At 39.3% G+C, this 72,089-nt stretch overlaps 2 protein-coding genes and 2 long non-coding RNA genes across 4 annotated transcripts; 2 read left to right on the top strand and 2 right to left on the bottom strand.

Annotated features, from left to right (window-relative positions):
* The first annotated feature begins 13,755 nt into the window (after positions 1-13,755).
* Positions 13,756-15,450, top strand: LOC140011332 (uncharacterized). Its single transcript, XM_072060124.1, has 5 exons — positions 13,756-13,789; positions 13,875-14,264; positions 14,706-14,779; positions 14,861-15,082; positions 15,178-15,450. The coding sequence occupies exons 1-5, from the start codon at positions 13,756-13,758 to the stop codon at positions 15,448-15,450; spliced, it is 993 nt and encodes a 330-aa protein (XP_071916225.1).
* Positions 15,451-22,599: 7,149 nt separating this feature from the next.
* Positions 22,600-25,787, bottom strand: LOC140010916 (uncharacterized). Its single transcript, XR_011818117.1, has 2 exons — positions 25,062-25,787; positions 22,600-24,799 (listed from the first exon to the last, which is right to left on the bottom strand). It is a non-coding gene; the product is annotated as an uncharacterized lncRNA (long non-coding RNA).
* A 9,440-nt stretch (positions 25,788-35,227) lies between these two features.
* On the bottom strand, positions 35,228-37,558 carry LOC140010933 (uncharacterized). The gene is made up of 2 exons (XR_011818129.1): positions 36,927-37,558; positions 35,228-36,664 (listed from the first exon to the last, which is right to left on the bottom strand). It is a non-coding gene; the product is annotated as an uncharacterized lncRNA (long non-coding RNA).
* A 28,249-nt stretch (positions 37,559-65,807) lies between these two features.
* LOC113696698 (uncharacterized) lies at positions 65,808-71,365 on the top strand. Its single transcript, XM_072060125.1, has 3 exons — positions 65,808-67,221; positions 67,388-68,571; positions 68,684-71,365. The coding sequence occupies exons 1-3, from the start codon at positions 65,808-65,810 to the stop codon at positions 71,363-71,365; spliced, it is 5,280 nt and encodes a 1,759-aa protein (XP_071916226.1).
* Positions 71,366-72,089: the final 724 nt, after the last annotated feature.

Here is a 72,089-nt window from a genome sequence, read left to right on the forward strand (position 1 = left end):
ATGAGTAAATATAGTTTTTAGATGATTTTTCTAGTATCGGTTAGGTTTTGAGAAATTAAGAGCGTATACTGGACGTGGGACCCGCTAGTGCGGAAAGTTCGAAAAAATTCGGCCAACTAGGTTAAGTTATGGATACTGGGTTTAAATTATCGGGTGCTAAGAGATAATGAGAGGTTGCTATTTGGATTGGTGTGAGAGGAAACAAAGAGATAGAGATGCATTAAATAAAGTGACAAGTGTCACTTGGAGGTTGGTTTCACTTTTGACCACTATTCCTTCTCTTACCAATAAATTAAAAATTGACCCAAAAATTCCTTAAAATTTGCAAGCTTGAAGCCGGCTCTCTCTCTCAAGGAAGGAAGAAAAGAAAAACCTCTCCAACTTCTTGATTTCTTCTTGCTCAAATCTACCAAAACAACCACTTAAACTTTCTTTTGTTCCATAAAACCTCTTCACTTAGTGTTGGTGAGGTGATTGGTGAAGTTGTTTGGAAAGCTAAGGTGACTAGTTGCTCTCTCTCTTGTGCTGCTAAGGTAAGTTGAGAAGGACCCCTCTCCTCCCTCTAATGATGTTTAATCCATGATTAGTGGTGGTATAAGATGCAATTTTATGGTTTATATCTTGATTTTTGGTTGAATTGGTGAAGTTTTGTAATTATTGGGGATTTTTCTGTTTTCATATGAATATGATTCTGTTGTTATGTATGATGATTAGAAATGGTATTTAAGGAAGCTAGAAGGTGGAAAAAGTGGTAAATTGCAAGCAATTTCTGTTTTGGAAGAAAAATTGGAAAGTTAGGGTTCTTGGAATTACATTCTGCCCGATTTTGTAGCTCATAGTTAGAGGCCGAATTGGCCTTGGGTTAAAACATGAAAGTTGTAGGGAATGATATTTTAGAGATTCCTACAAAATTTCAGGTCAATCGGAGTATCGTAGCTTGAGAAAATACGGAATTACCCTTGCTGTCCTGGTTTTACCCGAATTTGAGAATTGCGTCTGTAATTGGTTATTTTGGTTGGGAATACTTCCGAATTGGTTGTTCAGGCCTTCTGATGAATTGTATCCCTGTTGCTTATCTTTCGGATGGCTTTGGAATTTCTAGATTTGGACTTAGGTAGCCTGATTTATGATGTTTGCACCAGAATGCATTCTGTGAACCTATTTTTACGGTTTTGGTGTAGTATCTTGCATTTTTTACCTAGTTACACTCGAAACTGGGCTGAGTGACCTTCTGAAATATTGTAGCCCTATCCCTTAGCTTCGAAACGGTGGGTCTTGTACCTTCATCTGATAATCGTAGTGCCATTGGTACCAAAACCGCATAATGACGTCAAAAACTATTTTTTTCGGGTTAACGCTTAACTCCATTCCGGATTTTTCTGGTTTCCTCTAATGCTTATGTATACTTATGGAATCCTATTTTGGTCATATTTGGCATTGGTTTATGACTCTTTATCGAGTCTCATTGTACTTGTTTGCATATTTTAGGGCGTGACGGTGGTTCACGACGCTCTTTTGACGGAGGTGCATGAAATATCATTTGCAAGCGTGGTGAGTGTACTACTCACTTGTGTGTTACTATATGGCTTTGATACTTGAACTTGATGTGTTAAATGTTTATTGCACCATCGATATTGATTGAAGTGAGGGTGTACTTTATCACTCTCACTTATTCCTCATGTTATTGGAATGTTACATGGAACGTTACATGAAATGAAAAGTACTTGACTTGGTGTCGTTTGGACGAGTATCCAACGACCATGATTGTTACCATTGAGCTCAATCCCATTGGTAGTTGATTGAATCGAGCCGGCGAGGGATTGGTCGTGCCAATTAATGTGTTATTCTTGGTTTTGATGATCACAAAGGACTTTGAAATGTTTATCTAACTCTCTTCAAATATAAGTGTTTTTTGCCTATCAAAGAATCAAGTACGAATATGTCAAGAAATGAAAATCAACCAAAAGAAGAAGCAAAAACAGGACACTCATGTCGGACGTCCGAAGGAATTGGTCGGACGTCCGAAAGGATGAAGAACATCAAGAAGGAAATTCTGTCGGACGATCGTGAGGAAGCATCGGACGTCCGGATGGATCGGACGTACTCTTCGGACGCACAGTGATCGTGTCGGACATCCTAAAAATTCCACGAAGATTTGATAACTCTCTGGACAACGTTCGGACACAGAAGCTCGGACGATAAAATCCCATCGGACGTCCGAACAACAACTTGACTGATTTTCAAATGATAGGATCGGACGATGACTAAGCCGTCGGACGTCCGACAGCCCCAACGGTTGGCTGACTCTTCGTCTGCCTTCTATCCGTTGGAAGTATTAATGAAGCCCATTTTTGGTTCCCTTTAAATACAAACGATTCTGATTCAGATGACGACTTTTGCACACTTTGTCTACAAGATCTCAAGAGATATTTTAGCTTGAAAATAGTCTCCAAAGCTAGATTTGTTCTCCAAGTGGTGTGAATTTCTTGTGAGCATTTCTTTTGTGATTGAAAGTTTTTTTAGTGTAGCTTTGTTGAGGGTTATCTGAGTGATTGTAAAACGTCTTAGCTTGACTAAGTGAGGCTTAGGGCAAGGAGGAAGTGCTCCCTCCATTGTACATCTAGTTGATCATCTTTCATCAAAGAGAAGTTGCTCAACCTAGTGATTGGTCTTCAAGTTTGAGGAAAGCTTGGTAGACAATCGGTTTGATATTCTATCTTATTCTTTTTTGTTTAATAAAATTCTCATTGCTTATCTATACTTGTTTTTCGAATCAATATTGCTCTCTTCTTCTAATCTACTTGATTGATCATTACTAGAAAAGAAGGTAAATTTTTATTAAGCAAAAATTGCATAAATTTGATTAAGATTTTAATCAACCTAATTCACCCCCCCTCTTAGGTTGTCTTTGGGCCTTACAATTGGTATCAGAGCTTGGTCTCCTAGAGATTAAGCTCAAACGGCTTGGAGTAAAGATGACAACCAGTCATGCTATGTTTGTTGAGGGGCAATCTGTTACTAGGCCTCCCATGTTCAGTGGCTCCAATTATGTTAGCTGGAAAGAAAGGATGATTATCTTTTTGCAATCTATTGATATTGAGCTATGGTTTATTGTGAGTGAAGGACCGCATGAAGCTAACTTTCTTGATGCAGATACAGGGTTGCTTCGGCCAAAAAGAAGAGCTGAAATGAATGCTCAAGATAAGACTAATCTCACATTGAATGCCAAAGCCATGAATGTTCTTTATAGTGCCTTAGATTCAAATGAATCAATTAGAGTAAAAGGCTGTAAATCGGCCAAAGAAATGTGGGATAAGCTAAGAGAAATCCATGAGGGTGGTGACAACGTGAGAGAACAGAAAAAGGCTATCTTGGTCACAAAGTATGAATCATTTAAAATTGAACCTCTTGAGGATATTGACAAAATGTATTGCAGGTTCAATGACTTGATCAAAGATCTCGAGGTGTTGGGCAAAGAGTACACCTTGGGAGAGAAGAACAGGAAAATTCTCAATGCATTGGGCAAAGAATGGGAAAATAAAGTGACTGCAATAGAGGAGGCTAAGGATTTAAATTCTGTGCCTATTGAATCTCTCATTAACTCACTAACCTCTTATGAGTTGAAACTGAAATCTAAAGTGCAGGAGGAAGAGGATGCTAGAGCAAAGAGAAATATTGCTCTAAAGACTACTCAAAGTGAAGATGATCCAGCTCACTTGGATGATGAAGACTCGGATGGTGATGATAATGATCTTGCTCTCATCACAAGAGGCTTCAAGAGAATCTTGAATAAAAGGAAGTTTAGAAAGGGAGGACCTAGCAATCAATTTCAAAATTATTCATCAAATGCAAGGAACAAAGGAAAACAAGAATTCAACAAGAAGCTAGTGGACAAATGCTATGAATGTGGACAGCCTGGACACTATGCAAACGAATGCCCCATGAAGAAAATAAAAGATGGGAAAGCTGATCGAAAGACAAGATTCAACAACTTCCAAATTACTTGGAATGAATGCAACTCTGAAGGGGAAGTTGAAGAAGAGTAAGAATCAGCTCAAATGGCCTTCATGGCTATTGGAGATAATGAGGTAACTTCTATACACTCTCAATCTGAAAGTGATGATGAAAAAGATGATAATCTTGAATCCTTTGTTGAAAAAATGCATAATGCCTTGAAGGAATCTTATGATAAAAACAAGCAGCTAAAACAGAAAATTGCTTTTCTCATTCATGAAAATACAAGTCTTCTTCAACAAAATAAACAACTAAAGACTGACAATGATTGTCTTGTAAGAGCTGGATTTAATGTTCAAAATGAGCTTGATAGAAAGACAAATATTTGTAAAATGCTGAAGGAAAGACATGGTGATTTGAAGAAAAGAATGGACAACTTGGATGAGACTTTGAAAGCAAGAAAACAAGATTTTCTCAAAAAGAACATGTCATCTACCTTTCTTACTGCTTATCAAAGAACATTAGCACGCAACAAAAATGCACATGATTTCACAACATATAGAAGAAGTGGATTGAGATATGTCAAACCAGTACATGTTAAGGACTCTTCCATTATGTGTGATTTTTGTTGTCAAAAAGGACATTTGAAAGGAGATTGCTATGTGAAAAGAAATCTGAACAAAGGGATGAAATGCATTTGGTTAGTAAGATACAATGCTAACTATTGTGGACCCAAAAATTAAAAAGGGTACCAAACATTTTCTCTTTTCAGGAAAAAGGCTCAAACAAGTCCAAATGGTTTATCGATAGCGGCTGCTCAAGGCATATGACCGGTGATCCCTCTTTGTTCATAAAGCTAAAATCAAAATCAAGTGGAAAGGTGACATTCGGTGATGATGTGAAAGCTAAGACAATTGGAATAGGTGATGTTGGTAAGGATGGTGAAACTTTTGTTCATAATGTGCTCTTAGTTGATAATTTAGGTTATAACTTGCTTAGTGTTAGTCATTTGTGTGATAAAGACTTGAATGTGTTGTTTAAAAAGCATGAATGCATTGTGCTTGATTCCAAATATAATGTTGTGTTCAAAGGTAAGAGGTTTAATGACATATATATTGTGGTTCTTGATAAAATTGATTCTTCTAGCTTCAAATGTCTTAAAGCTTCAAATGAAGATCCTTGGTTGTGGCATAGGAGACTTTGTCATTTTAACATGGATTTACTAAAGGAAATTTCAAAAAAGGAGCTGGTTAGAGGCTTGCCAAAAATCTGTTTTGAAAAGGATAAAATTTGTGATGCATGTCAATTTGGAAAGCAAACAAAAGTTTCTTTTAAACCAAAAAAGTGTGTTTCAACTTCTAAACCTTTAGAACTCTTGCATCTTGACTTATTTGGTCATACTCAAATCACTAGCTTGGGAGGTAAGAAATACTGCTTTGTGATTGTGGATGATTATTCTAGATATACTTGGGTGATATTTCTTGCTCATAAGGATGATGCCTTCAAGAATTTCACTTCATTGTTTGCTAAAGTGCAAAATCTGATTGGCTTAAAAATTGTTAGGATTAGAAGTGATAATGGAACGGAATTCAAGTATTGTGATTTTCCAGATTTCTGTGATCATAATGGCATAACACATGAGTTTTCAATTGCAAGAACTCCACAACAAAATGGTGTTGTAGAAAGGAAAAATAGGACACTACAAGAGGCTGCTAGAACTATGTTAAGTGAATGTAGTTTGCCAAAATACCTTTGGGCTGAAGCGGTAAACATTGCATGTTATGTGATGAACAGAATCCTTTTGAGACCCATTTTGAATAAGACATCTTATGAACTGATTTTTGATAAAAAACCTACGGTTGGATATTTCAAAGTCTTTGGTTGTAAATGTTTTATTTTAAATTTAAAGGAACATCTTGGTAAGTTTGAGAAAAAATCTGATGAAGGAATATTTTTGGGTTATTGTGAGAACAAAAGAGGATATAGAGTCTTTAATAGAAGGACTCTTGTGATAGAAGAAGCCATTCACATAACATTTGATGAAACTAATGATGATAATTCCAAAAGGTCGTGTGAGGATGATGATGTAGGTATTCGTGAAGGAATGGAAAAGCTGAAAATTGGTGACGAAGGAATTTCTAACCAGCAGCAATGGAAATGATGGATGAAGCTCATAATGATCAAGAAAAGGGTGATGAAGATGAGAATGATGATTCAGTCAAAGACCTTCCTAATGCTTGGAAATTCAGCCAAAATCATCCAAGAGAGTTTATAATTGGTGATCCATCCGAAAAGGTAAAGACTCGTTCTTCATCTAGAAAATTGATAGACAATTTTGCTTTAGTTTCTCTTTTTGAACCCAAAAATATCAATGATGCTTTAAAGGATGATAACTGGATTTTGGCTATGCAAGAGGAACTTAATCAATTTGAGAGAAATAAGGTTTGGACACTTGTTGATAGACCTCAAAATCAACCTATCATTGGCACAAAGTGGATATTCAGAAATAAATTGGATGATAAAGGTGTTGTTGTAAGAAATAAAACCAGATTAGTTGCTAAAGGATATGCACAAGAAGAAGGAATTGATTTTGATGAAACATTTGCTCCCGTAGCGAGATTAGAATCTATTAGAATGTTTCTTGCTTTTGCTTGTTTCAAAGGTTTCAAATTGTTTCAAATGGATGTTAAAAATGCCTTTTTAAATGGTTTTATTGATCAAGAAGTATATGTGGATCAACCCCCCGGTTTTGAAAATACAAAATTTCCAAGTCATGTGTTTAAACTATCTAAAGCATTATATGGTTTAAAACAGGCTCCAAGAGCTTGGTATGAAAGGTTAAGTGGTTTCTTGATTGAAAATGGTTTCAAAAGAGGTTTTGTGGACACCACACTTTTTACTAAGCAAGTGTTAAATGACCTTCTTATTGTGCAAATATATGTTGATGATATTATTTTTGGTGCTTCTAATGAGTATCTATGCAAGGATTTTTCCACCACTATGCAAAGTGAATTTGAAATGAGTATGATGGGAGAATTAAATTTCTTCCTTGGACTTCAAATACATCAAGCCCTTGAGGGAATTTTTATAAATCAAGCAAAATATACCAAGGAATTGCTGAAAAATTTTGGCATGGAGGACTCAAAGCAAGTTGGAACTCCTATGTGCACTTCTACAAAACTTGACAAAGATGAAGAAGGTAATCATGTGGATGAAAAGCACTATAGAGGTATGATCGGAAGCTTACTCTATTTAACCGCAAGTAGACCTGATATTATGTTTGCTGTTTGCTTGTGTGCTAGATTTCAATCTTGTCCAAAAGAATTACATTTGAATGCTGTTAAAAGGATTTTTAGGTATTTGAAAGGCACATTAGACTATGGTCTTTGGTATGCTAGATCTAGTGAGTTTGCACTATATGGATATTCGGATGCTGATTTTGGAGGTTGTCGTGTGAATAGAAAGAGTACTAGTGGAACTTGTCACTTTCTTGGTAATTGCTTAGTCTCTTGGTTTAGCAAGAAACAAAATGCAATCTCTTTGTCTACAACCGAAGCGGAATATATTGCCGCTAGTGCATGTTGTGCTCAACTTTTATGGATGAAGCATACCTTGAATGATTTTGGATTATCATATGACTGCATGCCTATATTCTGTGACAATACTAGTGCTATCAATTTGACCAAAAATCCAATTCAACATTCTAGGACAAAGCATATAGATATAAAGCATCACTTTATTCGCGATCTTGTTCAAAAAGGTGAAGTATGTGTAAATTATGTTTGTTCTAAAGATCAATTTGCTGATATTTTTACAAAAGCTTTGCCATTAGATCAGTTCATTCATCTAAGATCAAAATTAGGGATAATCAAAAAATCATCTTAAAATTTTTCAAAGCCTTCGGACGTCCGAAAGAAGATGAACGGACGTCCGATAATGTTCTTCAGCTATTTTTTCCAGAAAACACCTGTTCGGACGAAGATGTCGGACGCACGACTTCGTTCGGCCGTCCGACAGTGCAACGGTACACTTTTTAAAGTAACTTTCTTCCTCATTTGCTTCAAACTCTTCTTCTTCTATTTCCTCTCGGACGAAAACTCTCTCGTCTCTCACTCTCAAATTCATACCATTCTGAAGCTCTCATTCCCAAATTGACTCAACCAAAATTTTTCCTGATCGATTGTGACTCGTTTCTCCTGATCATTTCACCGAATCGCATAACATTTCGCAAATTTCCAAATTTCCCTCAAAACCCTACTTTCTCATAACCGCTCTGTCAAATCTTGTTCAAGGCCTTTTTGTCCCAAAATTTCTGTGCGATTCACTTCCCTACTACTGTGTGCATCATTTGCATCCTTCATTCCATACATTTCACACAATGGTGAATCTAAGAGGAGGAAAGGTTACTGCCGGACGCAAGAATCCACTCAGGGATGAGGATGAGGATCTTCCTACGGTCAAACGTTCATCCAAACGCTTCAAGAGAGGAGCCGTAAAGGGTCAAATGTCGCGGACTACTCCACAACCCACCTCTCAGCCTGAATCTAGACAGGGAACCTCTTCTCAACCGCCTCTAAAATCAGCCACACTCCCTACATTCTTTGATGATGCTGCAAAAGACAAACACTCCTGGATATCCCAGAAAGGTGTCATCCCTCAACGAACTGTAAACTCTTCTGAATTTCGCCACATAGGTTTAGAATCTATTCTGAGTCTATTTGCTTTCCAGAAATGGTCACATCTCATTTCTATGCCCAATGTCTATTATCCTGAAATGCTGCATCAATTTTTTGCCAATCTTAGGAAAGGCACTGACCAAACTGAGATCATGTCCAGGGTTAATGGGGTAGACTTAGTCTTTGATTCTGAAACTGTGAATTTTATTTTAAATACTACCATTGAACGTGGATGCAAGGATAAAATTACAAATTTCTTTTCCTATGAAGAGCACCCTACTGCTGATAATCATTTTGTTGGGGCTAAAATGTTGACTTATTTTAAAAGAAGTTTTTCCTCCCCTGCTGATGCTAAACTGAATGATCTTGCTCCTGTGAATCTAATTGCCTTTTCAATCATTTCAAACCTGCTTGTACCCACTGATGGCCATAGAACTGATGCAAACAAAATGGAGTTGTATCTCTTTTACTGTTTTCGAGAAAAAATTCGTATTGATTTTGGTTTTGTCATGTGCAAGTTTTTACTTCGCTATGCCACTGATTCTCACAGAAAATTATCTTATGGAAAGTTTCTTCAAAAAATTTTTGAGTTTTACAAAGTTCCAATTCTAGGTGTTTGTCCCAAAGAAGCATTTTCTTATGCCTTTACCAAAGGATATTTTGAAAGGAAAAATCTTGTTTTTAAAGATAATCTGTGGGCTTATAAGGGGGCATCATCTAGTGAACAAAGGTCTAAGACTGCACATGATCCTTCATCTGTTTCACTCACTCCCATTCATCCCAGGAAGTCTGCCACTAAAGCAGCTTCCTCCTCCAATGATGAAGTGATTGAGTTCTTTCGTGAACTCAAACAGCATGTTCTTCTTCTAGAACATGGTCTAATGCTCACCATGTCCTCTGAGCAACAAACAGCCTTCCTAGACAAAAAGAACCTTCTTTTTCCCCCACCTGTGGTTGAGGAAGTTTCCCATGACAAAGAGCCACACCCCACTGATCCAAGCTCATCAATTCCAGACCCTGGTTCATCAACTCCTGTGACTCCTCATAGCCCTTCCACATCAGATAAAGGCAAGGCACCAGTTGAAGAGGCTGCTGAAAATGATGAAGAAACTGAAGAGGAGGACCTCTCCCAATATCAGCTCTCTCGAAGAACACCTGGATCCACATAGTTCACCATTTAGGACATTTGCATTTTGTTTGTCTATTTCATGTGTTTGTGGTGTTCAACAATGGATATGTAGATGAATTCAACATTTGGTTATGATTATGTTTATGTTTCTTTTGGTACTGTTTGATAGATGTTTAAGTATTTTGAATGATGATTGTATGGATGTAATGAATTTTTTGGTTTGCATTGACGAATGTGTTTGTGGATGAGATGGATGTGATTGATTGCCTTCTTGTGATGACAAAAAGGAGGAGAGGACTGGATTGATTGATGATTGATGATGTTGGATTGATTGATTGATGATTTGATTAAATTTGGATTGGCTGATGGATTGAATTGGTAAAATGTTGGATGTTGGCTGCTTAATTGTCATATTTTGGATAATTATTTAATTCGGTTGGGCAGCCAAGTGAGGGGGAGTTTTTCAAAAAATTTTATGATTCACTAAGTAAGGGGGAGTTCTTGTCTATTGAGAAAGGGGGAGTTTTTATTGCAATCATCAAATCTCATTTCAAACCTTTGTTTTGTCATCATCAAAAAGGGGGAGAATGTTATTCTTGGTTTTGATGATCACAAAGGACTTTGAAATGTTTATCTAACTCTTTTCAAATATAAGTGTTTTTTGCCTATCAAAGAATCAGGTACGAATATGTCAAGAAATGAAAATCAACCAAAAGAAGAAGCAAAAACAGGACACTCATGTCGGACATCCGAAGGAATCGGTCGGACGTCCGAAAGGATGAAGAACATCAAGAAGGAAATTCTGTCGGACGATCGTGAGGAAGCATCGGACGTCCGGATGGATCGGACGTACTCGTCGGACGCACAGTGATCGTGTCGGACGTCCTAAAAATTCCACGAAGATTTGATAACTCTCTGGACAACGTTCGGACACAGAAGCTCGGACGATAAAATCCCATCGGACGTCCGAACAACAACTTGACTGATTTTCGGACGATAGGATCGGACGATGACTAAGCCGTCGGACGTCCGACAGCCCCAACGGCTAGCTGACTCTTCGTCTGCCTTCTATCCGTTGGAAGTATTAATGAATCCCATTTTTGGTTCCCTTTAAATACAAACGATTCTGATTCAGATGACGACTTTTGCACACTTTGTCTACAAGATCTCAAGAGATATTTTAGCTTGAAAATAGTCTCCAAAGCTAGATTTGTTCTCCAAGTGGTGTGAATTTCTTGTGAGCATTTCTTTTGTGATTGAAAGTTTCTTTAGTGTAGCTTTGTTGAGGGTTATCTGAGTGATTGTAAAACTTCTTAGCTTGACTAAGTGAGGCTTAGGGCAAGGAGAAAGTGCTCCCTCCATTGTACATCTAGTTGATCATCTTTCATCAAAGAGAAGTTGCTCAACCTAGTGATTGGTCTTCAAGTTTGAGGAAAGCTTGGTAGACAATCGGTTTGATATTCTATCTTATTCTTTTTTGTTTAATAAAATTCTCATTGCTTATCTATACTTGTTTTTCGAATCAATATTGCTCTCTTCTTCTAATCTACTTGATTGATCATTACTAGAAAAGAAGGTAAATTTTTATTAAGCAAAAATTGCATAAATTTGATTAAGATTTTAATCAACCTAATTCACCCCCCTCTTAGGTTGTCTTTGGGCCTTACATAATGAACCTTGGGGACTGTTATATGGAATCTTGTAGTATGAGAGACTCTCGATTCCAGTATACTCGAGTAATACCACAGTGCAAGTGTTTGGAGTTCGGGCCCGGTAGGGGTATGTTGGGTGGAAGGAATGGAAGTAAAGTAGAGTCTACGGTTTGTTACTTTTAAATATTGACGGAGAGTCAATGAGGTTAGATCAAGAATGCAAACGAGGAAAAGGGCCCTTGAGAGCCGCCCGTATCCTTTTTATCTCCACCATTAATGTGTGCCTTTGCTTACTTTTGATGAATTGAAATGAAAAGCTTTATGCTTATGTGAACTTTGCTGATTGAGTGGTATTATCTCACTGGGCGTAAGCTCACCCTATTCCTTTTGTTTTCCTTACAGGAAAATAAATACTTTTGGACTGCAATTGATAGTTGGTTGCCGAATTGAGTTAGTTGGACATATCTTTTGTATAGCTCATTTATTGAAACCCTGAATGTACTTTTGGGGCCGTTTCTCTTTTGATTTGGCAAACCAGACATGTATCCACTTTTGAATACTTTTGTATGCCACTTTAGCTTGTATCTGCTAAATTTTAACATGTAAATATTTGCTTGATGATTGTTGGGGTTTCGACGGGTCGGTTACTATTCATGGCCGACTCCGGTTTTATTTTTTTTTTACTTTGACATTTTGACTTGTTTATGCGCGTTTGTAAGATCCGAAACGTATTAGATCGCTCTAAACTGAATCGTTAGTCCTGGCGAGAGTTAGGCAGGCAATCCGCTAACCCCTTTGGTTCGCCTTAGGGGAAGGTGGGGCTGTCACAACTTAGAAGTAAGAACACCTACGGGTAACCAAATTTTACTTGCGAATGAGGTGTACAGAAATTGTGATATTTGGGTTGATGAACGGAAATTGGTAGTCGACCTCATTAGTCTAGCCATTAAGGGGTACGATGTTATTCTAGGTATGGATTGGCTAGCTCATTACCATACTCGGGTAGATTGTAGGATGAAGGTGGTAGAGTTTTGCATACCAGGTGAGACAACTTTAAAGTTAGACGTAAGGGGTATGTTAGCCTCATCTGCGCTCATTTCGGGAATAAGGGCTAGGAAATTGCTTAGTCGTGGGGCATGCGATTATTTAACTTTTCTAGTTAACACTCCAGGAGAAAAGATTAAGTTGGAAGACATGCCGATAATCAGTGAATATCCGGACATATTTTTGGAGGAGTTGGGGTCACTGCCACCCGAAAGGGAGATTGAATTTAAGGTTGATCTAATACCCGGAACTACTCCCATTTCGAAAACCCCTTATCGAATGGCACTTGCTGAGCTTAAGGAGTTAAAGGTGCAATTGCAAGACTTGCTAGAACGGGGATTCATACATGAGAGCGAGTCACCATAGGGAGCTTCAGTGCTATTTGTTAAAAAGAAGGACAGGAGTTTAAGGTTATGCATTGATTATCGAGGGTTGAATGCAGTAACTGTTAAGAATAAATACCCATTGCCCCACATCAATGAGTTGTTTGATCAATTACAATGGGCTGTGGTGTTTTCTAAATTGGACCTTCGATAAGAGTACTATCAATTGAGAATTAGAAAGGAGGATGTACCAAAAACGGCGTTTAACACTCGATATGGGCATTTTGAGTTTGCGGTAATGCTTTTTGGCTTAACCAATGCCCCAGCGGCATTCATCGATTTAATGCATCGAGTGTTTAAACCTTACTTGGATAGGTTTGTAGTGGTGTTTATTGATGATATCCTAGTATATTCGAAGTCAAGGGAGGAACATGAACAACACTTGCGAATAGTGTTGCAAACCCTAAGAGAGCACCAATTGTTCACTAAGTTCAGCAAGTGTGAATTTTGGCTGAAAAAGTAGCGTTTCTAGGTCATATAATTTCAAAGGATGGGCTTGCTGTAGACCCGGCGAAAGTGGAAGCTGTAGCCAAATGGAAGCGGCCAGAGAATCCCACAGAGGTGCGAAATTTTCTAGGATTAGCAGGGTACTACCGCTGATTTATAAAGAACTTCTCGAGAATTGCAGGACCCTTGACTAACTTGACAAAGAAACAAGGAAAGTACATTTGGGATGTTAAGTGTGAGAGTAGTTTCCAAGAGCTTAAGAAGCAATTGACCATGGCTCCAGTATTAGCTTTGCCCAATGGGAACGATATTTACACGGTTTACACCAATGCTTCGACAGAGGGGCTAGGGTGCATGTTGATGCAAAATAGGAATGTGATTGCCTATGCATCTCGGAAGTTAAAACCTCATGAGCAAAACTATCCAACCTATGACTTAGAGCTTGCAGCTGTTGTATTTGCCTTGAAAAAATGGCGACATTATCTATATGGAGTGACTTTCGAGGTATATTGGGATCACAAAAGTCTTAAGTATCTGTTTTCTCAGAAGGAGATAAATCTAAGACAACGTCGGTGGGTGGAGTTCTTAGAAGATTATGATTGTACGATTAACTATCATCCCGGAAAGGCCAACGTTGTAGCAGATGCTTTAAGTCGAAAGGCTCAACTAGCAAGTTCCATGGTGGGAGAGTGGAGCTTGTTAGAAGATGTATGTGAGTGGAAACCTCGTCTGGAACCGAAAAAGGTGATTTTTGGAAATATTGAGGTGAAGTCGACACTGTTGGATCGGATTAAAGATGGCCAAGTAAAGGACCCAATGGTGCAAAAGTGGGTGGAAAAAGTGAAGAAAGGGGAGTTGCCTAACTTTAACCTAGGTCCTGATGGAATCTTAAAGTTCCGAAATCGTGTCGTTGTACCTAGGGATGAGGAGTTAAAGAGGGAGATTTTGGAAGAATCTTACCGCTCTAGGTACCCAGGGAGTAATAAGATGTACCAAGATCTCAAAAGTCTGTATTGGTGGGATAATATGAAGGCGGAGATTGCCCAATTTGTACAAAAGTGTCTTACGTGCCAACAGATGAAAGCTGAGCATAAAAAACCGTCAGGTCTGTTACAGCCATTAGAGATCCCTGAATGGAAATGGGAGCACATAACAATCGATTTTGTATCAGGGTTGCCACGAATACAAAAGGGGCATGATGCGATATGGGTAATAGTGGACCGATTAACTAAGACCGCACATTTCCTGCCAGTAAATATGAAATATTCTTTGGAGAAACTTGCCAAACTTTATATGGATGAAGTGGTGAGACTACATGGGGTACCAGTGAGTATTGTATCTGATAGAGACCCTAGGTTTGTATCTCGATTCTGGCAGAAATTGCAAGAGGCTCTAGGAACTAAATTGAACTATAGTACAGTGTATCACCCACAAATTGATGGACAATCTGAGAGAACCATTCAAACTCTTGAAGATATGTTGAGAGCCTGTATTGTGGATTTTGGAGGAAGTTGGAGTCAATACTTAACCTTGGTTGAATTTGCATATAACAATAGCTATCATTCCTCTATTCAGATGGCCCCATATGAAGCCTTGTATGGACGACGGTGTCGATCTCCAATCCATTGGGATGAAGTAGGAGAGAGAAAGATTATAGATCTGGCTACAATACCATGGGTTGAGGAAGCCTACGAAAGGGTAAAGGTGATCCGCCAGAAACTTCAAATAGCCCAAAGCCGACAGAAAAGTTATGCCGATCATCGGAGGAAGGATTTGGAATTTGAAATAGGAGATAAGGTGTTTCTTCGAATTACCCCGTTGAAGGAAAGATTAGAGCAGGAAAAGGGAAAAAGTTGCAACCACGATACATAGGACCTTTCAATATACTCCAGCGAATAGGAAAGGTGGCTTATCGACTTGAGTTACCAGCTAGTTTGTCTCGGATCCATGATGTTTTCCATGTTTCTTTGCTTAAGAAATATCATCCGGATCCGACTCACATTTTGCCACCAGAAGATATTGAACTCGATGAATCTTTAACCTATGAAGAACGACCCATTCAAATATTGGATCGGAAGGTGAATGATCTGAGAAACCAGCAGATTCCATTAGTAAAGGTTCTATGGAAGCATCATGAAGTGGAAGAAGCAACCTGGGAGCTATAAAAGGACATGCAAGAGAAATATCCCGACCTGTTCACGACGAAAGATATGAATTTCGAGGTCGAAATTCTTTTAAGGGGGAGAGAGTGTGAAGACTTGCAAATTCCTTATATTTTTCTTAAAAATGCCCTTTTATTTGGGAATTATTCATTTATTATGGCCCTACTACCCAATCACCCTACAATAAGTGTAAATGAATATAGAAGTAAGGGTTTCGTTGTCCGTTTTCAAGATAGAGCGAATTAGGGTTTTCACATTTTTCCGTAGTGTGACTATTCGGTACGGACTGAGGATCAAATTTGGTAGGTAAGAGTGACTTTTGGATGAGGAAATATTATATGATTTGAAGTGATAATAATAAGTTAGTGATTAGAAGGTAAAAACCCTAGTATACGTGATTTAAGAAAAAACGGCTCAAACCGACGGGTATCGATCATTATCGATTGAACCCACCACTTGACCACCACTTCTCTACCACCACATACCCTTGATATTTTTTAAAAATATCTCTCTCATCCTCAGCCATATAGCCGAAATATGTGGGCCAAAATGCAAGGAAAAGAAAGTAAAATTTGGATGGTTTTGGTGGTGACAAGTGTTGGTCATCTATGGTCCCTTGACCAACCCTTTTGTCTTGCCTTCTTATCTCTCATTTCAGCTCATTTCCCTCATTTTCTTTCTGTTTTGGCTGAGAGCAAGGAGAGGCAAAAGAGTGAGGAGAGTTTTCAATCTTCTACCTTGAATCCAACCTTTTGAGTGCAAACAAGAAAAACTAAACCGATTAATCACTAGTTTGGAAGCTTGGGAAGCTTAAAGAACCAAAAATTTCAAGGAGAGGTGAAGGATCATTCTTGCAAGCTCTTGTCTTGAGGTATAATGGCTAATCAACCTTTCTTTCTCCATTAATCATGATTAAGTTGGGTATTAATGTTAGTATTGTGCTTGTGATGCTTGTTCCAAGTGATTTTGATGATTATATGGATGACTTTTGAGTTAGGGTTTCTTGTGGGTTAGGTGTTGTATGATGTATACATCTGGTATATAATCTTGTAAAGGAGATGGTAGTGGTAGTTTCAAGGTAAAAATGTGAATTATAACTTGAATATAGCAAAATTCCAGATTTCTGGAAATTGTAGTTCTAGTTCTACCCGATTCCATTTCATCATGTTAGAAGCCGAATTAGGCTTAGCACAAAACATGAAATTTGTATAGAATGACATTTTATGGTTGCCTACAAAAGTTCAGCTCAATCGGAGTAACGTAGCCTATGAAAAGATGAAAATACCCTGACTGCCCTAGGAGTAAAATCAGCGGACAGTTTTGACAGTACACTAAGTTGGTTGCGTTTGTTCACCTAGATACGTACTGAACTAGCTTTTAGCCAAAACATGAAAGTTTTATTACTTTGTCTTAGCTTTTCAACGCCTCTGAGAACGTCTTAAACGGACTTTGGTAGCTTGCGATATGGCCATTTTAAGATAGTGTGGTTAACTGGTCTACCAGTAGGAGATTGGCTCTGTGAATTGGGAATTTGAATGGGTTACACTAGAAATTGGACTAAGTGATCTTCATCAAAATTGTAACCCTTTGTCTTAGCTTCGAAACGGTTTAAGTTACACCTCAATCCGATAAGCGTAGCCTCAGTTGTGTCCGTTACGCAAAACCACGTCAAATCTGTCTTTCGCTAGACTTCATTTCCGCACATGTCGTTAGCTTGATTTTTGTACTTGTATTACCTTGAGCCTATTGAACGGCTATTGAAATGAGTTTTTTTTATGTGTAACTTTGGATTTGACTGAGGAAAAGAATGAAGCCATAAATGGCTGGAAATAGGAAAATACAAAGGGCGTGCTGCCCAAATTTACGCTCGAGGGCTAGGTAGACATATTTGTAACTTGAGTAAGGGTTAAGAGTGACTACTGCTTGAGCCATCTAGGATATTTGCGTCTTCTTTTACCGAGGTATATAAGTAAGGACTTGGCCGAACTTGTTCCCTTGAGAAATAAAATAATGACTGCTCGGAGTATGTTTTTCTTGTACTTTCTACTCAAATGGCATTTCCAAATATAAATGTTACAAAGTTTTGTAGTTTAAAAAGTGAGCAAGTGTTTCACGACTACTCTTCAAGTGAATTTCAATTTCTTGATTCTTATTGAACGAAACGTCTAAGTTTCGAACCTTAGTCGATTTTCAAAGTTCTTAAGTCAAGTTTTATCGCAGATTTGGACTCCAAACCCGGAGTACAATCCCGACGCGATCACTAGAGGCACAACTTTTGGTGAGTGCTTCCAAATATCTGATTGAACTTGATATTTGTGATTTATCTTTGACCAATGTGATTACATGATATATATAAGTGATTTGATAGGGCAAGGGTGTACTTTATCGCACTTGCCCTAACGAGATTTGTTCTTGTTCATCGAATTCAATTGTCTTGCTCTACATGCGTGTGAATTATATCTTGCCTGGAATTCCAGAAACCCTGTGGCTAATTAATCGAGTTGAGCCGGCAAGGGCCAGGTCGATTAGATAACGAACCCTGGGTAATTAGTGATGTCGAGTGGAGTGTTATCTCCTCGGTTAATCGGTATACTCGAGTAATACCACCCGTGTTTCGCATGACGTGCAGGCTCGGTAAGGGGGTTGATCGGTGGACAGAGACTGGCGTGAAGTGGGGTTTTTCTGGACTAGTTCATTACTTGAAAGTTGACGGAGTGTCAACTACCAATCGATCGAGCTGTGATGGAGCCGAGATATGAGCCACTATATCCTTACATGTGAATGTGAACCAGATATTTCTTGACTATTTGAAGTGTTATTTCTCTGATTCGACTTGTTTGCTCGCTATTTCTCTATCACGCTGTTATTACTTTATCTGATGTCCAATTTGAAATTTGGAACGTCACTGAGTTTTGGCATACTCCGTTAGTTTTGTTTTCTTTACAGGGGTACGAGCGAGGCGTGAGATATGTAAAGACTAGCGTAGTCTAGTTGTTTTTAACTTTTGACTTGTACTCGCACTATCACTCGATTAGGATGATTGTACTTGGATTGTATACACTTTGAACCCGTTTGGGGTATATAGAGGTTTTGTATTTTGAATATGCATCGATGTAAATTGTAAGTGTGAATTGCGATGTTATTTATTGTCGATGGATGTATGCACGTGATACGAGTGAGTGAGTCCTGGCGAGAGTTGGGCAGGCGACTCGCCGAACCCTTTGGTACGCCTTGGGGGGAGGTGGGGTCGTCACATTAATGAAGGGCAGAATAACATTGGAACGAGAGTACCTTAGCTGTGAAAGTGATGTTCTCGAGCTGGAAATTCCAATTGTCTTCGTATTCAACCATGCTGCCTCTATAAAGCTCTCCGCTCTTCAGCTCTACGGTCACGATGTGTCCTGTGGCTTCGTGTGGAAGCTTCACCGGTATACCTAAGCTACGACTCATTGCTATTGCTATTTCCTGCTATGCTCCCTACGCAAAACCCTAAACCCAAAGTCCAGCAGAAAGCTACCAAAAATTAATTAGCAGTAACTATATACCAGTAGATCCAGCCCAAAGTTTTGAAAAAAAAGTTTAAAAAATCGTAGACAAATGTAAAAATAGAAATGCACAATCAATTCTAAGAATTATAGCAAAAAAAAAAAGATGTATACAAGAGATTGAAATTTGTGAGATTAAAAGTAAATAAGTAAATAAAAGGTGAGAAGAGAGAGATAAAATGAAGTAACCTTACCGGATAAAGAGGTAGAGAAATATATCCTCGTCGTTGGCTGTCGCCGGAAGATGCTGCGTTGCGGTTCAGCTAGGAGAACTGTGTCTTCACCTAGCGGCGAGGACAGGGAAAGTTAATAATGTAGCCGCGTACAAGTGAGATCCGCTATATCAAGTTTCGGACCTATATTTACGATTTGACCCACCCATGCTTTTTAATCCTAATCTTTTTCTAATTTTTGACTGCCTGGGGCCTTGGGCCTTGGACTTTTACTTGGTTAGAGACCATTACTAATTACTAGTTACTACTTAAGCATGGGTGGGTCAAATCCTAAATATAGGTCCGGAACTTGATATAGCGGATCTCACCAATGTTTTAAAACCCGGACCGTCAATTGAACCGGTGAAGTGAAAGGGTCAAGATTCAACCAGTCAGACCGATTCAACCCCGATTCAATAAATAAATAAATAAATAAATATATGTATATAGAAGACACACACACCTATGCACAGAATAAGATATAAATGCTAAATCACAATTAACATAAGAGCAATATCCAACAATTAACACACACACAGTTAACATAGTTTTCAAACTTACATGTCCAATTGTCTAAACTATTCGTATTTGGGAACTGAAACTGTCACCAAATGATCTAAAGGGGTTAATAGAGATAATGAAACAACCGTTTAGCTAGAATGAAGTTAATTCCCTAAGCCTTGTGCATTTCTTGTGGGTGTTAAGTATATTCACGATAACTGGGTTTTGCACAGAGATTTAAAGACATCAAATATACTTTTAAATAACTGTGGTAAGTTGAAGATCTGTGACTTTGGATTAGCATGTCAATATGGAAGCCCTTTGAAACCATATACTAACTTGGTGGTTACTTTGTGGCACAGGTGAGCGTAGTTTTATGCACTATTGTATTTTTTAGTTGAGATAATTAAAATCTTTTATCTGGCTCAGCAAAGCAGTCTCTATTCAATGGGAAAACAGAAGTTGATCAACTTGACAAGGTTAACTGTGACAGCCCCACCTCACCCTAAGGCGAACCAAAGGGTTCGGCGGACCGCCTGCCCAACTCTCGCCAGGACTACGGAGTCGATTCACACAAACCCAACGTAGTACGCGCGATAGAACCCAAAGAAAATGAACAATTGGAAACTACTAAGGTGAGAACATGCCTACTAAACCATAGAATTATAGTCTCAACGAAATACATTTAATAGACAAGGTTAAACACTTATACATATATTTACATTGAAGTCTTGAACAAATTAACATAAAGTGCGATCCAAGGTACTCATATTACACAAAATACAATTAGGGTTTCGTTTTCAAAAGAGTTTAACCACATGACATATATACTAGCTTGACCATTTTCTTCCAAAATCGTGATTTCCAAGTTTGTCCCCTGTAAGGAAAACAAAGGCAACAGAAAGGGGTGAGTTTACGCTCAATGAGGTACCAAACATATAGGGGTAAAATCATGGCCTTTCACGTTTGTCGCGCCCCATTTTTTATAAGAAAAATAAATAAATGGTTTTAAAAAAGTGAATTTTTGATTTGAAAAATGAATTTTGATTTACAAAGAAAATGAAGAAAAATATGGGTCTAAATGGGACTCGAAAATGCGACGATTTGACCCAAAATATAGTTTAAAAAGGGTTTTTGAAATAAACATCGGAGTCGCCACTTGGTATAGAGTTAAGGTGTACCAAGTCACCTAAAAATGAATTTTTTAAAGGAAAAGGTAGAAAGAAACCCCTTTTAAACGACTCCTAGTCTACGTAAACCAACGAAAAAGGTTCGGGAGTCCTATTTGACGAAGGGGAAGGCAAAGATAAAAATTCAAGGCACCCCTTCGACCTAACCAAGGCTAGTTGCGTGATTTAGTCAAAGATTTTCTTGTTTTATCCTAAAAATTTATCACATTTGGATGTACTATATGGATGCAAACCCTAGACCTAGGGGGTGTCGGGGGGCAAAATTTCTCTTCAAAGCTTGAATGGTGCCAATCACATTAATTGTGATGCCCAATAATGACTCTTTGGAGAGGTCACGAATAGTGCAGAAAATATGAGACTCTAAGAAAAGAAAAGAGATAAAATAATTATAGAGATATGCATGTCTTAAAGGAATGCAACATGTCAGGTACGGGGGACTAATATTCGTGACTCAATTTTCCCTTTAATAGAGGGAATACGAGCGTGCTAAGGCTAGAAAAGCCAAACTCGTCCATATCCCATACTCAAGGGGTTTCCCTAATCTAATCAAGCAAATGCACTACCCTAATCCTAATTCTAAAATGAAATGCAAGTCTAATGTTATGTATCATACATAGGGGTATATATATAGGGAAATTAGGGATAAGGGATATACGTATAAGGGGAATATCATACAAAATGATAAAAGGCCCTAGAAAGTGGAAAAATATGCATGAAATGAAGTGATTTTATCATACAATCATGATCTAACGCGCGAAGGGCTCCTAAGGGTCTAGCGTTGGACTAGCCCATATTTCTACTTTCTCACTAGCGTTGGACTAGTGGGAAATCAAACAAGGAAAACCACAACTAGCGTTGGACTAGTGTGGTATCGAAAAAAGGATCACAACTAGCGTTGGACTATTGTGATAACGTCACACATTAATTATAACCTCATAAAAGCATAATAAAGCGAGTAAACACATAATGCCACATAAACACATAACACATAATCATGATATCTAGATGCAAGGCCCTAAGAAAGCGGTAACACATAGCACGTAAGCATGCAAATCACACAAGCGAAAAGAAAGCGAATAAAACCCTAGCTATTACATTTGAGGGGGCCCTACTACAATCTAATGGGGAAAAATAAAAATAAAATAAAATAAACCTAACTATTACAACTTGGCATTTAAATGCCTTTCAAATAATAAAAAATGAACTAAAATAAATATACGAAATTAAGACGACTAAAGCGGATAAATAAATAAAATGAAAACATTCAAAAGGCATGCAATTAAGTGTCGCGCCCCACTTTTTGACGGTGTGTGTTGTGTGAAGGTGTGTGAATAGTGTGAAAGTGTGGAAAGAAAAATACAGGCCATGGGACTTGATAATGCGACGGTTTGGCCATATAAAGTTCAAAAGGGTTTTTGTATCAAAATGGAGTCGCCACTTGGTATAGAGTTAGGGTGTACCAAGTCACCCAAAAAATGATTTTTGTTTTTGAATGAAAAAGTAAATAAACCCTTTTAGAGAACTTTTGGGTCTACGTAACCAAAAGAGGGATCGGGGGTCACATTTGACGAAGGGGAAGGCAAGGATAAAAATCCAAGGCACCCCTTCGACCTAGCCAAGGCTAGTTGCGTGACTTAAACCAATTTTCCTAATTTTTCTACCCAAGGTATGTATCGCATGTTGGATTTGACTAGATGAATGCAAAAATGCAAATCTAAATTCTAAAATGTCTCTTGTAAGGTTTTTGGTCCCAACCACATGAGTTGTGGCGGCCAATAAAGGAAAACCTTATAGAGGTCGATTAATGCAAATGATGGCTAAAGTGCAAGTGTGCGATTGTATAAAAAGGTGCACGTGTGAAATTGTATGAAAAATCCAAGTGTTTGTGTGCAAGTGTATGAAAAAGTGCACGTGTGAAATTGTATGAAAAATCCAAGTGTTTGTGTGCAAGTGTATGAAATATAGTGATAAGTGCATATAGGTGTAATTCAGTGCAATTTTGTGAAGTAGAAATCAAAATGAACAATAAGGAAAGGAAAATATGAATTGAAAAGAATGAGTAAGTGGTAAATGAGAATGAATGATCCTAAGGGAATGCATAAGGTCGGGTATGGGAATGACTCCTAACTTTTCGACTTCGATTTTCCCTTTGATTAGAAAGCAAAACTAGCGTGCTAAGGCTATCGAGTAGCCACACTCGCTCGTTTCCCTTATCAGAAGGGGACTCTCCAGGCAAATGAACCCTATAACTAGTATGAGATGCAAAAATCCTAAAATGAGGGGAAAAGGGGTTCGAGGAGCATGCCAAATGATAAAACTAAGAAAAATGCATGACATGTAGTGAACATGCAAATATGCACTATCGAAAGGGAAATCCTAAGGGTCTAGCGTTGGACTAGCCCATCTATGAATTCCGACTAGCGTTGGACTAGCGGAAACGTACATTCATCCATCACATTCATTCATGGTTATGGAAAGCGAGTAGACATGCCAAACACTCGTAAACACATAGCACATAGCATTTAGCATGCTCGACTAGATGCAAGGCCCTAACAAAGCAAATTAACACGTAGCAACTAAGCATGCAAGACACATAAGGCAATTAAAGCCCCAACTATTACATTTGCTAGCTAGGCACACGTCTTCGATAGGTCCTCATCGAATGCGCCTCCAAGCCCTATCTATTACAAGCCAAGAGGTGTACACATACCCCATAATAAGACTTCAAAAGGGGGAAGGGGAAATGGACCAAATTGCTCGCCAAGCCCTATCTATTACAAGCCAAGAAGTGTACACATACCCCATAATGAATAACTTAAATAAAAAAAGCAAAAGTAAATGACATAAATAAAAGAAATTAAAGAAAGGCTAGAAAAGCAAAGTAGACATGTATTTCACTTAGCACGTTGGAGCACGTAGGAAAAATAACGCAAGAATATAGAAGTTACCTCCCTTGCAATGGAAATCGAGTAAATGAGATATTAGCTTCAAAACAATAAAAAGGATCAAGGCACCAATTTATTTGACAAATAATCACAAAGGATAAAAATAAACATGAATTTGAATCAATTAAATCATGTCAACAACCCACATTTAAGAAGTCAAGAGAAGAAAGGACCTGATTGCAAAGATTGACAAAAGTTTGGGGCCAAAATTAAAGAAAAATAAAGTTCAAGGACTCATTTGCAATTAAAGTAAGGACCCAATTGAATGAAACTGAAAGTTTTTGGGGCCATAGTGAAAACACTCGAAAGTCAGGGGACTGGAATGAAATTTCATTATCAGGCTTCTTGGCATAACAGGCCATTGGGCCATTTGTATTTATTTCGTGGGCCAAGGCCTTCCTAGCCCAACCGGAAAACCCAAGCAAAAGCAAATGGGCTAGCTTAGCTATTGTGGCCCAAAACTAGCCAAACAAACAGATGGGTCACGATCCTGTGGCCCAAACCAAAATTCCAAACAAAAGTGTTGGGCTCTATCTTCCTAAGCCCAAACAAAGTAACCCCTTAATCCAAAACACTTGTTTCATTAAACCCAACAAGATAAATAAATCAATTAAAATTATTAAGCCATAATCATGACCCCAAATCAAGAATTAATCTATCCACAAAGTCACATAAAATATGCAAACGGAGAATTAAACTTAAAAGGACAGAATTAGTTCAATTTTCCAGATTTTGGGCCACAGTGAAATTAGGCAGAACATGAAGGGAATCTCACTAATTCAATCACACGAATCTCACTTCATTCAAATTCTTGCCATTACATCGAGTTCATGCAAAAGGAAATCTAAGAAGAACGAAGCTCTTCAAACTCTACTTCTCATAAAAATCAATTATTCAGACAAGGCGTGGAACTTCACTGACCATTTGTTTCCTTCATCCGAAAAATGCAGATAAAACACCTTTAAATTAGAAATTTCAATCAAGCAATTTGTCAAACAGTTTAGGTGCATTAGAAAATTCACCAATTCTTTGTTACATAGAAGCTACAATCGGCCCAAAATTTAATCAAAGACATAGAAAACAGTCCCATTCAAGACAAACAGCATGTGTATTCCAAAATCATGAACGAAAAAACAGATAATCTCCATAAACATAGTCACGGCAGCCTGTTTTCAAAGCTTGACATGGACTGAAAAAATTTTAGAGAGAGAAGTGACTTACAGTGCTCTTGTTCGGTAAAAATTTTGCAGGCCCTGGCGGTGAATTGCGGCGAATTGTGGCAGCTCTGGTTGTCCCTTCCGGTCTGCTTCCTTTCAAGCTTCATCTTGTCACGTTCAATCAGCAAAGGACAGTCGACAGGCTCAGGCTTGACATGGCCCATTGCCCCCTCGGTCTACCTCCGCTCACCACCCTCTGCAGCAGCCATTTCCTTCGTGTTCTTGCTTGACGAAGATTAGTCGGTGATGATGGTGGGTTCAGTGCAGAGGCGGCGGCAGATGCGGGTTGGAGAAGAAATTGAGCAGGCGGCAGAGGGGGAAATTGTGGTTGTGCCCATGACGAAAGGGCAAGCTGAAACTGGGAGTAATGGTAAGAGGGCTTTTGAAGAAATTGGAGCTGGAATTCGATGGGCAGATCAGATTCCCTTTGGGTCAGAAAATGCGAAGCCGTTTTTCCTACGAGGAGGAAATCCTCCATTTTTCCCTCTGCAGCCGACCTCCTCCTCCGTTTTCCTTGCTACTCTACCTCTCAAAACCTTGGCAGCCGCTATTCTCTCCCTAATCCTTCTCTTTTACCTCTGTTTTTCTTTTTGCTCTGTTCCACAATTCCGTCGCCCCTGCCCTCTCTAGATTCATCCCCGCCTCTGTTTTGCTCTCGTTGAAAACCTCCCCCCTTTTTTCTCTTTTTCTCTCATCCGTGGCCTCTTTCCTTTTTTTTTTTTAATCGTTTTCAAACCTCCTTCCTAAGCTAAACAAGTGTCCTCCTAAATGTTGTGCTGCCAATTAAACAAAAGGGACACTTGTCCCTCAAATTCCTTAACCACTTGTCCCATGATTGTTTTGTACACTTGTTCAACATGCACACTTCCACCTATTTTTGCCATTTTCATTCTTTTTCTTTCATTTTTCACTTTTCATCATTTTTCACTTTTTTCCTTCTTTTTCCTTTTCTTTTCATTTTCAAGAAATTCTATGCTAAAAACTTAAAAATAATAATAACACAAAAAACTAAAAAACTAAAAACTAAAAAGTGAAAAAAACGAGCACAGACTAAAAAATAATTAGTAAATGAAATTACACCAAAATTTGGTGTCTACAGTTTGCCCCTCTTTGTCTGAGTTTTGGAAAAACTTGAGACAAAGAAGTAGACACCAAATGCTTACCTGTGTTATTCGGCTACGAGCGTCTCGAACGATGGATGCTTTAGAAATGGGGACTGACCCCTTTGACAAAAATTTAAAATGGGATTGATCCAAACAGAAAATTTAAAATCGGGATTGACCCGAACAGAAATTTAAAACGGGGATAGACATAGACCCACGGGATAGACCCGGACAGAAATTTAAATGGGATAGACCCAGACAGAAATGTAAATGGGATAGACCCGAACAGAAATTTAAAATTGGGATAGACCCACGGGATAGACCCGGACAGAAATGTAAAATTGGGATAGACCCACGGGATAGACCCGAACAGAAATTTAAATGGGATAGACCCAGACAGAAATGTAAATGGGATAGACCCACGGGATAGACCCGAACAGAAATTTAAAATTGTGATAGACCCACGGGATAGACCCGAACAGAAATTTAAATGGGATAGACCCAGACAGAAATGTAAATGGGATAGACCCACGGGATAAAATTGGGATAGACCCTCGGGATAGACCCGGACAGAAATTTAAATGGGATAGACCCACGGGATAGACCCGAACAGAAATTTAAATGGGATAGACCCACGGGATAGACCCGAACAGAAATGTAAAATTGGGATAGACCCACGGGATAGACCCGGACAGAAATTTAAATGGGATAGACCCACGGGATAGACCCGAACAGAAATTTAAAATTGGGATAGACCCACGGGATAGACCCGAACAGAAATTTAAATTGGGATAGACCCACGGGATAGAACCCGGTCCTGCCGAGGATAGAATAAAACACACGCGTTAGTGAGATAGACTCGATGCTAACGGTGGCAGGATGAAACACACACGTTAGTGAGATGGACTCGATGCTAACGGTGGTAGGATGAAAACATGCACGTTAGTGAGATAGACTCGATGCTAACGGCGGTAGGATGAAAACACGCACATTAGTGAGATAGACTCGATGCTAACTGCGGTAGGATGAAAACACGCACATTAGTGAGATAGACTCGATGCTAACTGCGGTTGAAGTAAAACACGCACGTTAGTGAGATAGACTCGATGCTAACTGCGGTTGAAGTAAAACACGCACGTTAGTGAGATAGACTCGATGCTAACGGCGGTAGGAGTAAAACACGCACGTTAGTGAGATAGACTCGATGCTAACGGCGGTAGGAGTAAAACAAGCACGTTAGTGAGATAGACTCGATGCTAACTGCGGTTGAAGTAAAACACGCACGTTAGTGAGATAGACTCGATGCTAACTGCGGTTGAAGTAAAACACGTACGTTAGTGAGATAGACTCGATGCTAACGGCGGTAGGAGTAAAACACGCACGTTAGTGAGATAGACTCGATGCTAACGGCGGTAGGAGTAAAACACGCACGTTAGTGAGATAGACTCGATAGACTCGATGCTAACGGCGGTAGGAGTAAAACACGCACGTTAGTGAGATAGACTCGATGCTAACGGAGATAGAATGAAAATGCACGCGTTAGTGAGATAGACTCGATGCTAACGGAGATAGAATGAAAATGCACGCGTTAGTGAGATAGACTCGATGCTAACGGAGATAGAATGAAAATGCACGCGTTAGTGAGATAGACTCGATGCTAACGGTGATAGAATGAAAATGCCCGCGTTAGTGAGATAGACTCGATGCTAACGGTGATAGAATGAAAATGCCCGCGTTAGTGAGATAGACTCGATGCTAACGGTGATAGAGTAAAAAAATGCCCGCGTTAGTGAGATAGACTCGATGCTAACGGTGGTTGAATAGAAACGCACACGTTAGTGAGATAGACTCGATGCTAACGGTGGTAGAGTAAAAAAATCCCAACATGACTTTTGTGGAGTTGGCGGCACAAAATCCAGGCCCAACGTGATCTTTGTGAAGTTGGCGGCACAAAATCCAGGTCCAACGTGATAAAGTGATGTTGGCGGCACCAAATCCAGGCCCAACGTGATAAAGTGAGGTTGGCGGCACTAAATCCAGACCCAACGTGACATTGTGAATGGTCAGTGGGATAAGACCCAATCCTGCCATCCAATTGGTCAAGAAATTGGATTTGATTTGTCAAGATACAAGAAATTGATTTGATTTTCCAAGTAACAAGAATCTGAACTTGACTTTTGATTTTTGACTTTTGAATTTTTCCTGATTTTTCGAGAGAATCTTTTCAAAAAATGATTTGCCGCAGTGTAGGGCCCTTTTCCCTTCTTTCTTCTCTTTCTTCGGCATCGGCCTTCCACATCACCGGATGCTCCTTCGTCAATTTCAACTATGAATACCTGCACAGAGGGCTTACATGCATTCGAATTTTCATGAAAAGGACAGCATGATTGATTTGAAAGTCTTGCTTGAGTCTTTGACGAAATCCTCAAATGGACTATAAAAATTTGCCCCAGTGTGGGCTTATTTTGTGAAATCTTGCAAATAAAAATTTTGCCCCAGTATGGGCCCATTTGATTGCAAAAATTGGTTTGGATGACTTTCCATTTATTCGAACACTGTAAGAAACTGTGTTTCCTATAGTGTGAAGAAAATGGAATATCTTGCTTAAACCATATAGAAAATTTCATGATGAATTTCTCAAAATAATGCCAAATCACAAAAGATTTCTTCCTCACTTTTAGCATCGGTGCCCAGAGTAGCGGGTCACCATTTCTTGTTGGCTCAACTTTCAGGGCCAATCGAGTGGGGTGTTATTTCTGATTTGGAAATGGCTAAAGGAAATGGAAGGTCAAGATTTGTCTTATTCATGTGTACAGATGGTATGTAATCCCTTCAATACCATATCTTAGTGAAAGCAAAGAGTTTGTCACCCTCATGTCTTAAGAAAACTTAGTTAACGTATAAGCTTCATGGGCTTGCAAAATTTCGGGTAGAAATGATAGCTAAACATGTAAAAAACTGGTTATACCCTTATGATCACGAATGATTGATGGACTTCTTATGAGCATATCCTTACTTTGGACTGTCATGAAGGAATAAGTCAACGATGGACTTTATTAGCTTGTAATTTGGCTTGAAAACGATAGCTAAAGAATAAACTTCCAAGGACATTGCACTGAAGATCGTATCTTCCAAAAACTGCCCCTATTTTGAACTCAAAGATCTCAGAATTTGTTCGTATTCTTTTCATCATTCACCAGGGATTTCAGCGTCGAATTTTTCTGCATTTTCTTGCATTTACTTTTCTTGCTTTGCTTTTCGCCTCTTTTCCCTTTCCCTCAACTTGGCGGACTTTCGCATGATGAGTAGCGTCAACCCCATACCCAGGCAATTCAGAAATACAGCTAAAATTTTCCGGCATCAGAAATTTTCTTGACAAGGCCATTGCAAAGAACAGAAGTCAGGACTTTTGACTTTTGTAATGGGGTCAGGTGGGGTGCTTAGAAAAGTTAAGGCTCGAAAGCGGATTTCAAAAGCGGTTTGAAAAATCTGAGATCACATTGTTGCGTCAACCCTATTTTAGGGTTAAACCAAAGCTTGCCCCAGTTTATGCTCAATTGAGGCTTTTCACTTTCATTTTCTTTCTTCTTTTGACTTTTCGGCTTTTTGCCATTCTTTGAAATTTGCCCCAGTTTATTTTTGAACTGAGGTTCTCTTTTCTTCTTTTGTTTTTGATTTTGTTGCTTTTCACTTTTTCACTTCTTGAAACTTTTCCTTTTTCAACTCAAACTTGCCCCAGTGTAGGGTTTGCGATTCTCAGGGGTTGCCAAATGAAGTATTTTACTCTGAAGGCTCAAAAAGGATAACTAGGGATAGAACGTTTGATTGGAAAAGAAGATGGCCTGACTTGTATTCCGTTCCTTACAATAACTCTGAAAGGAAACTTTCATTAATAGGAAATTTCTGGCATGTATCTGAATTAACTGCTTGAGGAAGACCCTTGTTCATCCATGCTTGTGAAACATAGGCGATCCACGCAGACAAAACTCTTTTTTTTCCTTCAAAATTGGAACCCAAGTGGAATCAAATTTCCCCAATTTGCGGTTCCCTTCCTATTTTAGCATTTTTGCTTTTCCCCTTCTTATTCTAGCATTTTGCTTTTCCCCTTTTCTTTTCCCTTTTTCAAAATTCCTCAATCTCCTTCCCCAATGTGGGGTGCGATCATATGTGCACTCGAAAAGAACCATCAATTTTTAGCTCAAATGAGGATGCAAGGGATGATCAGTGTTTAGGTTATAGAAATGATGGCCAAAGTATCATTCTTACGCTTCATGACAATCAAAGTAATGCAATGCTCATTGAGAACCCATTCCCTTTTGAAAGTTTTCCAATGTAGGGTAGAGATCATTAAGGCCTTTATTTGAAACGAAATTATCCTTCCAAAGGCTCAAATGGGAGAGCAAATGATAAAATCTGTATAGGTAGAGAAACGAATGCTTGAAATATCATTCCAAATTTTCAAAACAAACAAGGATAACGCACATTTTTGCTTTCACTTAGATGTGATTGAATCGGATTAGACACAGCGGACATTTTCAAGCAAAAGTTGCCCCAACTTGCAATTTATCGATCAATGTGACTGATTTTATTTTGGGGTTAAGTGAAGGAGAAAGGTATCTCATGGGCCCTTTTGAGTGACCTCTTTTAAATCTGAACACTATTATTGTGAATGTTCAGGCCGGAGGTTGAAAAAAAATCCCAATTTAGTCTTATTTCTTAAAATTCATCATGAAATCTCCAATGAATAAGAATAAAGAATGAAATGTACATAAATATACACAAAACAATGATTGTCCAAAAATTTTATTGCTGAAAAAGTTTGAAACAAAATTTCTCATTCAATTTACGATACAAATGAGAAGAGAGAAACTTGTAAAGAGCTCCACATATACACTTTTTGTCTCCTTTTCTTTTTGGAACAAAATGTATTAACAAATCAAATATACAAAATTTTCCTTTGGAAAACAATTACAACATCTCTCAGAGGCTTTAGCGTAGAGCTTCCAGATAGATCATTTATGTTTTCATTATAGGACCTGCCCAAGAATCAAATAATACTTTCTGAACTTTATCGGATCAAAAATTGTTATCCAATATAGGGAAATATTTTCACCTTATTGAAACATTTTTATGAATGCAGGGGAGGGGGAAAAAAAGAAAAATACCCCGAGTTAGTAGGCAAAACTGCAAAATCGGTATGCATGTCCTATGGGGGAGCCCTTTTGTGCCAAGGGTAGGCCTAGCATGAAAATGCAATCCTCCAGAGCAGGCACTATACCATACCTGATGGATCTGATCAACTCATTGAGTGAAAAAAATAATTTGAAAAATTTGGCCCATTGGAATGAGAAAAGACGTTGGTCAAAATAAGGACCTCGTCCGAAGGGATTGATCACTTTTGATCGATACAAGAATTTGCAAAAACGCACGGGTTTGACCTTGACGAACTTCCTATCGAAGAGATTGGAATTCGTTTTGACAACTTTTCTCAGTGAAGCACAGGTCAAAACTCCAACTGATCAAATGGCTGGATGCAACGGATGTTTTTCTCAAAATCGACTAGGTTTTTCATTTTTGAAATTCGACATTGAAACCCTAATTGGTCAAATGAAATTGACAATTTATTAAAAATCGACCGGATTACCCTAAAAAGGGAAACAGGTCAAATGAATTGAATGAAATTTAATTTATCCAAAATTAATCAGATCACCCTAAAAAGGGTAAATTGATCAAATGAATTGACTATTTATTGAGTGAATTGGCAAAATGAATTGGTTGAATTGTCCGGCCATTGGTTATTTCAAAATTATTGAGGTGCATTAGTCTATGACCTTCTAGAAATCAAATTTTGGCCTCAATTTCTTTATCGTCTCGATAGGAGGAATCATTTGTGAATTTCTTCAAATCAATGTCCTTTACGCAAGGGATTTTTACCAATTTTTGATAAAATGGCCAAAAAGTGATTATTAGATGCTCATATTCCAAAGATCACTCTATGAAAATGATCGGATCCTACCTTACCTTGTGCACTATCCCTTTGGATGGTACAAAATGTAAACGTGCAAGTCTCTTTGGATTAAGTATCCGAGACACAAGGTGGCTTATTCCTAAACACGGGATTCCCTATGTGGCATTCCCTTTCTATGGTTTATGCATGATGCCATTTATCAAAGCGATGTAAATATGTGACAAATATGGCCTAAAGGATATAAATAATGCAACGGGGGGAAAAGGTCTAAAAATAAAATGTATTTATTAAAAGTCAAGTGCAATAGCTGAAATTTAAACATGTGAATCATCTAGTGGGTAAGTCACTAAAAGAGTGCCAAAAAGGACTCTTATTGCTATGGCACATGAATGCAGGCCAAGAAAACAAAGAAATGGTTAGTGCAATTGATAGTACACATAACACATTGGGAGCAATTAAGAAAAGAAATACAATAAAAGCAAGTAAAAGGGGTGGAACCCCCTCCCTCGTGCCTAATGTGCTTAAAAGGGTGAGGCTGACTCTAACCTAGGCAAACTCTAACATGGATGCATGAGGCTGGGGCTCACTAATGCAACTAGACTCGATAAGTCTTGGCTCCCAAGCCTTCAGACCTAAAGGCGAAGGGTCATCACTCCCAGGGCCTTTGGTCGGTGGCTCGAGTGATCCCTTAGGTAGCGCTATGGGCGCAGAGCACACCAGCCGCCTACCCAAGGCAATCGATCCTAGTCCTACAAGGCGGTGTGGGAAACGCCCACGAAAAATAAAATAAAATGGGATAAAAGCAGGTAAACGTGCACGTATGAAGTGTTTTCCTATTTTGAGGGAAGGGGTTGAGAACCACGCGGGGCTCTAAAGGTGACACACACCCCCCCCAAATGCAATGCAAGCGCGAGATAAACAAGTAAACACACATCCAATCAACCAATCATACATTCGTGAGCGAGGGAGTAGTTTGAGACGTACGTGAGACAAAAATCCTAAAAAGGAAAAATGCAACCCTAATATCCAAATGCTATACATAAAAAGGGTAGAGAAAGGAAACGAATGGCTAAGTCAACTGCTTGGACCCACTTAGGAAGTCCCCAGTGGAGTCGCCAACTGTCGCGCCCCACTTTTTGACGGTGTGTGTTGTGTGAGGGTGTGTGAATAGTGTGAACGTGTGGAAAGAAAAATACAGGCCATGGGACTTGATAATGCGACGGTTTGGCCATATAAAGTTCAAAAGGGTTTTTGTATCAAAATGGAGTCGCCACTTGGTATAGAGTTAGGGTGTACCAAGTCACCCAAAAAATGATTTTTGTTTTTGAATGAAAAAGTAAATAAACCCTTTTAGAGAACTTTTGGGTCTACGTAACCAAAAGAGGGATCGGGGGTCACATTTGACGAAGGGGAAGGCAAGGATAAAAATCCAAGGCACCCCTTCGACCTAGCCAAGGCTAGTTGCGTGACTTAAACCAATTTTCCTAATTTTTCTACCCAAGGTATGTATCGCATGTTGGATTTGACTAGATGAATGCAAAAATGCAAATCTAAATTCTAAAATGTCTCTTGTAAGGTTTTTGGTCCCAACCACATGAGTTGTGGCGGCCAATAAAGGAAAACCTTATAGAGGTCGATTAATGCAAATGATGGCTAAAGTGCAAGTGTGCGATTGTATAAAAAGGTGCACGTGTGAAATTGTATGAAAAATCCAAGTGTTTGTGTGCAAGTGTATGAAAAAGTGCACGTGTGAAATTGTATGAAAAATCCAAGTGTTTGTGTGCAAGTGTATGAAATATAGTGATAAGTGCATATAGGTGTAATTCAGTGCAATTTTGTGAAGTAGAAATCAAAATGAACAATAAGGAAAGGAAAATATGAATTGAAAAGAATGAGTAAGTGGTAAATGAGAATGAATGATCCTAAGGGAATGCATCAGGTCGGGTATGGGAATGACTCCTAACTTTTCGACTTCGATTTTCCCTTTGATTAGAAAGCAAAATGATACGAACAAGAGGAGCCACTGGAGCCATGATACCAACCCTTGTTCGTGTCATTCATTTCCATCCAGATTTGAGGACAAATCCTGCTCAAGTGGAGGGGACTGATGTGTGCATGGACCTTAGCCCAAGTAATGACCCAGTCCGAGTTCCATTGGGCCCAGTCACACGTGCACGAGCCAAGCTCTTCAAAGAATCCCTCCAAGCCCTTGTTCGAATTGTCCAAAACCAATATGGAGTCCATAGAGATATTAAAGGCTTGAAGGATTTTAATTGAGTTATCTACACCATGACCCAAGCCCATGAAGAGTCAAGTGGGCCTCCAAATGAGTTGGCCGAATAGGGCCTTAGGCCTTAGTAGTTATTTAGCAATTGATTAGTGTTTAAATAAGAGCATGGGCCGGCCCATCTTGTCCCAAGACCATGGGCCGACTTTTCCCTTTCCTAGTCCCTTTAGGGTTTCAGTCACTTTAGCCTATAAATAGGCTTGCTTTGTAAGGTTTTAGGGAGACGTTTTATCAATAAAGTTTTGCATATTTTCGATTCTTCATTCATTTCCATCCAGATTTGAGGACAATTCGAACAAGGGCTTGGAGGGATTCTTTGAAGAGCTTGGCTCGTGCACGTGTGACTGGGCCCAATGGAACTCGGACTGGGTCATTACTTGGGCTAAAGTCCATGCACACATCAGTCCCCTCCACTTGAGCAGGATTTGTCCTCAAATCTGGATGGAAATGAATGACACGAACAAGGGTTGGTATCATGGCTCCAGTGGCTCCTCTTGTTCGTATCACAAAACTAGCGTGCTAAGGCTATCGAGTAGCCACACTCGCTCGTTTCCCTTATCAGAAGGGGACTCTCCAGGCAAATGAACCCTATAACTAGTATGAGATGCAAAAATCCTAAAATGAGGGGAAAAGGGGTTCGAGGAGCATGCCAAATGATAAAACTAAGAAAAATGCATGACATGTAGTGAACATGCAAATATGCACTATCGAAAGGGAAATCCTAAGGGTCTAGCGTTGGACTAGCCCATCTATGAATTCCGACTACCGTTGGACTAGCGGAAACGTACATTCATCCATCACATTCATTCATGGTTATGGAAAGCGAGTAGACATGCCAAACACTCGTAAACACATAGCACATAGCATTTAGCATGCTCGACTAGATGCAAGGCCCTAACAAAGCAAATTAACACGTAGCAACTAAGCATGCAAGACACATAAGGCAATTAAAGCCCTAACTATTACATTTGCTAGCTAGGCACACGTCTTCGATAGGTCCTCATCGAATGCGCCTCCAAGCCCTATCTATTACAAGCCAAGAGGTGTACACATACCCCATAATAAGACTTCAAAAGGGGGAAGGGGAAATGGACCAAATTGCTCGCCAAGCCCTATCTATTACAAGCCAAGAGGTGTACACATACCCCATAATGAATAACTTAAATAAAAAAAGCAAAAGTAAAGGACATAAATAAAAGAAATTAAAGAAAGGCTAGAAAAGCAAAGTAGACATGTATTTCACTTAGCACGTTGGAGCACGTAGGAAAAATAACGCAAGAATATAGAAGTTACCTCCCTTGCAATGGAAATCGAGTAAATGAGATATTAGCTTCAAAACAATAAAAAGGGTCAAGGCACCAATTTATTTGACAAATAATCACAAAGGATAAAAATAAACATGAATTTGAATCAATTAAATCATGTCAACAACCCACATTTAAGAAGTCAAGAGAAGAAAGGACCTGATTGCAAAGATTGACAAAAGTTTGGGGCCAAAATTAAAGAAAAATAAAGTTCAAGGACTCATTTGCAATTAAAGTAAGGACCCAATTGAATGAAACTGAAAGTTTTTGGGGCCATAGTGAAAACACTCGAAAGTCAGGGGACTGGAATGAAATTTCATTATCAGGCTTCTTGGCATAACAGGCCATTGGGCCATTTGTATTTATTTCGTGGGCCAAGGCCTTCCTAGCCCAACCGGAAAACCCAAGCAAAAGCAAATGGGCTAGCTTAGCTATTGTGGCCCAAAACTAGCCAAACAAACAGATGGGTCACGATCCTGTGGCCCAAACCAAAATTCCAAACAAAAGTGTTGGGCTCTATCTTCCTAAGCCCAAACAAAGTAACCCCTTAATCCAAAACACTTGTTTCATTAAACCCAACAAGATAAATAAATCAATTAAAATTATTAAGCCATAATCATGACCCCAAATCAAGAATTAATCTATCCACAAAGTCACATAAAATATGCAAACGGAGAATTAAACTTAAAAGGACAGAATTAGTTCAATTTTCCAGATTTTGGGCCACAGTGAAATTAGGCAGAACATGAAGGGAATCTCACTAATTCAATCACACGAATCTCACTTCATTCAAATTCTTGCCATTACATCGAGTTCATGCAAAAGGAAATCTAAGAAGAACGAAGCTCTTCAAACTCTACTTCTCATAAAAATCAATTATTCAGACAAGGCGTGGAACTTCACTGACCATTTGTTTCCTTCATCCGAAAAATGCAGATAAAACACCTTTAAATTAGAAATTTTAATCAAGCAATTTGTCAAACAGTTTAGGTGCATTAGAAAATTCACCAATTCTTTGTTACATAGAAGCTACAATCGGCCCAAAATTTAATCAAAGACATAGAAAACAGTCCCATTCAAGACAAACAGCATGTGTATTCCAAAATCATGAACGAAAAAACAGATAATCTCCATAAACATAGTCACGGCAGCCTGTTTTCAAAGCTTGACAAGGACTGAAAAAATTTTAGAGAGAGAAGTGACTTACAGTGCTCTTGTTCGGTAAAAATTTTGCAGGCCCTGGCGGTGAATTGCGGCGAATTGTGGCAGCTCTGGTTGTCCCTTCCGGTCTGCTTCCTTTCAAGCTTCATCTTGTCACGTTCAATCAGCAAAGGACAGTCGACAGGCTCAGGCTTGACATGGCCCATTGCCCCCTCGGTCTACCTCCGCTCACCACCCTCTGCAGCAGCCATTTCCTTCGTGTTCTTGCTTGACGAAGATTAGTCGGTGATGATGGTGGGTTCAGTGCAGAGGCGGCGGCAGATGCGGGTTGGAGAAGAAATTGAGCAGGCGGCAGAGGGGGAAATTGTGGTTGTGCCCATGACGAAAGGGCAAGCTGAAACTGGGAGTAATGGTAAGAGGGCTTTTGAAGAAATTGGAGCTGGAATTCGATGGGCAGATCAGATTCCCTTTGGGTCAGAAAATGCGAAGCCGTTTTTCCTACGAGGAGGAAATCCTCCATTTTTCCCTCTGCAGCCGACCTCCTCCTCCGTTTTCCTTGCTACTCTACCTCTCAAAACCTTGGCAGCCGCTATTCTCTCCCTAATCCTTCTCTTTTACCTCTGTTTTTCTTTTTGCTCTGTTCCACAATTCCGTCGCCCCTGCCCTCTCTAGATTCATCCCCGCCTCTGTTTTGCTCTCATTGAAAACCTCCCCCCTTTTTTCTCTTTTTCTCTCATCCGTGGCCTCTTTCCTTTTTTTTTTTTAATCGTTTTCAAACCTCCTTCCTAAGCTAAACAAGTGTCCTCCTAAATGTTGTGTTGCCAATTAAACAAAAGGGACACTTGTCCCTCAAATTCCTTAACCACTTGTCCCATGATTGTTTTGTACACTTGTTCAACATGCACACTTCCACCTATTTTTGCCATTTTCATTCTTTTTCTTTCATTTTTCACTTTTCATCATTTTTCACTTTTTTCCTTCTTTTTCCTTTTCTTTTCATTTTCAAGAAATTCTATGCTAAAAACTTAAAAATAATAATAACACAAAAAACTAAAAAACTAAAAACTAAAAAGTGAAAAAAACGAGCACAGACTAAAAAATAATTAGTAAATGAAATTACACCAAAATTTGGTGTCTACATTAAGCACATAAATCACATAAGTACACATAGAGTCAAATAAAGTAAAATAAGGGATAGAGTGTACCTCCCTTGAGTTGGGTGCTAATGACACGAATTTACTTATTTACCCTCCAAAATAATAAAAAGGATCAAGGCATCACTTTAATTAACAATTAAGTAACATGAAACGAAAATTAAACACAAAGATAAAAATTAAACACGAAATAAGAATTAATCGCGAAAGGAAAATACTTAATAAATCATCTATGTTAAAGAAATTAAGGCAAACAAAACCTAATTGAAATAATCGAAAAATTCTAAAATGAAGTACTAAAATTAGTGACTTAAAATGGGATCTATCAAAATTGAATTCTAAGCTTTACAAAAGAAGAGCTAAAACCTATTTATTATATTTAAACAACAAAATACCCAAAATTTCACTAAAAATCTAAATTAACTGTAAATCTATTAACAATTGTTAAAAACTTCCAAAAATTATCCTAAAGTTCATGCATATTCTACCCTAAAATCACATTAAATCATGTCAAAGAAGAAAAACATGTTGGGGGAACATAATCGATTAAATCATTTAATTATTTGGAGCTAAAGTTGCATTAACAAAAGCCAAAGGATTGAAACGCAATTCTTGAGATCTTTTCATGCAAAATTCATGCAAAAGCTACGGAGCAAGCTTCTGGCTACAACAAAAGATCTATTAGCAAGCCAAAAGTGAACCCCTTGCAATTTCCAGCCACGGCTTCATCCATAATCCTTCGACAAACAAGACTTTTGGGCTGACTCTAATTGAAATATGTCTAAAACACTTCTTAACAAAGCAATCCTTAAAAGAATTTCATGCAAGTTTCACGCAACATATGAGCACAAGATTTCGGCAATGAGACCTGCTGCATTTTCTTTCAAACTCAGATTTTGAACCCAAACACCCAGTTTTGCTCGAAAATTTTTCAACCAAAATCATAATTTGAAACTAAGCAACAAAACACATAACTTCAACATCCAAACAAGCAAGAAACGTAGAAGGGACTGATGCACAATTCTGGAAAAACATTCATGTAAAAATGGTTGGGCAACCTGAAATTTATTTTCCAACAGGTATGTGATCCTGACTCAAATGGTTTGGACTCCAAACAGGCAAACTTAAACACCACTTATCCAATTTCTTCTTATGAGATCAACAAGCAAGTTAAGTGTCAAGACTTGGTGAACAGTCACGGAAAGGAAAACAGCAAAGAGAATGTAGCAGAGATACGAAGACACTCACGACAAACATGCCCTCAGACCACTATCATAGCATCCAAACCCCAACAAAACAAAACTTGAACAAGCAAAGGAAAAGTCACGGCTGCCACAGCTTTTTAGCTACTTATTGCAGTCCAAAGGTATTCCGCACATACATGGGATACTACTTGTTGCTACTTGAAAAAGGCAGCAAACACATACATGGGATACTATCAAACAACAAACAAAACCCAAGAGACAATTTAAGCTACTCCGGAAAACTTTAGCAGACCAAAAGATTGATTTTTTTTTTTAAACTACTGTAACAAAACCAGAATTTCACAACCTGTTGCGGCAGACATTCAAACACAAACATAACCACACTATGATTCAAGCAAACCTCATAGACTTATCAAGGAAAAATCTATAGAAAGGCTCCTAAACACCTCATCAGAATTCGATACTGAGCACATAAACAAAAAAAAAAAAAAAACTGTGTTGCAGAAAGGCTAACGAAAACCAAATTCGTTCATGAAGATCCTACATAATTTCTGATCTTTTCTTTGCAATTTTCCCATTCATATGTTAAAACCCCAAACAAGATCATGCAAAATCTGGGAAAATGTTCTATAACTTCACAACCCTGACATTCTGGGCACATGCGACTAACAAAATTCAACCAAAGCCGCAATCTTTCGAACCAACACAACGCTTTCTACCATTCCCAACGTCACGGTTATAACAGCGAAGTGGAGCTAAACAGCCAAGGAAGAACACGACATGCAGAAAGCAAAAGAACGGAAGAAAGTTCAAAGATTACCTCTTAGTAAGATGGACAGATTCAAGCTACTGGTGGAGAGCTGCAAAGTTTCTTCCTCTCCGCTGTTTTTCAGGCTTTCTCCTAACTCCAAGATTTCCAGATTGTTCCCTCTCGCTCTCTCCTTCAATCCTCGTTTTTTCAGCTTTGCCCGTGACCTTTTCTCTCCTTTTCTCTCTAGTTTTCTTCAAACTCCAGATTCCCTGCTCTCCGCCGTCACTTCCTCTATCTGGTTTTCCTTCTATCAAAACCTAGCCAATGTTCACTCTATTCTCTCAACCTCCCCCAGCCTTCACTCATCTCTCTGGTTTCTTTTCCTAGCCATCCACACTTCCCCCAGATCCTCTTTTCTCTCGGTTTCTTCCTGGTTTTTCAATTTTTCTCTCAACCCCGCTGTCATTAGCCTCTCCCTGTTTCTTGCCTTCTCTCTTTGCTTTTATATGGGAACCCAAAAACTGAACCCTATCAACGGTGGTTTGGATGAAACCAGATGGTTTGTACTATGCCCATCGAACGGAGCCAACCCCAGGCAAAATAGCCGAGAAAATGCAGCTGCAAATCCCTTCTGCTGCAGTCGAAACCAAAACGTAGACTTTTCCTTTTTTTTTTCTTTTTTTTTTCAATCACTTAATTAAACAACAATAATACAAAAATAACAATTTAAACAAACTTAAATGAAATCTACAAAATTAGTAACAAAAGATAAAACAAAAAGCTAAGATTTTTCCTGTGTTGGATTAATGAATTTCCTCTTTTTTCTCTTTTTTTTAATAAACAATAAAAAGAAATAAAACATATTTTTATGAATAATTTTCTCTTTTTTGACAAATTTTATGCTAAAAAGTCTTACAATAAAAATAAATAACTAAAAGGGTGAAAACAAATACAAAATAAAACAAAAATAAAAATAATAGATAATAATAATCTAAAAATACTAAAAGTCTAAACTAAAAATCATGAAATTAACCAATAAAGAATAGAAAAATTATTACTAAAACAAAAATAAAATTAGGACAAAAAATTATTTAAAAATTTGGTGTCTACAACGTTTAATCAATCAGATACATATACCAAATATAAAGGAAAGCATTTAGACACAGTGATTCAAAGGGAAAGGATACAAGTGGCTCTCTGGAGCCAGATTTCCATTTGCAGTACTTGATCCAAACCCGTTGACTCTCCGTCAACGTAAATAGAACCAACATATCCGTAGACCCCACTTTACACCAATTTCCATCCACCAAACATACCCCTACCGGGCCCGAACTCCATTCAGGAACAATAATGGTAATACTCGAGTATACCAGAATCAAGAGTCTCAATACCTAAAGATTCCCAAAACAGACTACCGTGGTTCGTTATCTAATCGACCAGGCCCTTGCCGGCCCGACTTGAGTAACTAGCCACATGTGTTGAACTCAGAGGTCACAGAAAGGTCGTTGGATACCAGCCTCCAAACGACGTCCGAACAGACTCATATATAGTTAACAGATTATACACAGTAAATAGGCATATGGACAGACAAGAGAACGAGTGTGATAAAGTACACCCTCGTCTCAAACAGAATAAACAGATAGTGCAGTCATTTAAATCGCAAATTGCAGGGGCAGAAATCAAGTTAAACTGCAAATAAGGGGAGTGGTACACTCACCGGTTCAAGTACAGATACATCAAAAGTTTTCACTTCAAACTGGCTTTAATCGCCAAGAAACTGTGACGCCCGAAGGAAAAGAAAAAGAAAATTTTCTTTATTTATTTTATTTTCTGCGTGCATTTTCTTATTTTATTTTATTATCAAAATTTTCCAGAGACTTTGATAAGTGAATATAGTTTTCCAATCCTCTTTCTAGTATAAGTTAGTTCATAAGAAATAAAGAGTTTATATCGGACGTGGGACCCGCTAGTGGCGTTAAGTGCGATAAATTCGACCGATTAGGTTATGTTCTGTAAACCGGTATTAATATACTAGGTGTTAAGAGATAATTAGAGGTTACTTAGATGGTTTAATCTTGGAGAGACAAAAGGATAAGATTAACACCATAGAGGACCATTTGTCACATAACCATTGGACCTTGACTTTTGACCAAGACTTTTTGATCTTTATATTGGAAAAAATTGGACAAATTTCTTCATTTCTTTCTTCCTCTTGGCTGACTTCCTTAGCTAGAAAAGAGAGAGAGAAAACCCCAACTTCATCTTTCATTTCTTGCTAAGATCTTGCAAACCAACCGATTAAACTTGAATTTGTCCAAAAGGTGACTTGCTAAGGGAGTTTGAAGGTCTTGGTGGAGTTGTTTTGGAAGAAAAACCACTAAGCTACTACATTTCTTGAGGGGTTAAGGTATTTTGCTTGGAAACTTACTTTTGTTCCTAATCATGGTCAATTAGTGGTTTGTAGTGGCTAAGTATGTTATTTTATGGAAGATTTTGTGGTTTGAGGGAGAATTAGTTAAATTTCAGATTTTATTGGGAATTTTTCTGATTTTATATGATCATTTGTGGTTGGCCATGAATAATGGTTTGATATGGTGTAAAATGAGGCTTTTAGATGTTAGTTGTAGTTGGATGCGGAAAATTTCAGTTTTGTGCGGAAATTCCAGGTTTAGGGTTTCAAATTTACCGGTTCTGACCGGATTTATTTGGGCATGTTAGAGACCGAATCAGTCTTTGACCAAAAATTTAAGCCCGATCGGAGCACTGTAGCATGTAAAATGACCGAAATACCCTTGCCTGCCCATGAGCCCTGTTTTGCGCCCAGATTTCGGTTTTCCTGGAAATTATCATTTTTGACCATGGAAATGCATGATTTGGCTTTCGAGGTCTTCATAAGAAATGTAGGGTTATGTCTTGGCTTCGAAACGCCATAAGATTCGTTCTAATCCGATAAGTGTAGCTTCTGTTATGGATATTGTGCCGAAAGGTGTATTTGATAGTTAATGATGTGTATGTGGTTAATTTGAGATGAAATGGGTGTTGCTTGTAGGATGGAAAAGTAAGGAAATTAAGGGGAAATGCTGTCCGATCTTTGAAAGCATTTGATTGCTTTGACTTTGAGTTGAAGGCCCTGGACTTGATCGAGGAAACTGTCTATGATGGATGAGGATTATGAGCCGTGGTTGGTGAGTGACCCTAAACTATTTCCAAAGCCACTTATGAATTGTTTCCTGCATTCTTTATTCAATTGCATATCATGCATGCTTGCATGGGAGTTCATTGCATGTTTTGGCTTCAATGAGTTCTTGGGGAGTCTTGTGCTGAACACTAACGTCTCCACCACTTGTTTATGTTTGTCTGGAGCTCAAAAAGGGGCTCCCTCTTACTGTTCAACGTTAAATGATCTATTTGAGCGTTGGATGTTTAAGTGCAATGATTTCACTAGCTCACCAGAGCAAAAATACGTACATTTGATCTCGGAATCATGGCATCATCGAAATGCATTATTGTGAAATATATTTGATTACTGATTTTACTGGTTACTCGCTGAGCGTTAGCTCACCCCAAAACTATTTTATTCCTCTCCACAGGGCTTGAGGCGAAGGAAGTGCTTGTAGTACTTATTCATGTGGCTGGATGGATTATCTCCTGTATAGTTTGAGTTTTAGGTTTCTCTTGTGTAATAGTTGGGTTGGTATGAATGTTTGGACTTGAATGGACGTACGTGTACGTTCCACGCTTGGGAATTAATTTCCGCTGTGTATGTGATATGTAATTCTTGGAGAATTTGATGCAAATTTGAGATATATCTTGTAATTTAATTGAGGAGTTTAGTGAACGACTGAGTCCTGGCGAGAGTTGGGCAGGCGGTCCACCGAACCCTTTGGTTCACCTTAGGGGGAGGTGGGGCTGTCACAATTGGTATCAGAGCTTAGGCTTCAGATCTCTGTAGTGTGTCCTTGGCTTAAAGTTTAGGATGTCAGACTGTGGGTTTGGTTTGAAATATTAGTGATTTCTTGTAGGAATGAAAATCTGACAAGTGGGATTAGAGTAACACTTCGTGCTTGCTTGGAAATGCTTGTTTGACTTTTGAAGGATATCTTGACTTGATTAGTATGAGTTGGAATGTCGAGGACGACATTCTTTTAAGGGGGGGAGTTTGTGACGCCCGAAGGAAAAGAAAAGGAAAATTTTCTTTATTTATTTTATTTTTCGCGTGCATTTTCTTACTTTATTTTATTATCAAAATTTTCCAGAGACTTTGATAAGTGAATATAGTTTTCCAATCATTTTTCTAGTATAAGTTAGTTCATAAGAAATAATGAGTGTATATCAGACGTGGGACCCGCTAGTGGCGTTAAGTGCGATAAATTCGACCGATTAGGTTATGTTTTGTATACCGGGATTAATATACTAGGTGTTAAGAGATAATTAGAGGTTACTTAGATGGTTTAATCTTGGAGAGACAAAAGGATAAGATTAACACCATAGAGGACCATTTGTCACATAACCATTGGACCTTGACTTTTGACCAAGACTTTTTGATCTTTATATTGGAAAAAAATTGGACAAATTTCTTCATTTCTTTCTTCCTCTTGGCTGACTTCCTTAGCTAGAAAAGAGCGAGAGAAAACCCCAACTTCATCTTTCATTTCTTGCTTAGATCTTGCAAACCAACCGATTAAATCTTGAATTTGTCCACAAAGGTGACTTGCTAAGGGAGTTTGAAGGTCTTGGTGGAGTTGTTTTGGAAGAAAAACCACTAAGCTACTACCTTTCTTGAGGGGTTAAGGTATTTTGCTTGGAAACTTACTTTTGTTCCTAATCATGGTCAATTAGTGGTTTGTAGTGGCTTAGTATGTTATTTTATGGAAGATTTTGTGGTTTGAGGGAGAATTAGTTAAATTTCGGATTTTATTGGGAATTTTTCTGATTTTGCATGATCATTTGTGGTTGGCCATGAATAATGGTTTGATATGGTGTAAAATGAGGCTTTTATATGTTAGTTGCAGTTGGATGCGGAAAATTTCAGTTTTGTGCGGAAATTCCAGGTTTAAGGTTTCAAATTTGCCTGTTCTGACCGGATTTATTTGGGCATGTTAGAGACCGAATCAGTCTTTGCCCAAAACATGAAAATTGTTGGTAATTGAGTGTAAAATTTAAGCCCGATCGGAGCACTGTAGCATGTGAAATGACCGAAATACCCTTACCTGCCCATGAGCCCTGTTTTGCGCCCAGATTTCCGTTTTCGTGGAAATTTCCATTTTTGACCATGCAAATGCATGATTTGTGTGAGAACCCGTAATTTGCATTTTTTTAGGTTTTCGCATTTTTCATGGCTTGTTTTCTGCACTTTCTGTATCCGGAAAATTTTCTAGATGAATTTTATGAGGAAATATAGTTTTTAGATGATTTTTCTAGTATCGAATAGATTTTGAGAAATTAAGAGCGTATACCGGACGTGTGACCCACTAGTGCGAAAAGTTCGGAAAATTTCGGTCAACTAGATTAAGTTTTGGATACTGGAATTATTTTATCGGGTGTTAAGAGATAATTAGAGGAAGTTATTTGGATTGATGTGAGAGGGAACAAAGTGATAGACTTGCATTAAATAGGTGACATGTGTCACCATATGATTAAATCTTGTTTTGACTTACTATTCAACCTTTTAGCATTTACCATAATAACTTCAAAAATTGACCAAAATATCTTCATTTCTAAGCTTCATATGGCCGGCCACCTTCAAGCAATAAGGGAAGAAAAGCTCTCCAATTTCTTTGCTCCAAGCTTGCTTAATCTTCACTTTTAACCGTTTAATTTTAGTTTTACTCCATAAAACCTCTTCACTTAGTGATTTTGAGGTGATTGGTGAAGTTGTTTGGAAAGTTAAGGTGACCAATAGCTCTCTCTCTCTTGTTCTTAAGGTAAGTTGTGAAGAACCACCCTCCTCCTTTAATTGATGCTTAAATCATGCTTAGTGGTAGTATAAGATGCAAATTTATGGATTAAATCTTGAGTTTTGGTTGAATTGGTGAAGTTTTATTATTTTTGGGGATTTTTCTGTTTTAATATAAGCATGATTGTGTGGCTATGTATGATGATTGGAAATGGTATATAAGGCATCTAGAAGGTGGAAAAAGTGGTAAATTGCAACCAATTTCTGTTTTGGACCAAAAATTGAAAAGTGAGGGTTTTTGTGAAGAACATTTTGCCCGAATTTTTAGCTCCTAGTTAGAGGCGGAATTAGCCTTAGATCAAAACATGAAAGTTTTAGGGAATGACATTTTAGAGGTACCTACAAAATTACAGGTCAATCGGAGTACCGTAGAGTGAGAAAGGTCGAAATTACCCTTGCTGTCCTGGTTTTTCCCGAATTTGGGAATTGCTTCTGTAATTGGTTGTTTTGGTCAGGAATGCTTCCGAATTGGTTATTGAGGTCTTCTGATGAAATGTATCCCTGTTTCTTAGCTTTCAGCTGGTTTTGGATTTTCTGGATTTGGACTTGTAGAGCCTGAGTTATGATGTTTCCGCTAGAATGCGTTGTGGTGAATCTGTTTTACGTTGTTGATGAAGTATCTTGCATTTTGGACCTGTTTGCACTCAAAACTGGGTTGACTGACCTTCTGTGATGTTGTATCCCTGTCTTTTAGCTTCGAAATGGTGGGTCTTTCACCCTCATCCGATAATTGTAGTGCATTTGGTGCTATTACCGCAAAGTAAAGTCAAAACCTGTTTTTTTTCAGGGCCAAAGTTAATTGCATGTCCGAAATTTCTGGTTTCCTTTAATGTTTGTATATGTTCATGGAACCCTATTGGGGTCATATTTGGCATTGGTTTATTTTGATTATTTTAGGGTTTCTTGGCGATTAAGGCCAATCTGAAGTGAAAACTTTTGAAGTTGAGCCGGTGAGTGTTCCACTACCTGCTACCCGTTATGTGAAATATCTGAATATCTGAATACTTGATTTATGACTATTGAAGCCAAATACTGTTTTGATAAAATGGAGGCGAGGGTGTACTTTATCACACTCGTTCTCTGGTCTGTTCATATGCCAATTTTGAACGCGTATCTGAATCTGCTATCTGTATCTGTTCTGACGTCGTTTGGAAGCTTGAGTCCAACGACCTTTCTGTGACCTATGAGCTCAAATCCTGTGGCTAAGTTATTCGAGTCGGGCCGGCAAGGGCCTGGACGATTAGATAACGAACCGCGGTAGTCTGTTTTGGGATCTTTGGGTATTGAGACCCTTGATTCCGGGTATACTCGAGTATTACCATTTCTGTTTCTGTTAAGGTGAGCGGGCCCGGTAAAGGGGAGTTTGGTGGACGGAATTTGGTGTAAAGTGGGGTCTACGGACGCGTTGGTTCTATATACGTTGACGGAGAGTCAACCGGCTTGGATCAAGTACTGCGCTGGAAAGGTGGCTCCTGAGAGCCACCTGTATCCTTCTGATTTGAATCATTGGTTCCTTTACTTTACATCTGGCATGTGTACCTGATTTGTGAAATGTGAAATGCCATGGTTTTACTGCTATATGTTTGGTACCTCATTGAGCGCAAGCTCACCCCTTTCTGTTCCTTTTTGTTTTCCTTACAGGAAAATAAATACTTTTGGACTGGATTTGATAATTGGTTGCCGAATTGAGCTAGTTGGACATATCTTTTGTATAGCTCATTGATTTAAACCCTAAATGTACTTTTGGGTCCGTTTCTCTTTTGGATTTGGCAAACCGTACATGTATCCACTTTTGAATCACTTTGGTATGCCCTTTGGGTTGTATATGCTAAATTTTGAGATGTAAATATTTGCTTGACGTTTGGTTGGGTTTTGCCATGTCGGTTCCTATTCATGGCCGACTCCGATTTCATTTTGTTTTATTCTGGAATTTTGACTTGTCTATGCGCGTTGTATGGTCCGGAACGTATTCGATCGCTCTAATCTGAACCGTTAGTCCTGGCGAGAGTTTGGCAGGCGGTCCGCCGAACCCTTTGGTTCGCCATAGGGTGAGGTGGGGCTGTCACAGGTGGTATCAGAGCCTGCTTCGCGTGGTCTCTGCGCGGAGTGAGCCTGGACTAAGTGGTGAATAGGTATGAAGGATTAAGTGCTCGTTCGAGCCTAAGCTCTGAATTGTGAATGTTATAGGCCTTAAATTTTCTTGTGGTATTTGAGGACCATAGATAGGTATGTCTGGTAGGAATTTCGATTGTAGATGGTTTACTCTTGGGACTGGCCAGCCCGAGAGGTGAATTGTCTTATTTCGGATTCTTGTGCCTGAGTACTCCAGAGTGGAGGCGGTGTTACGTAGGTGAGAGTTGCATTTTGGGAACATGAATAGGCTTTGTTCGACTGGAATGAGTACAAGAGGTTAATGGATATTTCATTTGGATAATAGGTGATGTGGGAGACCGGACGGGGTTATTTTAGCAAGGTTTGGGACGATATATCCCTTTTCTTTTAATTCGCTTGTATATTGTTGCTACATGCCGTCAGTTGTATAATTGTGTATATGAATAATTGCCTGATTTGATACGTATTTGTATATTTGATCATTTGTTTCCTTGATATGTGGAGTGTTATGTGCATATATGTTTATTTGTGTAATTGGTGGCCTCAATTTTAGATACTTTAGTTAATTTCCTATTGCTATGTTTATTTACTAAAGTATCTTTGGGGGAAAGAAAAAAAAAAGAGAGAAAAAAAAATATATATATATGTAAGAAAGACGGAAACACGGATGTGGTCGTGGCCGTGGAACTAAGCGAGACCAAGAATCAAGAGAAGAAAAGGGAAACAATAGCTGGACAAGGACCGAGAGTGCCACTCGTACTTAGGAATGTATTATGACCCATTGTTTTGCCGACAGGCTAGCCTTCGAGTTCCAGCAACTCCGTAAGATGACACACTGGGTTGATCCGTATCAAGAAATTGCGGTTCTCCGAGACGAAATAGAGGTTCAAAGGAGGCTAACCGAGTACTGGGAAGGGCAATGGAAGCAAGAGTATTCGGAGAAACTTGAGCTCTTACACCAAAACATGGAGCTAAAGAGGAAATACGAAGAGATTTCCAAGGAGACAGTAGCAATGGCACAAAGCAATACTTTTATGGGGATTCCAGAGGAAGCTCAAAAGATAGGAATTGCAAGGCCACAACTGAAGATCTTCCATGCAAAGAAAAAGGGTAAAGCTGGAAGGCCATTTGTTAAGAGGGGCCGTGGATCGGGTGGTGTGACAAATTGTAGTTATTGTAGAAAATTCAATCATATTGAAGTAGATTGTTGGTTAAAGGGGAGGAGATGTCTGTGTTGTGGGAATGCCGAGCATCTGATTGCTAATTGCCCGGGTTTAGTGCCCGAAAAGAAGGGAACCCAGCAGCCAACCAAGACCGACCCTGGACCGTCAAGTGGAGAAGGGACTGGAATGAAGAACATCGTTTCTTCTGACTCTGATGACGAAGAAGGTACAGGCCATTGGTTACTTTAAATTTGGAAGGTAAAATTTCGAGGGCGAAATTCTTTTAAGGGGGAGAGAGTGTGAGAACCCGTAATTTGCATTTTTTTAGGTTTTCGCATTTTTTATGGCTTGTTTTCTGCACTTTCTGTATCCGAAAAATTTTCTAGATAAATTTTAGGAGGAAATATAGTTTTTAGATGATTTTTCTAGTATCGAATAGATTTTGAGAAATTAAGAGCGTATACCGGACGTGGGACCCACTAGTGCGAAAAGTTCGGAAAATTTCGGCCAACTAGATTAAGTTTTGGATACTGGAATTATTTTGTCGGGTGTTAAGAGATAATTAGAGGAAGCTATTTGGATTGATGTGAGAGGGAACAAAGTGATAGACTTGCATTAAATAGGTGACATGTGTCACCATATGATTAAATCTTGTTTTGACTTACTATTCAACCTTTTAGCATTTACCATAATAACTTCAAAAATTGACCAAAATATCTTCATTTCTAAGCTTCATATGGCCGGCCACCTTCAAGCAATAAGGGAAGAAAAGCTCTCCAATTTCTTTGCTCCAAGCTTGCTTAATCTTCACTTTTAACCGTTTAATTTTAGTTTTACTCCATAAAACCTCTTCACTTAGTGATTTTGAGGTGATTGGTGAAGTTGTTTGGAAAGTTAAGGTGACCAATAGCTCTCTCTCTCTTGTTCTTAAGGTAAGTTGTGAAGAACCACCCTCCTCCTTTAATTGATGCTTAAATCATGCTTAGTGGTAGTATAAGATGCAAATTTATGGATTAAATCTTGAGTTTTGGTTGAATTGGTGAAGTTTTATTATTTTTGGGGATTTTTCTGTTTTAATATAAGCATGATTGTGTGGCTATGTATGATGATTGGAAATGGTATATAAGGCATCTAGAAGGTGGAAAAAGTGGTAAATTGCAACCAATTTCTGTTTTGAACCAAAAATTGAAAAGTGAGGGTTTTTGTGAAGAACATTCTGCCCGAATTTTTAGCTCCTAGTTAGAGGCCTAATTAGCCTTAACTCAAAACATGAAAGTTTTGGAAATGACATTTTAGAGGTGCCTACAAAATTTCAGGTCAATCGGAGTAGCGTAGAGTGAGAAAAGTCGAAATTACCCTTGCTGTCCTGGTTTTACCCGAATTTGGGAATTGCTTCTGTAATTGGTTGTTTTGGTCAGGAATGCTTCTGAATTGGTTGTTGAGGTCTTCTGATGAAATGTATCCCTGTTTCTTATCTTTCATCTGGTTTTGGAATTTCTGGATTTGGACTTGTAGAGCCTGAGTTATGATGTTTCCGCTAGAATGCGTTGTGGTGAATCTGTTTTACGTTGTTGATGAAGTATCTTGCATTTTGGACCTGTTTGCACTCAAAAATGGGTTGACTGACCTTCTGTGATGTTGTATCCCTGTCTTTTAGCTTCGAAATGGTGGGTCTTTCACCCTCATCCGATAATCGTAGTGCATTTGGTGCTATTACCGCAAAGTAAAATCAAAACCTATTTTTTTTCAGGGCCAAAGTTAATTGCATGTCCGAAATTTCTGGTTTCCTTTAATGTTTGTATATGTTCATGGAACCCTATTGGGGTCATATTTGGCATTGGTTTATTTTGATTATTTTAGGGTTTCTTGGCGATTAAGGCCAATCTGAAGTGAAAACTTTTGAAGTTGAGTCGGTGAGTGTTCCACTACCTGCTACCCGTTATGTGAAATATCTGAATATCTAAATACTTGATTTATGACTATTGAAGCCAAATACTGTTTTGATAAAATGGAGGCGAGGGTGTACTTTATCACACTCGTTCTCTGGTCTGTTCATATGCCAATTTTGAACGCGTATCTGAATCTGCTATCTGTATCTGTATATGTTATCTGTATCTGGATCTGTATCTGTTCTGACGTCGTTTGGAAGCTTGAGTCCAACGACCTTTCTGTGACCTATGAGCTCAAATCCTGTGGCTAAGTTATTCGAGTCGGGCCGGCAAAGGCCTGGACGATTAGATAACCAACCACGGTAGTCTGTTTTGGGATCTTTGGGTATTGAGACCCTTGATTCCGGGTATACTCGAGTATTACCATTTCTATTTCTGTTAAGGTGAGCGGGCCCGGTAAAGGGGAGTTTGGTGGACGGAATTTGGTGTAAAGTGGGGTCTACGGACGCGTTGGTTCTATATACGTTGACGGAGAGTCAACCGGCTTGGATCAAGTACTGCGCTGGAAAGGTGGCTCTCTGTATTCTTCGGATTGGAATCATTGGTTCCTTTACTTTACATCTGGCATGTGTACCTGATTTTTGAAATGTGAAATACCATGGTTTTACTGCTATATGTTTGGTACCTCATTGAGCGCAAGCTCACCCCTTTCTGTTCCTTTTTGTTTTCCTTACAGGAAAATAAATACTTTTGGACTGGATTTGATAATTGGTTGCCGAATTGAGCTAGTTGGACGTATCTTTTGTATAGCTCATTGATTTAAACCCTAAATGTACTTTTGGGTCCGTTTCTCTTTTGGATTTGGCAAACCGTACATGTATCCAATTTTGAATCACTTTGGTATGCCCTTTGGGTTGTATATGCTAAATTTTGAGATGTAAATATTTGCTTGACGTTTGGTTGGGTTTTGCCATGTCGGTTCCTATTCATGGCCGACTCCGATTTCGTTTTGTTTTATTCTGGAATTTTGACTTGTCTATGCGCGTTGCATGGTCCGGAACGTATTCGATCGCTCTAATCTGAACCGTTAGTTCTGGCGAGAGCTGGGCAGGCGGTCCGCCGAACCCTTTGGTTCGCCTTAGGGTGAGGTGGGGCTGTCACAATTTGGCTTTCGAGGTCTTCATAAGAAATGTAGGGTTATGTCTTGGCTTCGAAACACCATAAGATTCGTTCTAATCCGATAAGTGTAGCTTCTGTTATGGATATTGTGCCGAAAGGTGTATTTGATAGTTAATGATGTGTATGTGGTTAATTTGAGATGAAATGGATGTTGCTTGTAGGATGGAAAAGTAATGAAATTAAGGGGAAATGCTGTCCGATCTTTGAAAGCATTTGATTGCTTTGAGTTTGAGTTGAAGGCCCTGGACTTGATCGAGGAAACTGTCTATGATGGATGAGGATTATGAGTCGTGGTTGGTGAGTGACCCTAAACTATTTCCAGAGCTACTTATGAACTGTTTCCTGCATTCTTTATTCAATTGCATATCATGCGTGTTTGGATGGGAGTTCATGGCATGTTTTGGCTTCAATGAGTTCTTGGGGAGTCTTGTGCTGAACACTAACGTCTCCACCACTTGTTTATGTTTGTCTGGAGCTCAAAAAGGGGCTCCCTCTTACTGTTCAACGTTAAATGATCTATTTGAGCGTTGGATGTTTAAGTGCAATGATTTCACTGGCTCACCAGAGCAAAAATACGTACATTTGATCTCGGAATCATGACATCATCGAAATGCATTATTGTGAAATATATTTGATAACTGATTTTACTGGTTACTCGCTGAGCGTTAGCTCACCCCAAAACTATTTTTTTCCCCTCCACAGGGCTCGAGGCGAAGGAAGTGCTTGTAGTACTTATTCATGTGGCTGGATGTATTATCTCCTGTATAGTTTGTGTTTTAGGTTTCTCTTGTGTAATAGTTGGGTTTGTATGAATGTTTGGACTTGAATGGACGTACGTGTACGTTCCACGCTTGGGAATTAATTTCCGCTGCGTATGTGATATGTAATTCTTGGAGAATTTGATGCAAATTTGAGATATATCTTGTAATTTAATTGAGGAGTTTAGTGAACGACTGAGTCCCGGCGAGAGCTGGGCAGGCGGTCCGCCGAACCCTTTGGTTCACCTTAGGGGGAGGTGGGGCGGTCACAGTTGGTATCAGAGCTTAGGCTTCAGATCTCTGTAGTGTGTCCTAGGCTTAAAGTTTAGGATGCCCGGCTGTGGGTCTGGTTTGAAATATCAGTGATTTCTTGTAGGAATTAAAATCTGACAAGTCGGATTAGAGTAACACTTCGTGCTTGCTTGGAAATGCTTGTTTGACTTTTGAAGGATATCTTGACTTGATTAGTATGAGTTGGAATGTCGAGGACGACATTCTTTTAAGGGGGGGAGTTTGTGACGCCCGAATGAAAAGAAAAGGAAAATTTTCTTTATTTATTTTATTTTTCGCGTGCATTTTCTTACTTTATTTTATTATCAAAATTTTCCAGAGACTTTGATAAGTGAATATAGTTTTCCAATCCTTTTTCTAGTATAAGTTAGTTCACAAGAAATAAAGAGTGTATATCGGACGTGGGACCCGCTAGTGGCGTTAAGTGCGATAAATTCGACCGATTAGGTTATGTTTTGTATACCAGGATTAATATACTAGGTGTTAAGAGATAATTAGAGGTTACTTAGATGGTTTAATCTTGGAGAGACAAAAGGATAAGATTAACACCATAGAGGACCATTTGTCACACAACCATTGGACCTTGACTTTTGACCAAGACTTTTTGATCTTTATATTGGAAAAAATTGGACAAATTTCTTCATTTCTTTCTTCCTCTTGGCTGACTTCCTTAGCTAGAAAAGCGAGAGAGAAAACCCCAACTTCATCTTTCATTTCTTGCTTAGATCTTGCAAACCAACCGATTAAATCTTGAATTTGTCCACAAAGGTGACTTGCTAAGGGTGTTTGAAGGTCTTGGTGTAGTTGTTTTGGAAGAAAAACCACTAAGCTACTACCTTTCTTGAGGGGTTAAGGTATTTTGCTTGGAAACTTACTTTTGTTCCTAATCATGGTCAATTAGTGGTTTGTAGTGGCTAAGTAAGTTATTTTATGGAAGATTTTGTGGTTCGAGGGAGAATTAGTTAAATTTCAGATTTTATTGGGAATTTTTCTGATTTTACATGATCATTTGTTGTTGGCCATGAATAATGGTTTGATATGGTGTAAAATAAGGCTTTTATATGTTATTTGTAGTTGGATGCGGAAAATTTCAGTTTTGTGCGGAAATTTCAGGTTTAGGGTTTCAAATTTGCCTGTTCTGACCGGAATTATTTGGGCATGTTAGAGACTGAATCAGTCTTTGCCCGAAACATGAAAATTGTTGATAATTGAGTTAGAAAGCTACCTGTAAAATTTAAGCTCGATCGGAGCACTATACCATGGGAAATGACCGAAATACCCTTGCCTGCCCATGAGCCCTGTTTCGCGTCCAGATTTCTGTTTTCGTGGAAATATCCATTTTTGTCCATGTAAATGGATGATTTGGCTTTCGAGGTCTTCATAAGAAATGTAGGGTTCTGTCTTGGCTTCGAAACTCCATAAGATTCGTTCTAATCCGATAAGTGTAGCTTCAGTTATGGATATTGTGCCGAAAGGTGTATTTGATAGTTAATAATGTGTATGTAGTTAATTTGAGATGAAATGGGTGTTGCTTGTAGGATGGAAAAGTAAGGAAATTAAGGGGAAATGCTGCCCGATCTTTGAAAGCATTTGATTGCTTTGAGTTTGAGTTGAAGGGCCTGGACTTGATCGAGGAAACTGTCTATGATGGATGAGGATTATGAGCCGTGGTTGGTGAGTGACCCTAAACTATTTCAAAAGCCACTTATGAACTGTTTCCTGCATTCTTTATTCAATTGCATATCATGCGTGCTTGCATGGGAGTTCATGGCATGTTTTGGCTTCAATGAGTTCTTGGGGAGTCTTGTGCTGAACCCCAACGTCTCCACCACTTGTTTATGTTTGTCTGGAGCTCAAAAAGGGGCTCTCTCTTACTTTTCAACGTTAAATGATCTATTTGAGCGTTGGATGTTTAAGTGCAATGATTTCACTGGCTCACCAGAGCAAAAATACGTACATTTGATCTCAGAATCATGACATCATCGAAATGCATTATTGTGAAATATATTTGATTACTGATTTTACTGGTTACTCGCTGAGCGTTAGCTCACCCCAAAACTATTTTATTCCTCTCCACAGGGCTCGAGGCGAAGGAAGTGCTTGTAGTACTTATTCATGTGGCTGGATGGATTATCTCCTGTATAGTTTGAGTTTTAGGTTTCTCTTGTATAATAGTTGGGTTTGTATGAATGTTTGGACTTGAATGGACGTACATGTACGTTCCACGCTTGGGAATTAATTTCCGCTGCGTATGTGATATGTAATTCTTGGAGAATTTGATGCAAATTTGAGATATATCTTGTAATTCAATTGAGGAGTTTAGTGAACGACTGAGTCCCGGCGAGAGCTGGACAGGCGGTCCGCCGAACCCTTTGGTTCACCTTAGGGGGAGGTGGGGCTGTCACAGTTGGTATCAGAACTTAGGCTTCAGATCTCTGTAGTGTGTCCTAGGCTTAAAGTTTAGGATGCCAGACTGTGGGTCAGGTTTGAAATATCAGTGATTTCTTGTAGGAATGAAAATCTGACAGGTGGGATTAGAGTAACACTTCGTGCTTGCTTGGAAATGCTTGTTTGACTTTTGAAGGATATCTTGACTTGATTAGTATGAGTTGGAATGTCGAGGATGACATTCTTTTAAGGGGGGGAGTTTGTGACGCCCGAAGGAAAAGAAAAGGAAAATTTTCTTTATTTATTTTATTTTTCGCGTGCATTTTCTTACTTTATTTTATTATCAAAATTTTCCAGAGACTTTGATAAGTGAATACAGTTTTCAATCCTTTTTCTAGTATAAGTTAGTTCATAAGAAATAAAGAGTGTATATCGGACGTGGGACCCGCTAGTGGAGTTAAGTGCGATAAATTCGACCGATTAGGTTATGTTTTGTATACCAGGATTAATATACTAGGTGTTAAGAGATAATTAGAGGTTACTTAGATGGTTTAATCTTGGAGAGACAAAAGGATAAGATTAACACCATAGAGGACCATTTGTCACACAACCATTGGACCTTGACTTTTGACCAAGACTTTTTGATCTTTATATTGGAAAAAATTGGACAAATTTCTTCATTTCTTTCTTCCTCTTGGCTGACTTCCTTGGCTAGAAAAGGGAGAGAGAAAACCCCAACTTCATCTTTCATTTCTTGCTTAGATCTTGCAAACCAACCGATTAAATCTTGAATTTGTCCACAAAGGTGACTTGCTAAGGGTGTTTGAAGGTCTTGGTGTAGTTGTTTTGGAAGAAAAACCACTAAGCTACTACCTTTCTTGAGGGGTTAAGGTATTTTGCTTGGAAACTTACTTTTGTTCCTAATCATGGTCAATTAGTGGTTTGTAGTGGCTAAGTAAGTTATTTTATGGAAGATTTTGTGGTTTGAGGGAGAATTAGTTAAATTTCAGATTTTATTGGGAATTTTTCTGATTTTACATGATCATTTGTTGTTGGCCATGAATAATGGTTTGATATGGTGTAAAATGAGGCTTTTATATGTTAGTTGTAGTTGGATGCGGAAAATTTCAGTTTTGTGCGGAAATTCCAGGTTTAGGGTTTCAAATTTGCCTGTTCTGACCGGAATTATTTGGGCATGTTAGAGACCGAATCAGTCTTTGCCCGAAACATGAAAATTGTTGGTAATTGAGTTAGAAAGCTACCTGTAAAATTTCAGCCCGCTCAGAGCACTGTAACATGTTAAATGACAGAAATACCCTTGCCTGCCCATGAGCCCTGTTTCGCGTCCAGATTTCTGTTTTCGTGGAAATATCCATTTTTGTCCATGTAAATGGATGATTTGGCTTTCGAGGTCTTCATAAGAAATGTAGGGTTCTGTCTTGGCTTCGAAACTCCATAAGATTCGTTCTAATCCGATAAGTGTAGCTTCAGTTATGGATATTGTGCCGAAAGGTGTATTTGATAGTTAATAATGTGTATGTAGTTAATTTGAGATGAAATGGGTGTTGCTTGTAGGATGGAAAAGTAAGGAAATTAAGGGGAAATGCTGCCCGATCTTTGAAAGCATTTGATTGCTTTGAGTTTGAGTTGAAGGACCTGGACTTGATCGAGGAAACTGTCTATGATGGATGAGGATTATGAGCCGTGGTTGGTGAGTGACCCTAAACTATTTCAAAAGCCACTTATGAACTGTTTCCTGCATTCTTTATTCAATTGCATATCATGCGTGCTTGCATGGGAGTTCATGGCATGTTTTGGCTTCAATGAGTTCTTGGGGAGTCTTGTGCTGAACCCCAACGTCTCCACCACTTGTTTATGTTTGTCTGGAGCTCAAAAAGGGGCTCTCTCTTACTTTTCAACGTTAAATGATCTATTTGAGCGTTGGATGTTTAAGTGCAATGATTTCACTGGCTCACCAGAGCAAAAATACGTACATTTGATCTCGGAATCATGACATCATCGAAATGCATTATTGTGAAATATATTTGATTACTGATTTTACTGGTTACTCGCTGAGCGTTAGCTCACCCCAAAACTATTTTATTCCTCTCCACAGGGCTCGAGGCGAAGGAAGTGCTTGTAGTACTTATTCATGTGGCTGGATGGATTATCTCCTGTATAGTTTGAGTTTTAGGTTTCTCTTGTATAATAGTTGGGTTTGTATGAATGTTTGGACTTGAATGGACGTACATGTACGTTCCACGCTTGGGAATTAATTTCCGCTGCGTATGTGATATGTAATTCTTGGAGAATTTGATGCAAATTTGAGATATATCTTGTAATTCAATTGAGGAGTTTAGTGAACGACTGAGTCCCGGCGAGAGCTGGACAGGCGGTCCGCCGAACCCTTTGGTTCACCTTAGGGGGAGGTGGGGCTGTCACAGTTGGTATCAGAACTTAGGCTTCAGATCTCTGTAGTGTGTCCTAGGCTTAAAGTTTAGGATGCCAGACTGTGGGTCAGGTTTGAAATATCAGTGATTTCTTGTAGGAATGAAAATCTGACAGGTGGGATTAGAGTAACACTTCGTGCTTGCTTGGAAATGCTTGTTTGACTTTTGAAGGATATCTTGACTTGATTAGTATGAGTTGGAATGTCGAGGATGACATTCTTTTAAGGGGGGGAGTTTGTGACGCCCGAAGGAAAAGAAAAGGAAAATTTTCTTTATTTATTTTATTTTTCGCGTGCATTTTCTTACTTTATTTTATTATCAAAATTTTCCAGAGACTTTGATAAGTGAATACAGTTTTCAATCCTTTTTCTAGTATAAGTTAGTTCATAAGAAATAAAGAGTGTATATCGGACGTGGGACCCGCTAGTGGAGTTAAGTGCGATAAATTCGACCGATTAGGTTATGTTTTGTATACCAGGATTAATATACTAGGTGTTAAGAGATAATTAGAGGTTACTTAGATGGTTTAATCTTGGAGAGACAAAAGGATAAGATTAACACCATAGAGGACCATTTGTCACACAACCATTGGACCTTGACTTTTGACCAAGACTTTTTGATCTTTATATTGGAAAAAATTGGACAAATTTCTTCATTTCTTTCTTCCTCTTGGCTGACTTCCTTGGCTAGAAAAGGGAGAGAGAAAACCCCAACTTCATCTTTCATTTCTTGCTTAGATCTTGCAAACCAACCGATTAAATCTTGAATTTGTCCACAAAGGTGACTTGCTAAGGGAGTTTGAAGGTCTTGGTGGAGTTATTTTGGAAGAAAAACCACTAAGCTACTACTTTTCTTGAGGGGTTAAGGTATTTTGCTTGGAAACATACTTTTGTTCCTAATAATGGTCAATTAGTGGTTTGTAGTGGCTAAGTATGTTATTTTATGGAAGATTTTGTGGTTTGAGGGAGAATTAGTTAAATTTCAGATTTTATTGGGAATTTTTCTGATTTTACATGATCATTTGTGGTTGGCCATGAATAATGGTTTGATATGGTGTAAAATGAGGCTTTTATATGTTAGTTGTAGTTGGATGCGGAAAATTTCAGTTTTGTGCGGAAATTCCAGGTTTAGGGTTTCAAATTTGCCTATTTTGACCGGATTTATTTGGGCATGTTAGAGACCGAATCAGTCTTTGCCCGAAACATGAAAATTGTTGGTAATTGAGTTAGAAAGCTACCTGTTAAATTTCAGCCCGCTCAGAGCACTGTAACATGTTAAATGACAGAAATACCCTTGCCTGCCCATGAGCCCAGTTTCGCGCCCAGATTTCTGTTTTCGTGGAAATTTCCATTTTTGACCATGGAAATGCATGATTTGGCTTTCGAGGTCTTCATAATAGATATAGGGTTGTGTCTTGGCTTCGAAACGCCATAAGATTCGTTCTAATCTGATAAGTGTAGCTTCAGTTATGGATATTGTGCCGAAAGGTGAATTTGATTGTTAATGATGTGTATGTGGTTAATTTGAGATGAAATGGGTGTTGCTTGTAGGATGGAAAAGTAAGGAAATTAAGGGGAAAAGCTGTCCGATCTTTGAAAGCATTTGATTGCTTTGAGTTTGAGTTGAAGGGCCTGGACTTGATCGAGGAAACTGTCTATCATGGATGAGGATTATGAGCCGTGGTTGGTGAGTGACCCTAAACTATTTCCAAAGCCACTTATGAACTGTTTCCTGCATTCTTTATTCAATTGCATATCATGCGTGCTTGCATGGGAGTTCATGGCATGTTTTGGCTTCAATGAGTTCTTGGGGAGTCTTGTGCTGAACACCAACATCTCCACCACTTGTTTATGTTCGTCTGGAGCTCAAAAAGGGGCTCCCTCTTACTGTTCAATGTTAAATGATCTATTTGAGCGTTGGATGTTTAAGTGCAATGATTTCACTGGCTCACCAGAGCAAAAATACGTACATTTGATCTCGGAATCATGACATCATCGAAATGCATTATTGTGAAATATATTTGATTACTGATTTTACTGGTTAATCGCTGAGCGTTAGATCACCCCAAAACTATTTTATTCCTCTCCACAGGGCTCGAGGCGAAGGAAGTGCTTGTAGTACTTATTCGTGTGGCTGGATGGATTATCTCCTGTATAGTTTGAGTTTTAGATTTCTCTTGTGTAATAGTTGGGTTTGTATGAATGTTTGGACTTGAATGGACGTACGTGTACGTTCCACGCTTGGGAATTAATTTCCGCTGCGTATGCGATACGTAATTCTTGGAGAATTTGATATAAATTTGAGATATATCTTGTAATTTAATTGAGGAGTTTAGTGAACGACTGAGTCCCGGCGAGAGCTGGGCAGGCGGTCCGCCGAACCCTTTGGCTCACCTTAGGGGGAGGTGGGGCTGTCACAGTTGGTATCAGAGCTTAGGCTTCAGATCTCTGTAGTTTATCCAAGGCTTAAAGTTTAGGATGCCGGACTGTGGGTCTGGTTTGACATATCAGTGATTTCTTGTAAGAATGAAAATCGGACAAGTGGGATTAGAGTAAAACTCCGTGCTTGCTTGGAAATGCTTGTTTGACTTGTGAAGGATATCTTGACTTGATTAGTATGAGTTGGAATGTCGAGGACGACATTCTTTTAAGGGGGGGAGTTTGTGACGCCCGAAGGAAAAGAAAAGGAAATTTTCTTTATTTATTTTTTTTTCCGCGTGCATTTTCTTACTTTATTTTGTTATCCAAATTTTTCAGAGACTTTGATAAGTGAATACAGTTTTCCAATCCTTTTTCTAGTATAAGTTAGTTCATAAGAAATAAAGAGTGTATATCGGACGTGGGACCCGCTAGTGGCGTTAAGTGCGATAAATTCGACCGATTAGGTTTTGTTTTGTATACCAGGATTAATATACTAGGTGTTAAGAGATAATTAGAGGTTACTTAGATGGTTTAATCTTGGAGAGACAAAAGGATAATAACACCATAGAGGACCATTTGTCACATAACCATTGGACCTTGACTTTTGACCAAGACTTTTTGATCTTTATATTGGAAAAAATTGGACAAATTTCTTCATTTTTTTCTTCCTATTGGCTGACTTCCTTAGCTAGAAAAGAGAGAGAGAAAACCCCAACTTCATCTTTCATTTCTTGCTTAGATCTTGCAAACCAACCGATTAAATCTTGAATTTGTCCACAAAGGTGACTTGCTAAGGGAGTTTGAAGGTCTTGGTGGAGTTGTTTTGGAAGAAAAACCACTAAGCTACTACCTTTCTTGAGGGGTTAATGTATTTTGCTTGGAAACTTACTTTTGTTCCTAATAATGGTCAATTAGTGGTTTGTAGTGGCTAAGTATGTTATTTTATGGAAGATTTTGTGGTTTGAGGGAGAATTAGTTAAATTTCAGATTTTATTGGGAATTTTTCTGATTTTACATGATCATTTGTGGTTGGCCATGAATAATGGTTTGATATGGTGTAAAATGAGGCTTTTATATGTTAGTTGTAGTTGGATGCGGAAAATTTCAGTTTTGTGCGGAAATTCCAGGTTTAGGGTTTCAAATTTGCCTGTTCTGACCGGATTTATTTGGGCATGTTACAGACCGAATCAGTCTTTTCCCAAAACTTAAAAATTGTTGGTAATTGAGTTATCTAGCTACCTGTAAATTTTCAGCCCGATCGGAGCTCTGTACCATGTGAAATGACCGAAATACCCTTGCCTGCCCATGAGCCCTGTTTCGCGCCCAGATTTCTGTTTTCGTGGAAATTTCAATTTTTGACCATGCAAATGCATGATTTGGCTTTCGAGGTCTTCATAATAAATGTAGGGTTATGTCTTGGCTTCGAAACACCATAAGATTCGTTCTAATCTGATAAGTGTAGCTTCAGTTATGGATATTGTGCCGAAAGGTGTATTTGATAGTTAATGATGTGTATGTGGTTAATTTGAGATGAAATGGGTGTTGCTTGTAGGATGGAAAAGTAAGGAAATTAAGGGGAAATGCTGTCCGATCTTTGAAAGCATTTGATTGCTTTGAGTTTGAGTTGAAGGCCCTGGACTTGATCGAGGAAACTGTCTATGATGGATGAGGATTATGAGCCGTGGTTGGTGAGTGACCCTAAACTATTTCCAAAGCCACTTATGAACTGTTTCCTGCATTCTTTATTCAATTGCATATCATGCGTGCTTGCATGGGAGTTCATGGCATGTTTTGGCTTCAATGAGTTCTTGGGGAGTCTTGTGCTGAACACCAACGTCTCCACCACTTGTTTATGTTCGTCTGGAGCTCAAAAAGGGGCTCCCTCTTACTGTTCAACGTTAAATGATCTATTTGAGCGTTGGATGTTTAAGTGCAATGATTTTACTGGCTCACCCGAGCAAAAATACGTACATTTGATCTCGGAATCATGACATCATCGAAATGCATTATTGTGAAATATATTTGATTACAGCTTTTACTGGTTAATCGCTGAGCGTTAGATCACCCCAAAACTATTTTATTCCTCTCCACAGGGCTCGACGCGAAGGAAGTGCTTGTAGTACTTATTCATGTGGCTGGATGGATTATCTCCTGTATAGTTTGAGTTTTAGGTTTCTCTTGTGTAATAGTTGGGTTTGTATGAATGTTTGGACTTGAATGGACGTACGTGTACGTTCCACGCTTGGGAATTAATTTCAGCTGCGTATGCGATATGTAATTCTTGGAGAATTTGATGTAAATTTGAGATATATCTTGTAATTTAATTGAGGAGTTTAGTGAACGACTGAGTCCCGGCGAGAGCTGGGCAGGCGGCCCGCCGAACCCTTTGGTTCACCTTAGGGGGAGGTGGGGCTGTCACAGTTGGTATCAGAGCTTAGGCTTCAGATCTCTGTAGTTTATCCTAGGCTTCAAGTTTAGGATGCCGGACTGTGGGTCTGGTTTGACATATCAGTGATTTCTTGTAAGAATGAAAATCGGACAAGTGGGATTAAAGTAAAACTCCGTGCTTGCTTGGAAATGCTTGTTTGACTTGTGAAGGATATCTTGACTTGATTAGTATGAGTTGGAATGTCGAGGACGACATTCTTTTAAGGGGGGGAGTTTGTGACGCCCGAAGGAAAAGAAAAGGAAAATTTTCTTTATTTATTTTTTTTCCGCGTGCATTTTGTGACTGCCCCACCTTACCCTAAGGCGAACCAAAGGGTTCGGCGGACCGCCTGCCCAGCTCTCGCCAGGACTAACGGTTCGATATAGCACGGGCTAATAAAATTCGGAACTTACCAACGCGGGTAAACAAATCAAAATGTTAAAAGTGAAACCGAAGTCGGCTATGAATAGTAACCGACCCGTCAGAACCCAACCGAAATAGCAAGCAAACATTCACATCTGAACTTTAGCGATTACAATCCAAAATGACATACAAAAGTTTTCAAAAGTTAATATATATACACGGTTTGCCAAATCAAAAGAGAAAATGCCCCAAAAGTACACTTAGGGTTTTAATCAATGAGCTATACAAAAGACATGCCCAACTAGCTCAATTCAGAAACCATTTATCAAATCCAGTCCAAAAGTGTTTATTTTCCTGTAAGGAAAACAAAAGGAACAGAAAGGGGTGAGCTTGCGCTCAATGAGGTACCAAACAGATAGCATTAAAATCATGGCATTTCACATTTAACAAATCAGATACACATGTCAGATGTAAAGTAAAGTAACCAATGATTCAAATCAGAATGATACATGTGGCTCTCAGGAGCCAAATTTCCAGCGCAATACTTGATCCAAACCGGTTGACTCTCCGTCAACGTATATAGAACCAACGCGTCCGTAGACCCCTCTTTACACCGAATCCCGTTCACCAAACACCCCTTTACCGGGCCCGCTCACCGCAAACGAACAGAAATGGTAATACTCGAGTATACCCGGAATCAAGGGTCTCAATACCCAAAATCCCCGAACAGACTACCGTGGTTCGTTATCTAATCGTCCAGGCCCTTGCCGGCCCGACTCGAATAACTTAGCCACAGGATTGAGCTCATAGGTCATAGAAATCCGAACAGATGCAGACACAGATAACAGATTCAAATTTTGCATGGTAAATTGGCATATGAACAGACAAGAGAACGAGTGTGATAAAGTACACCCTCGTCTCAAACAAATTAAACAGATTGCAGAGCAGAAATCAAGTTAAACAGCAATGGAGGGGAGTGGTACACTCACCGGCTCAACTTCAAAAGTTTTCACTTCAGATTGGCCTTAATCGCCAAGAAACCCTAAAATAATCAAAATAAACCAATTGAAGGTTTCATATCCAAATCGAGCAAACGGAATGCACAAGTGAGGCCCGACTACACGTCGTATGCCTTGCCAAATAAATACTAATGCAAGGGTGCAAAAACATGATTTTCTTGGAAACAAAAAGGTAACATGAAGACTTAGGCGCAAACAACCCAAAAGCCTTTCATTTCTACCAAAAGGCAAATCCAACTTAAAGGAACCAAACGGCCTAGAAAATCGGGCAGCACTTCCCCTAAATTTCTTATTTTTCCAGCCCTTAAGGCTTCACTATTACCTCAAATCAGTCCCAACATCTCACACAAAAGTCATCTCATTTCCCAAAAGCCGTTCACTAGGCTCAAAGTAGTACAAGTACAAAAGTTTGCTAGGAAATGATCGGAATGAAAATAAGCCTTAAAACTATTCAAATAAACACAATAAGATTCGTTTACAAGTCATAAACCAAGGCCAAGTATTACCAAAATAAGGTTCCATAAGAATATATAAGCATTAAAGGAAACCAGAAAATCTGGAAATGGAAATAAGCTTTAACCCAAGAAAACAGTTTTTGACGTCATTTTGCGGTTTTGGCACCAAAGACACTACGATTGTCGGATTAGGGTGCAATACCCACCATTTCGAAGCTAAAAGACAGGTTTACAATATCATAGAAGGTCACTCAGCCCAGTTTTGAGTACAAACAGGTCAAAAATACAAGATACTTCATCAACAACGAAAAACAGATTCACCAAAACGTATTTAAGCGGAAACATCATAACTCAGACTCTACAAGTCCAAATCCAGAAATTCTAAAACCAGTTGAAAGCTAAGAAATAGGGCTAAATTTCATCAGAAGACCTCAACAACCAATTCGGAATCAATTCCAGCCAAAACAACCAATTACAGTCGCAAATCCCAATTTCGGGTAAACCAGAACAGCAATAGTAATTTCAACATTTCTCACTCTACACAACTACGATTGACCTAAAATTTTGTAGGCACCTCTAAAATGTCATTCTATACAACTTTCATGTTTTGAGCTAAGGCCAATTCGGCCTCTATCTAGGACCTAAAAATTCGGACAGAATGTTCATCACAAAACCCTCACTTTTCAATTTTTGGTCCAAAACAGAAATTGGTTGCAATTAATCACTTTTCCCACCTCATAGAGTCCTTAAACATCATTTCCAATCATCAAACATAGCCACACAATCATGCTTATATTAAAACAGAAAATTCCCCAAAATAATAAAACTTCATTATTTCAACCACAAATCAAGAATTAATCCAATCATATTTAAATTTTGATCCTTTTTTTTGGGACAATTTTCTCTCTGGGTTCTAAGACACACGTAGGGTTCGGGTTAGGTTCTCATGGCAGCTCTCCTGCATGGGGAGGCGCCGCCTTTCGTTCGACCAGCGAAGACGTTTGCATCTGTTCTTTCGCAATCTCCGTCATCCGCATCAAGTGGTGTTGGCCTTCTTAGTACATACAAGGGGGAGCCTTCGTTGGTGATTTCTCATCAAGATATGTTGCAGATAGCAGCACCCTACTCAAATGCGTTGGTCGGCAGATTTGCCGTAGGCCGCCCTTCCATGGAACTTATTCGCAAGTTTATTGTTTCGTTGGGGTTGAGGGGCGAGTGCCCAATAGGTTTGTTAGATTCCAAGCACATTCTTTTACGTCCATCAGAGGAGGAAGATTACACCAGGCTTTGGTGTCGTCGGTTTTGGTATGTTGGCAAGTTTCATATGTCTCTGTCGAAATGGACAATTGATTTTAAACCAGGAGCCGAGTCATCCATTGCACCAGTTTGGGTCAATTTTCCGGGTCTTCCACTGCCGTTTTTCGAAAAGCAATTTCTGCTTAAACTCGGTACCCTACTTGGCCGACCTTTGAAAGTGGATGAAGCTACGGCTTCATTGAAACGCCCTTCTGTTGCCCGTATTTTGTTGGAGGTTGATGTATTGCAACCTCCCAAATCTAGGATTTGGATCGGAGATGATCAGTGGGGTTTTTGGCAAAAAATTGAATATGAAGATTATCCTTCTTATTGTGGGTTTTGCTCGTTGATTGGCCATACAGAAGCCATCTGTCATCGCAAACATCCGGAATTGAGGCCGGTTCGTTCTGGTCCATCATCTAAAACGCACGTCAGACAAGTTTTTCAACCAAAGGGGGTAACTGCTGTTGATGACTCTCTGCCTGTTGCGGGTTCTGGGGTAGTGGAAGTTCCGGGGATACAAGCGCCAGATGCACCGGTGGCACCGGAGGCTACTGCTGACTTGCCATCTCAGTCTGCTAATCCTAGTCAGGGAAATTTTCCTCAAGCTTCTGTACTTGTTCATGTTCCTGTTCTTTCAAATACGTCTCTGGGGGCTGATGAAGATACGCAGAATTTGCTTGCCTTAGGTCGCCAAGTTTCTTCCTCCCCGTTTCAGGAGTTATCAGATGATATCCTCATTTCTGACGGGGATAATCGTGGGCTGCTAATTGCAACTGTGTCTGAAGGGCCGAACCATGAACGGCATTCCTCTTCGCTCTCTCCTATGCGGAATCACGATCGTGTTCGTCTGGTGCGGTCTAGTTCTGAAGGGCGGTCAGGGGGGCGAGGGATTTCTTTGGTGGAGTTGAAAAGTTTTCAGGATCGCTTACCCAGCAGAATCAAAGCATCTAAGCTTTGTTATGATCCGGTTGGAGGGGGTCTGGATGATACGGATTCTCAATTACTGCAAAAGTTGATTCAAGGACACAAGGGTCGTCCTAGGCAGTCCAGGAAACGAGAAGGTATGAATTCATCTGCGCATTATAATCTTCGGTCTAATAATGTTAAATCCGATTAAGTTTATAGTGTGGAACATTCGGGGTGCAACGAACAAGGAGTCATTGCGGTATATTCGTTGTACTTGTAGATCAAATAATATTAGGTTACTGATTCTTTTGGAACCTTTAGCCAATGTCTCTCATCTGGGGAGTGTGCAGTTGTTTTTGGGGTTTGACTTTGCTAGGTCTTTCGTGAATAACAAAATTTGGATATTCTGGTATTCAGATGTTCGATATTCTTTTGTAGAAGCTGCGGATCAATTGGTCCATGTCTATTTGTCTTTCCCTTCTGGCTCTTCTTTTATTATTTCAGCTGTCTACGCGAAGTGTAACAGAATTGGTAGGAGAAGGCTATGGGAGGCTTTGGAGCATTTTTCCATGTCCGTTACTCTACCGTGGATTGCTGTAGGAGACTACAACGTTATTACTTGTGCGGAGGAAAGGATTGGAGGATCTTCTCCGAATATGCGAGATTTGGAAGAATTCAACTCAGCTTTACATCGCAGTGGCTTATTTCCAGTTCAATTCGATGGGTCTGCTTACACATGGACCAATGGTCGCATGTGGCAGCGGCTGGATCGAGCGGTTGTTAATGCCGCCAGGCTCGCAGATGTTGAGATGACTAGAGTAGCTCATCTTCAACGGGGGCGGTCTGATCATTGTCCGTTGCTAGTCAAGGGGGGTAGTACATCGACAAGGCGATCATCATTCCGGTTCCTCAATGTCTGGCGCGGTCACTCCAGTTTTCAACAAACAGTCAAGTTGGCGTGGTCTCAGTCTGTTTCTGGAGTGGGAATGCAGAAATTCTTTAATAAGTTACAGGTGGTTAAAACAGCTTTATCTCGATGGAATGTGGAGGTTTTCGGGAATGTCTCTCAAAGGGTCAAACAGGCAACAGACAATTTATTGGCCAAGGAAATTTTGTATGATCAGAATCGGGATACGGTGTCTAGGACGGCAGTTCATGAGGCTAGGGCACTTCATTCTCGGGAGCTAGCATTGGAATGTGAATTTTGGAGACAAAAGGCTGCGATTAAATGGATCAAAGAGGGTGACGCTAATACCTCTTTTTTCCACGCAGCAGTTAAGCAAAAACGCAGTTGTAATTTTATTGCACGCATCAGGGGAAGTGGCGACAGTTGGTTTGATAGTATAGAGGATATTAAGCTGTCAGCAAGTGATTTTTTCTCCACGTTGTTCACAGCAGACCGCGCTGCAGGTTCTGGCATCAGGCCGTCACTTGAGCTGCCTAAACTTACGCCAGAAGAGAACGATATGTTGCTGAAGTCTCCATCGGTAGAAGAAGTTCACACGGTTATATGCTCGTTGGACTCTCAGAGTGCTGCGGGACCCGATGGGTTTGGAGGGGGGTTTTTATCAAAGTTGCTGGGAGTGTATCAAGGACGACTTCATGGATGCGGTGCAGGATTTCTTCGCTGGTGCCTCGATGCCCCGCGGATTTTCAAGTACCACGATCACATTACTGCCTAAGAAGGAGGGTGCATGTGAGTGGAAAGATTTTCGACCAATAAGCTTATCTAACGTTAGTTCGAAGATCATCTCGAAAATTTTGTCTACCCGCATTAATACACTCCTTCCTAAGTTGATTTTGGAGTTTCAGACTGGATTTATACCGGGCAGGGGGATACAGGATAATGTCCTCCTCGCTCAGGAATTAATTCTGGATTTGGACAAGAAATTGCGTCATCCTAATGTAATTTTGAAATTGGATATGGACAAGGCCTATGACAGGGTGGAATGGGGGTTTCTTTTGTACATGTTTCGTGAATTTGGCTTTAAGGAAGGTGTGGTAGATCTGGTTTTTCGGTTAATATCCAACGTGTGGTTTTCTGTATTGGTTAATGGGGAGCTCACGAGTTTTTTCAAATCGACTAGAGGGGTACGTCAGGGGGATCCTCTATCTTCTACTCTTTTCCTTTTTGTATCGGAATTCCTTGGACGGAGACTTCAGCAGCTGGTTGCTAACACTCCGAGGTTTAGATTTTTGAGTAAGGGGGGGCTGGTCCCGTTTCTTCCGTTTGCTGATGACATGGTTATCTTCACACGGGCATCGGTTGACTGTCTGCAAGCTGTGTCGTCCTTGTTGCGAGAGTATGAAATTCTTTCTGGCCAAAAAATAAATCTTGCCAAGAGTAGGTTTCTGTGTTCGTCGAAGATTCCTTCGGATACCATCACTTTAATTCAACAAGCTACGGGGTTTCAAGGGCAATCTTGGCCTGTGAGATATTTGGGAGTGCCACTGTTTCGTGGCCGTAGTAGGAGTATTTTATTTGATGGAGTTTTTGCTTCTGTTAGAGCAAAGGTTCTTCATTGGAGTTCCCGCTTCTTGTCTGCTGGGGGGAAGATCATATTGCTTCGGCATGTGTTGAACTCAATGCCTATTTATTTATTGCAGGTTTCTAAACCACCGAAGGGGGTTTTTCTAAGGCTAGGTAGGCTGTTTAATGCATTTTTGTGGGATGGCAAGGATGGGAGACGGATTCATTGGTCTTCCTGGGAGAAATTATGTTTTCCAGTCACAGAAGGGGGTTTGGGTTTCAGATCACTGCTGGATGTAGAGAAGGCGTTTGCAATGAAATTATGGTGGAGAATACGTCAAAAGAATTCTACGTGGGCAAGGTTCATGCATCGAAAGTACATTGGTGATCAACATCCGTCCTCGGCAGAGGTTGGTGTTGGGTCGGCAATATGGAAGCGGGTCTGCTCAGTTCGGACTGTTGCTGAAGCCAATTTTCGTTGGCGTGTTGGTGAGGGGTTTGTCGATTTCTGGTACGATCGTTGGCTTTTTGACGAACCGCTTAGTAGTCAGTGTGATGGGGAGCCTCCTCATTGTTTGGTAGCTGAGTTCTATAGCTCTACAGGGTGGAATATTGAACGTTTGCTCCAGGTTCTTCCTCGATCGGTCGTTAATAGTATTTTGCAGACAAGTGTTGATCCAGCTCTTAAGGATGAATTGGTTTGGGCTCCTTCAACGGATGGTAGGTTCACTGTGTCGTCTGCATGGGATTTAATTAGACAGCGGCGTAACCTGTCTTTGGTGTGGCGCAGAATTTGGTGTCCTTTGCTGCCGTTAAAGATGTCTTACCTTGTTTGGAGGATTTTGGCTGGTTTTCTGCCGTTGGATGACAAGCTCCGTTCTAGAGGGTTTTCATTGGCTTCCAAGTGTGATTGTTGTGGTGATTCACAGGAGTCTTTGCATCATATTTTTGTGCAGGGCAACTTGGCAAGTGCTGTCTGGAAGCATTTCTTCCGCGCTTGCGGTATCCCGTGGACTTCATTCTCATGCGTTTCTTCGTTGCTAGTGGTGTGGTTTCAATCTTCTGGGAGTGGGCGTTTGGATCATGTTCGGTGTGTTATACCTGTTGTAGTGTTATGGTTTCTGTGGCGTAGTAGAAATGACGCTCGGTTTGGTAATGTTCCCTCGGCTTGCTTTAAAGTTATTTCAGACATCAATAGGTGGTTGGTTGCTCTGGGGGCTGCGCGTATGTTGAAAAGGTCTCAGTTGGAGGGGGATACGGATACCTACTTTGCACGGTATTTTCAGCTCAAACCACATAAATCTTTCTGTCCGCAAGCTATATCTTGGAGGAAGCCTCCTCAAGGGGCAGTCAAGCTGAACACCGACGCAAGTGTGTCAAATGGGTTGGCGAAAGGCGGAGGAGTGGTACGGGATTTTGAAGGGAAGATGTTTGGTGCTTTTTATAAGGAGTTTGGGGAATGTGAGGTGGTACATGCGGAAGGGTTAGCGTTGTTAACTGGTCTACAGTGGTGTGTTGGGACAGGGTTGTCAGATATTTTAGTAGAAGTAGATTCTCTAGTGTTGGCCCGGCTGGTTACTAGTCAATCGATTGGTAAGTGGCCGTTGTGTAGCATTTTAAGCCAGATTCGGTTGTTGTTAGGTAAGGTGCAGGGGACCATTACACATATCTATCGTGAGGCGAATGCTGTGGCAGACAGCCTAACGGCTTTATCTTTGGAGAGTCCATTTGTTACTTTCCAATCTCATCATCTGCTTCCAAGTAGGGCTCGGTCGTTGATTAACTTGGATGCAATGGGCTATCCATATATTCGAAACGTTAGTTGTTAGGTATTTTCTTATTTTTCTGGCATGTGTTGAAGGGAGGGTTTGCTTCCTTCGTCGTATGATTTTGTTGCTGTTGAATAAAATTTGGGGGGTTCTCCCCTTTTATTAAAAAAAAAAAAAAAAAAAAAGAATTAATCCATAAACTTGCATCTTATACAACCACTAAGCATGCTTTAAGCATCAATTAAAGGAGGAGGGTGGTTCTACACAACTTACCTTTAAAACAAGAGAGAGAGAGCTATTGACCACCTTAACTTTCCAAACAACTCCACAAATCCACTTACTAACTCTAATTGAAGAGGTTTTATGGAGTAATTTCAAGGTTGGATGGTTAGTTTTGATGATTTGGAGCAAGATTGAAGTGTTTTCTTCCTTGTACTTGGAATAAGAAAGAGAGAAAGAAAGCTTGAGAGGGCCGGCTCTTCTTGAAGATTTTTGGAAGATATTTGGGTCATTTTTGGTTATTTAAGTCAATGGTAAGAAAGTCTTAAGGTAGCCCAATCACATGGTGACACTTGTCACCTAATTTAATGCAAGTCTATCACTTTGTTTCCTCTCACATCAATCCAAATTTACAACCTCTAAATATCTCATAACACCCGATAAAATAATTCCAGCATCCAAAACTTAATTCAATTGGCCGAATTTTTTCGAACTTTTCGCACTAGTGGGTCCCACGTCCGGTATTCACTCTTAATTTCTCAAAATCTATTTGATACTAGCAAAA

The sequence above is a fragment of the Coffea arabica genome, chromosome 7e (genome assembly GCF_036785885.1).
Source record: "Coffea arabica cultivar ET-39 chromosome 7e, Coffea Arabica ET-39 HiFi, whole genome shotgun sequence".
NCBI lineage: Eukaryota > Viridiplantae > Streptophyta > Magnoliopsida > Gentianales > Rubiaceae > Coffea > Coffea arabica.

Coding starts and splice junctions, on each gene's coding strand:
- LOC140011332 (XM_072060124.1), top strand. CDS start 13,756: ATGGCGACATTATCTATATGGAGTGACTTTCGAG. Junction 13,790..13,874: donor TATATGGAGTGACTTTCGAG/GTATATTGGGAT, acceptor TGGAGTTCTTAG/AAGATTATGATTGTACGATT. Junction 14,265..14,705: donor CCGCTCTAGGTACCCAGGGA/GTAATAAGATGT, acceptor ACTATAGTACAG/TGTATCACCCACAAATTGAT.
- LOC113696698 (XM_072060125.1), top strand. CDS start 65,808: ATGGCAGCTCTCCTGCATGGGGAGGCGCCGCCTTTCGTTCGACCAGCG. Junction 67,222..67,387: donor GCAGTCCAGGAAACGAGAAG/GTATGAATTCAT, acceptor TGGAACCTTTAG/CCAATGTCTCTCATCTGGGG. Junction 68,572..68,683: donor CGGTAGAAGAAGTTCACACG/GTTATATGCTCG, acceptor GATGCGGTGCAG/GATTTCTTCGCTGGTGCCTC.